At 36.6% G+C, this 72,089-nt stretch overlaps 2 protein-coding genes and 1 long non-coding RNA gene across 4 annotated transcripts; 2 read left to right on the top strand and 1 right to left on the bottom strand.

Annotated features, from left to right (window-relative positions):
* Positions 1-34,592: 34,592 nt before the first annotated feature.
* On the bottom strand, positions 34,593-36,038 carry LOC113321382. Its single transcript, XR_003346628.1, has 3 exons — positions 35,910-36,038; positions 35,480-35,671; positions 34,593-34,664 (listed from the first exon to the last, which is right to left on the bottom strand). It is a non-coding gene; the product is annotated as an uncharacterized LOC113321382 (long non-coding RNA).
* A 601-nt stretch (positions 36,039-36,639) lies between these two features.
* On the top strand, positions 36,640-41,305 carry LOC113321381 (histone deacetylase HDT1-like). 2 transcript variants are annotated; one of them, XM_026569293.1, is made up of 8 exons: positions 36,640-36,671; positions 36,906-36,953; positions 39,061-39,140; positions 39,466-39,536; positions 39,613-39,835; positions 40,632-40,724; positions 40,877-41,079; positions 41,178-41,305. In XM_026569293.1, exons 1-7 carry the CDS (start codon positions 36,655-36,657, stop codon positions 41,044-41,046), a joined length of 702 nt encoding a protein of 233 aa, XP_026425078.1. In that variant the 5' UTR covers positions 36,640-36,654; the 3' UTR covers positions 41,047-41,079; positions 41,178-41,305. The 2 variants fall into 2 exon arrangements, with proteins under 2 accessions (XP_026425078.1, XP_026425077.1); XM_026569292.1 differs by having other exon boundaries at positions 40,877-41,305.
* Positions 41,306-44,801: 3,496 nt separating this feature from the next.
* Positions 44,802-46,844, top strand: LOC113324307. The gene is made up of 3 exons (XM_026572624.1): positions 44,802-45,244; positions 45,351-46,637; positions 46,742-46,844. The coding sequence occupies exons 1-3, from the start codon at positions 44,802-44,804 to the stop codon at positions 46,842-46,844; spliced, it is 1,833 nt and encodes a 610-aa protein (XP_026428409.1).
* The last annotated feature ends 25,245 nt before the right edge of the window (positions 46,845-72,089 follow it).

The raw sequence follows: 72,089 nt of genomic DNA, 5'->3' as shown, positions 1-72,089 counted from the left end.
AGGACACGTGTTATTCGGACTCTCACCGTTGGATAAGGGGCACCTCAATTACTAAGGGGCACCCCAGGTCACCCCAAAAGGCATCTGCTATTCGCACCCCAGTACAGGATTATGGGGAGGTCATCTTCTCCATTTGAATTTTGTTTTTGGCGGGAAAATGGAGAACACTTCTGCAGATTTTTGATCGAATTGTTGAACGTGTTCTAGGAAGATTCAATGGCTGATTTTTGGTAGATAGTTTTGATATGGTCTATTAAACACACTGTGGGCGTTTGGTTCGACCAGAATTGGCTAGAATCATCTAAACAATTCACGGGTTGAAAACAGGGCAGTTCGTGTATATCACGGGTTTCACGTGATTTGGAGAAGATTCAACGTGTCTTGTGCGTGCATGGAAGACCCTCACAGCCTGTTGGAGCGTGAAGGAGTTAAATATGGTAATTTGGAGGCTTGAAAACGCGTGAGAATATGAAACAGGAAAGAAAATAGTCCCATAAATATTTTCTTTACTGCCGAGTTAAAGAGAATTATATGGAGTGAATGAGCGAGATTCGATGGGTCTGTTGGCTATAAATAGGTTGCTGGGGTTGAGTAAAAAGGGTGTCGAGAGTTTGGGGTCGATAGGAGAGCTCAGGAGTGAGAAATCAAGAGTTGATGAAACTCTGTTTCTGCTGCTGATGATGATGAAGAACACCAAGAACACGAAGAACAGACTCGCAGGGACAGTCGTTTATCAACAGTGAAATAGACTCACAGGCGTGGGTCGTAGGTGTGGGTCTTAGAACCACAGCGACAATAGCACTTCTCTTTTATCGTTCTTTTGTGACGCTTCCTGTGGGTCGCACATTAGCTGTTTACACCATTTTCTCTTCTTCTCTTCATTGTAAACACCATTTGAGCAATAAATAAATATTTTGAGCGTGTTTTTATCATGATGAGCTAAACCTAACACTGGGACGATGGAGGAGGGTGAATTTCATACACGGGTAAATTTATTTTATTCTTTCTTATGACTTTTGCATTAATTTAAAATTGAAATATGATTTGAATTAATTGGTTGTTATTTAATTTGATGATGTATGCTTAGCTTAGGTGTTTTGATACATCATGCTTAGGACTTACGATCGATGTTTTGAGAATCTATCTTGGCAAAATCAGAGTCCATGTTAATTTTATTGAGTTTTAAATTGTCAAAGAATATATGAATGAACCTTGTGTAGTGAATTCGGCCAAATCCTTAGTCCCAGTACCTCTCGCCCATTGTTAATATTTTTTTATATATATTTTTATTAAATCTAAAAACCATTTCCTTCAAAAGTCTGAAACGAATCTTTTTACCACTATCACTACAAAAACTTTTGGAAAACCATCAATCCACCAGTTCCTTGAGTAGTCCTTCGTCTTGTATGATGATTGCCATGGAGTTCTTGAGCTCAACTACACTTTCTATCCTAGTCCGAGACCTTAGCTATAGTAGACTAGAAATCAAGACTTATAGTTTTGATCACTAACATTGACAAACATGCTTGAGATAGCAACGCATGCGAGTTCGACCGAGCAATGCTCTAACAATCTCCCCTTTTGTCAATTTTAGTGACAAAACTATCAATACATATGGAATACAAAAAAATATATAAATAAACTTTTGTAGATCCTATTCCATATTCCTAATCTTCAACATTACTTGAAATCTTCTTCACTTCCAAGTACTCCAATGATCCCAAAGGTTGTAAGTTTAGCATCACCGTTGTTGAAAATCCGTAGCTATAACAACGAGAAAACAAGAGTTCTCAATCATTGTTATACAATGTCATAGTATCATTACACAATGTCAAAGTTCAATTGTATCACAACTTTAACAACAATACTATGGTGATATGTCACTCCCCCTTAGTCAATACTCCATCTCACATGGAAACCACTCCCCCTTACATAATGATCTGAAAACCATATGTATTTGTAGTGTGAGCTACATATTAATTCTCCCCCTTTTTGTCAATAAAATTGGCAAAGGTACAAGAACGGGATCCTAATGAAATTTCTGAAAGAGACATTTCATGACCAAAGGAAGGCATATATCATCTTATTTATATGAAATCATAAAGCCGAAGCTAAATTCATTCATCAAGGAGTCTATTAAGATACAAGATAACCCCTAAAATATTCCACAACCGCACTCCCCACAAAGATTTGGAAACTAAGCACAAGTTCAAAAGAACTCTCCCCCATTATATGTCATTCCGGAAAGAACAACAAGAGCGACCTTAATTTCAAAAAGAAAAGAAGGATTTCTTTGGACATAACAAATTACATACAAGTATGAATTTGAATCCAAAATACTCAATTAAATTAATCATAAGAGAACCCATGATTAACTTAAACGGAAATGCTCAACACAAGTAAACTTATGGAGACTTAAAAACACTCAAATAGATTAATCACAATAAAACCCATAATTAATCTAATCGAAATACACAACCAACCTAATCACAAAAGTAATCAATTTAATTGGTCATGTTCGACAGAAAGTATCTCATGGAACAACAACTATGCCAAAACAATGACTCAGTTGATAGAGCTCAACATAAGACACCTCATGGAACAACATAGTATGTATACAAATTGTGGATCGGAGATCGACCTAGTACCGTGGAATAATCAAGGATTCATTCTATTTTCCATCACCATTTACACAATGACATCCAATATATATAATACTTGAACACAAAAGATTTTAACCTATTTTCCATCAAAAATTGACATAATAGGCTTAAATTTTGTATTTGTCAAAAGTCAATTCATTCTTTCATCAATCCATACATATCAACTCACGAACGACTTTACTTTTGACAAAGTATGGGACAATCAAGTTCACGGACGTAAACACACATATCCCATAACAATATTGCAATATACAAAACCTTAAAGATTAATACTGCAAAACTCAATATTTGTCCTTAGAAGGTAATATCAATCTTTTTCGCACGGATTTACACCAATAGTGATTACCAAAATCGTATAAAAATATTTTCTTAACAAAGAAGAACATACAAAGTCATTAAAAACCATGCATCATAGTTCACATAAGATGATTGTGAAGATTCAAGAATCCCATAGCAATGCGTGCCCATTCTTGAATTTCCTTCTTTGTGATTCACCAACATCATTCTTGTAAAAGCTAAAAATGAGCTTAGAAGATAATTACTCCAAGAATCCAAGTGCCCAAGTCCAGTAGAACAAGTGCGACGAAACGGAGCAAAACACTCAAAAACAAGATATGGAACAAAGACCGACCTCAACTCATTCACATTTAGGATTTCTCATCCCATTTTGAAGATAATTCAAATAGGAAGAGAATTCAAAAAGAATGAGGTCATTCCGAGTTCGGACGAAGAAGTTACAGCCAAAACAAATTTACCGGATATCGACGTCAAGTATGCATACGGGTTTGCGTACCTAAACCCCTGGATTTTGATTTTGAATGATGTTATGCATACCTGGTATGTGTACCATGTAGTCAAAACATCCTGAACTATTATTTTCAAACCTAAACATTTAAGAACCTTAAACACATATCAAGTTAGGTAGAAAAGAACGATAAGAAAGGTACGTGAATCATTATAAGTTCTCTAAGCAAATAAAAGCACAAATCTTGCACAAGTTTATATACATACCTTTTTAAATGAATCCAATTGAATTATATAGCCTTACCAAACATAATCTGTCTGCCCCAATTTTCGTGCTTCCCTCACCGTATACATAACATGGAATCCTTGGTGAGGATGCACTTAAAACACACTCAAGTTGTGTTGAGGTGAACAATGTCTTGCTCACCACAAGTGACTTTTGTATTATCATGAAAGAGATCAATTTTATAACCTTTCACATCCAAATCTATCCTTCCAAAGAACTCTTTAAGTTCCAACATCATGGATATTGCCTTCTCCATAGTCATGGAATTTTCTGGGAGATCATTCCTTTTCACACTCAAAGTGTCATTGAATTTCTTTGGAACCCACTTATGAGTGCGTTTAAAAACAACCAGAACCTTCTTACCGTTACTCTCTTCAAGATTTCTCGAAAGAGGATTGGATTTACTATTCTTTTGCAAGTTAGTCTTGCTCCAACTGGGAACATTGGATCTTGTCTTCGTATTTAAGAAGTTATCCTTTTGATAACCATTACGATTGTGAAAAGGATTCGTATGGCGTTTATAGGAAAAAATAGGTTTATCAAAACACTGATTCCTTTGCCTAAAGGTTGGATAGTTAGAACCTATAACATTAAGGGTATTAGCCTTAACATATGATCTTGTTTTCACAACTTCTTGTGATGCCCAAACAAGAACATCATGAAGTTTTTCATTCCTTATACGGAAATGACATCTCCTTTCTAGGTGACCTTTATTTCCCCAATAGTGGCAAACATAAGGAATGTTCTTACCTCGACTCGTATGTGCTGACTTTGGAGGTTGATATACTTTTCTCTTTCGGACCTTAATTTCCGGTGAAGGTATTTCACTTTTTCCATCATTGGAAACCTTTTGTTGAGAAGAATCACTAGCCTTGACAAATTTTACTTCTTTGCTAATACTTGGAGCATCTATTCCCTTATAGACCAATCCTCGTGTATCACGATGATTTTTACTTGCTCCTAGCATAGTGGTTAATTTGCTTGAACTAGTATTGAACTTTTCCAAGTCATCTTCCAACATCTTGATTTTATCAAGAGCAGCAGCTAAATCAGCCTCAAGGCGTTTTTTTCGAGCGAGACAAGCACTTTAGAAGTCATCAAAACTAATTCGTTGAGAGTTAAACCTTGCTTCAGATTCTGCAAGTTTCTCTTCCAAAAAAAAAGTACTTTTGATAAAGATTATCACATTCAAGTGACTTCATACGTAGGTTTTCCTCAGAATCCTTGAGGATCGGTTCGCTAGAACGATTCGAAAAATAAACACATGCATAACATCTTTTCAATTTCTTGTTTTCTTGACAGAGAAGAGTCAGAAGAGATGAGACATGAGAAGTTGTAATCTTCTTCATATTCCATGAATACAAAAACTTAACATACTCTGAGACTTCTTCATCTACATCTCTATCAATATATGAATCACCTTCATCAGAAAGTTCACCCAACTGTTCTTATAGGAGAGTTTCCCAATCACAGTTTTTACATCAAAGAATGTTTAGATATTGACTTAGATGTGACAGTTCTCTCAGGTGAATCCAAGCTTTTAGAATCATCTGGTAATTTCTGAACTGGTAAGTTATTAGAGATATACTCGTCCATAATCAGATCGCTACAAACCCAGACTTATAATGTATTTAACGTGTTTGCCTGCTCTAATACCGATTGAAAAAGCGGGGGTACAACAACCACACCCAATATTTTGATTAGCAATCTATATGGACATACTCCAATATACTTTCTAGAGAATCAACTAGATAGTCAGACTCAATCTAGACAAAAAGTATATCAAAGATTTTTTATCTCTATCTCTCGATTTAAATCTTACTCAAGCAAACTGCGAGTCTCAATTTATATACAAGAGAGATAAACTTGGATGGTACCAAAGACCAATATTCAAGTGTCAATCAATTTAAATCAACAACCAAAAGGTCGTATATTCTAATTGATTGAACAACGCACAACCTGTATTATTTCAATTATGTAAACAAAATATAATGCGGAACAGAAATAACACAGACACCAGAATTTTGTTAACGAGGAAACCACAAATGCAGAATTTTATCTATAGTAATAGATAATCTGTCTCCCACGAATATACCTATGAGTTTTGTTCCGTCTTTTTATAAATCAAGGTGAACATGAACTAATTCATAAACCATTCTTATATTCCCGAAGAACAACCTAGTATTATCAATCACCTCACAATAGTCTTAATCGACGCAGCGAAAAAAGATATTGTGGAATCACAAAGGATGAGACGAAGATGTTTGTGATTACTTTTTATCTTGCCTATCGGAGATAGAAATCTCAATCCAATTATTACAATTGTACTCGTACGATAGAAACAACAAGATCAGAACACACAACTACAAGAAAGTAGTATCGGTTTATCTTCACAATCCAAATGAAGTCTTTAAGTCGTTAACCTGGTTTAGAAGAAGAAACCAACGATTAAAGAAGAATCGACTCTAGCTTAGCACAACTAGTATCACGCAGAATATGTGGGGATTAGGTTTCCCAGTTGCTAGAGTTCTCACTTATATAATCTTTCGAATCAGGGTTTGCAATCAATGTTAGCTTAGTAACAAAGCATTCAATATTCACCGTTAGATAAAAACCTGATTAGATTCAAGCTGATATTTATCAACCGTTAGATCGATAACATAGCTTGTTATCCACAAACTAAATGCACGTTCCTGGGCTTGTGTAACCGTACCCAAACATGTACATTTGTTGGTTCAACAGTAGTTAACCAAATGGTTATCCATATGAGTACTTTCATATCAACCAATATGTTCTTCACCATAACTAGTTCAATTGACTCAAATGAACTAGTTAGAGAGTTGTTCAATTGCAAGGAAATCTTATGTAACTACACAAGACACAATTGAAGCAAAAACGATTTGATTCACATGAATTGTTTCGTGAAATATATAGCCACGGTTTGCAATTGCATTCCTTAGTTTATAAAGATAAGTTCGCTAAACATCGTTTTTATACATAACCTACTCAAGTTTGAGGACTGGGTACGCGAACTTAAGTTCCCGGATGGAGTTCACAAACTCCGGCAGAAATTCTCGTGTTTGAGAACTTCTCCAGTTCGCGGACTGAGTTCGCGGAATTAGCTCACGCACTTTTCCGGTTCACTTGTTCAACAAAGTTCGCAAACTTCAGTTCAAGAAATAAGGAATTATACATATATGTGTTTCCACAACAACGTTTATATCCTCCAAATGGTTATGTAGTCTAAACTCTTACTTCAATCGTTGAAACATTCTCAGAAAACATTATATAGTTGTTATTCACAAACCATTTTTCGTCAGAGCAATTTTCAAAGTGATAAAAACATAACATGACTTTCGTCACTAGGTAAAGATGAACTTGTCTAAAGCGAAAGCTTTGCCAACACATATTTCGAGAAATAGATAGGCGAGGTAAACTCGGCTTGAAATACGAAATGTGTATAATCTAAGTTTATATAGCAAAACGACTTTTGTCTCAAGATAGGAGATAAATAAAATTTTGAGTGATAGATAAGTTCAAGTCTCCACATACCTTTTATTCGATGAAGATCCACCAGTTCCTTGAGTAGTCCTTCGTCTTGTATGATGATTGACATGGAGTTCTTGAGCTCAACTACACTTTCTATCCTAGTCCGAGACCTTAACTATAGTAGACTATAAATCAAGACTTATAGTTTTGATCACTAACATTGACAAACATGCTTGAGATAGCAACGCATGCGAGTTCGACCGAGCAATGCTCTAACAACCTGGCATGCGCGTTTGGCATGTTTGGCATGCCGTTTGGCATGTGCGCCCGGCATGTTTTTTTTTTGGAATGTTTGACATGTCGTTAGCATGTTGGAATGGTTTTTGGGAAGCCAACTTGGGAGGGTAACCTTTTGACACAATTTACACCCATTTTAAAGTTGTGGCAGGTTTAGAGCAACCTGATTGGTCAATGAAAGCAGGGAGCCGTCTAAGCATGGGTGTGGCCACCCTTTTGGTGCGCGTGGCAGGTTTAGTGCGACCTGATTGGTCGATGGGAAATAGGGACGGCAAGTATTTTCCCAGCCACAACTTATGTGCGTGTGGCGAGTTTATGGCGACCTGATTGGTCGAGGGAAATAGGGTCGGTTTAGGATGGGGCATGGCCAATGGCAAATGGCGACGGTTGGCCTAAGGCATGCCACGCCTCTCTTTGTTGCTGCTCCTATCCTGCGGCGCCTTGTTTTTTGATTCTGGGAAAGATTTTGCATCTTCTAATCCATGGCAGATTTATTACTTAGTTTTCTTATGCTTAATTTCGACAAGCAATGTCTGATATACTGCGCAAGGCGCAAAACCCTAACTTTTGCAAATTAGTCAGGATAATTGATTGAATTCTTTGTGTTGACACAGAGTTCTTTTAAGTTCGTTGCCAGAGAGAAGCATGCTTTCTGATTGAATACCTTATGCAAATACCTTATCCTTGATATTTGGAAATTCGTGCTACTCTGTTGCGAGTGAAAAAAAATTGTCATGCCATATCAACATTAAGGGTTCAGTAGGGGAACATAGCACATAAAGCATTCAAAGAAACTTATACTAATTGAGTGTAGGCAAGGTGCCAAAATTTATAGAATGCCTGGGATTGTTGCTACATGCACCATTCTGGGTAAATTTCATAAGAAAGTATTGAGTTTCTCAATAAATGTGCCAGTGAAGAGGTTGACACTCATGGCTCCGTTTCCTTACAGAGTAACGTCACATCAGATATAAGGTTTTACAATTCTAACCCTAAGCTAAAAACCACCATAACAACTTCATATATTTCTTCATACATTTCCATAACTCCATCGTAAAACGTGTCATTCTTGTCCTTAGTTCGCTTAATTTTTGAGAGGCCATGCTCGTGGGTTAGGACTCCGACCTTCCGATTGACAATACGAGCAAGTTGTCTAGCTTTAGTGCACTCAGATATCAGCTTCTTCTGGTTCCGTATCATGAATTTTTGCTTTTTAAGGATTTGGTTTGACCATCAATGAGATGATTTAATTGCAATTGTAGATTTGAAATCTCAACCTTTGAGTCATTCTGAGAATGAGTTAGACCCTTGATGGACTCAGTAATCCAGGAGTTTTGTTCTTTTCTTACAACCATCTTTTTCAAAAGAGACCCTATGGTAGATTTTCTTTCTTAGAGATCATCAGAAATTAAAAATTGACGCCACCGTTGCATATGTAAGTTTTCTATTCTTTGTCCATCTTGCACACATGGGCGACCCATTTTTATAGTTTTTGAGTGACGAACCGGTGAGGAAGAAGTCGAGGATAAATGCTTATTGCTTGCTCTTGAGCCTGCATTCCATCGCATGGCATTGGTTTAACACGTCACACTCTATTTCTCAACAATTAAGCAAACCTATGATTTAAGAATAATGTTTTTTTTACTTCTTACTATTTGGTGCAGAAATTTTATGTCCTCATAGCTCTTTATGTGTTTGTGACTTTGAAGTAACTAGAAATTGGAGCAGATTTTGTGGTTGGATCTTCTGTAACCCTCATGGGACTATATATCGTCCACCAGAGGCACTTAGGGTTTTAAGTCTTGGTGTAAATGCTACGCGTATCTGTAATTCCTAGAAAAGTGAGTTAAATTAGTTTAAATAAGTAGTTTGCTCGAGGACTACCATAGGTAAGTGTGGAGGAATATGATAAGTGTATTACTTACATAATATTAGGGTCAAATCCATGTTAATATTTTCTATAGTTTTTGCATATTACTTGTATTGCTCTTGTTTTGGAGTACAAAGGGAAGTACTACTAATGAAGATGAACCAAAGACAAATTTTAACTCTTTCAAAACCAGGATTTCTACCATCAACTTGTAGAAATTAAAAAGACGAAGCTAATGAAAAAATAATGAGGACAATTAATCCGAAATCGGACAAAGAAGTTATGAGCAATCACGAAAACCAACCTGGATTTGGTTTTTGTTGGTTGTTGGGATTTATTGGGCATGTGCGAGAAGGAGAGAAGATTATGCGTTTTGGGCTTTCCTTGGACGTGAAAAATTTTGTTGATTTTTGAGAAGGTTAAGTATCCTAGTTTGATAAGAATTAAGAGGAGGTGGAAGTATTTGAGGAGGTTAGGTTTCCTAGTTGGATAGATATTAAGAGGAGGTTACAAAAGCATATATAAAAGGGAGCTTACAAGATACATGTTTCTACCCAACTTCTCTACACATAAGATGACATATTTTGGTTTGAGGGATAATGATCCATACACAATCTTATGTGGGCACTATCTAACATGATATGATCCAATTTTAACACAAACTAAAATGAATTTTAAGCCAATATTTATGATCCCGCAAGAGCACAATCCGAGACGCATAACACCACCATGTGAAAATCAACCATTGAAAATTAATGGTTGAAATTAAAATCGGTATATGGAATAGTTCGGTATCTCGGATTGTGCTCATTTTTGGTAGGAATCAAGAGTATAATAAGAAGAACATATCATCAAAATATTAACTTCAAACGCATTGTCAATTGGACTTTAAAGAAAAATTGGTGCAAATCTTGTAAGATAGTATACATATAAGATTGTTTATGGATTCTCAATCTTATAATTTATCTATTTAAAATGGGGAACTAGGATATTTTCTCTTTTCTTCTTATTCTTTATTTTTATATAATTTTTCATGGGTTTTAGTAAACCCACAAGTAGATAATTCTTCTATTGGTTGGAGACGAAATCAGAAGTTTTATACATGGAAATCAATTTCGTTGGTTAGTTTTAATTTTTATTATCTCTTATTATCGTTCATGTTTTACTATGTTTAACAATTATGTGATTATGTTTATACAATATGATTGAATAAATATCCTTAATAATTAATGTATATATAATTAGGAGTCTTAGGTAATTTTATCAGAAACTGTTAGAGCATATCTCAGTTGAACTCACCAAGCATTGGTATATCAAGTTTGGTTGTCATATTTTAGTAAACCAAAACTCATTTCAAGAGTCGCTTGATTATATACTAGAGTCAACTTTGTATAGGTTAGCTTGAAAGTATTAGGATATGAGACATTACAAGTATTGCGAAGACTTGAAGAAGTGAAGAAGTAAGGATCTACAACGACAACATCATCCTTCCACTTGAGGTTAGTGATATTTGACTTGAACTGTTTCATTCCCTAACGTATATTTCAAGTCGTGCATGTTGAAAACATAACTGCGAAGCATGAATGATTACACTCTAGTTAGACGTAGTATTAAGGAATACAATACGAAGTATAATGCTTATCTTTTAAACTTCGTATATAAGACATTGACATAATCGTTCGAATGCTATTGTGATTATGTATGGGTATGATGTGAAGATTTCATCCTAGGAAACAATTTTTTACATTAGTTTAAAGGAAGTAAATTCATGAACTTGTTTCGTGAATCGAAAGGGAAATCGCTAGGATTATTGGTATTGTTATTCATTGCATATCTTTTGAACTACCAATATGTGTGATTAGTATAACCGCTCATGAGTTGTTTATGTTCTTGGTAAAACTATTCACAAGGCCTGACTTTTGTATAGGTATGACTTTTATTAGTGAAACTGATCTTAAGTAATCACCTGAGATGGTATGATCGATTTAGTGTTATTGGTATGACCAACTCTAGGCAAAGGGGAACCGGTCCTATGAAGAGGTGCAACCGATCACAAAAGGGGAATCGATCCTTGTAAGAGCTGCAACACTTTTTTAGTAGATGGGATAACCGATCCAATGAAATGTGCAACAAGTTTTTAGTGAAAGGGGAATCGATCCTATGGACATGTGTATCAAATACAAGTAGTTACCATAAGTATGTGGGGAACCGATCCTAGTACCTAGTCAACCGAATTTTTGGAAAGCTAGTGTGACTATGCATAGTACTCACATAGAGGTAGAACCGAAACTTGTTTTGGTAGAACCGTGAAACCCATGATTTGTGATTGAGTGTTCTTAATCAATCACATAGTTATTAAAAGTCAGATGAACCAATTCTAAACTCGTTTGGAAGTGTGGCAAATCGGTTTCAAGATTGTAAGTATGAAAGAGGACTTACAAAGTAAAGATGTCGATATACTTTGAACATTGCAGTAACGCTTATCTTTTATTGTTCAAAGATATTCCTTAATAGCTAACGGAAAATCCCGGATCGAAAAATAAGTTGAGAATCTTTTAATGAAGGTTTTTAATTTTATTTTTGGAAAATGAAAATTGGTAATGTGCATTTACTAATTGGAGATTTTCTAAGATATTTTAAGTCAATGTTTGGACAAAGCATTTCCAGGAATTATGGAAACCGAATCTGGAATATATTGCATATCTTGAGAATATTTTCAGTTTTGGAAATTCCTTGGTGTCCAAACTTCCTTGGTCTATAAATATCAAAGTTTCCATTTCTAGCAAACAAATCCTCAGAACCAGCAAAACTACCTAGTTGTGTTGTTACTGGTGGAGCCGCCTATTCGGAGAGAAAAGTAACCTAATTAGGGGAAATCTCTTACGGCCGCTCAGTTTAAAGACTTCTTTGGGATTGAGAAGCTCTATTAGTACCGTTGGTGGGAAACTAGATAATTGTGGTTTATTATTAGTTTTCGATTGATTTGATTGATTAACGGTTGTTGAAATTTGATTGCACCTAGTTTGTTTATGCTTGAGAATCTTCTCTTCTGATATAAGATTCACTCAAACTATATCGAAGTTTCGACGGGGATCTTTAGACTTTTGTAGTTCTAAAGACGTCTTGTGATAATCCATTGTTAACAGACTCCGTTTTGTGCGTGATTGATCATAAGAGATTCAAGTTGATTGTGTGCAGGTGTTTATTGAAGATCTAAGAAGATTTGAAGACAAAGAAGACTTTGAAGATTTCTGATTTGGGTTCATAATCTTTGGTGTGCACAATACTTGTTTCGGTTAAAGAGGATCCAACTATAATCAGTTTATCCTTGTGGTAGATTAGATTGATTAGTTTAGTAGATTGACATCAATATGTTTTTTTGTGATTCAAAGTATTGATTGCAAAATCTAGACGATTACTCCGGTAGTTGTTAGTAGATAAATCTAAGGACCTGAGAAAGGAGTTTATTGAGATAAACGGAAGAGCCTTTTGTCGAGCTCACATCACTTGGTTGAAAAGAGTTGATACCAAATAGATTTGTTGTTCCTTTAGTTTTTGGAATACGAACCAAAGGAATTGTTCCAAGTACGTGACTTATTACAAGTTGGAGGCATGGGAATACAGACGGAACTAGGTGAACTATAGGTTTAGTTTCTTGGTCTCAACTATACGAAGTTAGTTTGATTTTGTATAGCGTCTTAATCCTGAGAGTATTCAATTCTGGACAAGGTCCCGGGGTTTTTCTGCTTTTGCGGTTTCCTCGTTAACAAAATGGTGATGTGTCTTTTATTTTTATATTTCCGCAATTATAATTGTTTTTATTATGATTAGAAGTAAAATACACAAACTATGATTCCTATTTACTTGATAGTAATCCTATTGTGTTTGGTTAAGTCCGAACCTATTATCAAGTAAACATACTTCGTTGTTGTATTGTCTCGATCTCGTATCCATAGGCGATCACACGAAGTGTGAACCAATTAGTTGTATTGTCTCGACTCAGTCCATAGATAATCACTTTCGGAGAATCGACTTCAATTAACGTACCGCAAAGATTTGACGGAACAAACTATCTATGGTGTAAATCTGCTATAAGATATTTTCTTCAATCACGAGACTTTAATACATGGCTATTAGTCGTCGATGGTTAAATTCATCCAAAGATAGAAAATTCGGAAACTGAGTTTAAACGCTTATTAAATTTTTCTAACGAAGAAAAGGCTCTTGCAAAGAAGAATTCAGATGTTTTGAATGCTATAATACATGTTGTAAGTCGTGATCTACAACATCATGTATCAACATGTCAAACTTCGAAAGAATCTTGGGATAATCTTCAAATCGTATTCGAAGAAAACACTTCAGAGAAAGAAGATAGACTTCAAACTCTTACGTCCGATTGGGAAAACCTTTGAATGGATGACAACGACACTTTTGAAGAGTTTCATCTTAAACTCTCTGAGATAATTAATGCCTATTTCTCGCTTGGAAAGACTATCTTTGAAAAAGATATAGTGTGCAAAATAATCAGATCTTTGCCACCAAGATACGATTCTAAGAAGCATGCAATCATAGAAGCAAATGATCTTTCAACTCTCTCACGAAGCATACTTGTTGGAAAGTTAAAGATCTTTGATCATGAATCACAGTCTATTCAAAGTAAAGGAATCGTTTTTAAAGCTGCAACAATTCCAAAAGATCCAATAGAGAGGAATAGACAGATGGATGATTCAGACTAACAGATTGCAGAAAATTCTGATGATGAAATTGAAAAATCATTATCATTGATTACTAGACAGTTTCGAGATCTCTTAAAGAAATAAAATAAGAAATTCATAAAGGATACTCATCGATCTTCTCACCCACATGATCGAGTTCCTGTCAAAAAGTGTTAGAGCATTGCTCGGTCAACCTCGCATGCGTTGCTATCTCAAGCATGATTGTCAATGTTAGTGATCAAAACTATAAATCTTGATTTCTAGTCTACTATAGCTAAGGTCTCGTACTAGGATAGAAAGTGTAGTTGAGCTCAAGAACTCCATGGCGATCATCATGAAAGACGAAGGACTGCTCAAGGAATTGGTGGATCTTCATCGACTAAAAGGTATGTGGAGACTTGAACTTATCTATCACTCAAAAGTCTATTTATCTCCTATCTTGAGACAAAAGTCGTTTTGCTATATAGACTTTGATTATACACATTTGTTATTTTGAGCCGAGTTTATCTCGCCTATCTATTTCTCGAAATATGTGTTGGTAAGCTTTCTTTTTGTCCAAACTTCTCTTTACCTAGTGATGAAAGTTATGTTATTTTTCAATCACTTTGAAAATGGCTTTGATGATGATAGTCGATTCTTTATGTGTAACGACTATTATAACATTATAGAAGAATGTTTCAATGATTGAAATGAGAGTTTAGATTATATACCCATTGTTGGATATAAGCATTGTTGTGGAAACACATATATGTATAAGTCCTTATTCCTTGAACCAAAGTTTGCGAACTTTGTTGATCAAGAGAACCGGAACAAGAGCCGTGAACTCAGTCCGCAAACCCAGTCCGCAAACTGGCGGAAGTTCTCGACTAAAGAAAACCTGCTGGAGTTTGAGAACTCCTTCCGGGAACTTAAGTCCGCGAACCCAATCCACGAACTTGAGTTAGGTTATATCTAAAGACGATTGTTTGTGAACTCATGTTTATCTAAACTAAGGAATGCAAGTTTGCAAACCGTGGCTATAAAGTTCATGAACCGATTCAAGTGAATCAAATCGTTTTTGCTTCAATTGTGCCTTGTGTAGTTACATAAGATTTCCTTGCAATTGAAAAACTCTCTAACTAGTTCATTTGAGTCAATTGAACTAGTTATGGTGAAGAACAGATTAGTTGATGTGAAAGTACTCATATGGCTAACCATTTGGTTAATTACTGTTGAACCAACAAATTTACATGTTTGGGTACGGTTACACAAACCTAAAATCGTACATTTCACTTACGTGTAACAAGCTAGGTTTTTCGATCTAACGGTTGAAAGATATTAACTTGAATCTAAATCAGGTTTTCATCTAACGGTGAATATTGAATGCTTTGTTACCAAGCTAAGATTGATTGCAAACCCTGGTTTCTAAGACTATATAAGGGAGAACTCTAACAACTGGGAAACCTAATCCTCACACCTTCTGTGTGATACTAGTTGCATAGCTAGAGTCGATTCTCCTTTAACCTTTGCTTTCTTCCTCTAAACCAGGTTAATGAATTAAAGACTTCATTGGGATTGTGAAGCCAGACCGATACTACTTTCTCATAGTTGTGTGATCTGATCTTGCATATTCTATCGTACGAGTACAATCGCAAAGATTGGCTTGAGATTAATATATCTGATAGGCAAGATATAAAAGTAATCACAAACATCTTCGTCTCATCGTTTGTGATTCCATAACATCTTCTTTCGCCGTGTCGATTAAGATTGTTGTGAGGTGATTGATAATACTAGGTTGTTCTTCGGGAATATAAGTCTGGTTTATCAATTAGTTCATGTTCACCTTGATTTATCAAAATACAGAACAAATCTCGTAGGTATTTCTGTGGGAGACAGATTTATCTATTACTATAGATAAAATTCTGCATTTGTGGTTTCCTCGTTAACAAAATTCTGGTGTCTGTGTTATTTCTGTTCCGCATTATATTTTGTTTACATAATTGAAATAATACAGGTTGTGCGTTGTTCAATCAATTAGAATATACGACCTTTTGGTTGTTGATTTAAATTGATTGACACTTGAATATTGGTCTTTGGTACCATCCAAGTTTATCTCTCTTGTATATAAATTGAGACTCGCAGTTTGCTTGAGTAAGATTTAAATCGAGAGATAGAGATAAAAAATCTTTGATATACTTTTTGTCTAGATTGAGTCTGACTATCTAGTTGATTCTCTAGAAAGTATATTGGAGTATGTCCATATAGATTTCTAAGCGAAATATTGGGTGTGGTTGTTAGACCCCCGCTTTTTCAATTGGTATCATAGTAGACAAATACGTTTAATAACTTACAAGTCTGTGTTTGTAGCGATCTGACTCTATGGACAAGAGTACTATCTCTGATAACGCAACATCAGTTCACGCATAAGTTTCAAAGTCCTGAAACCTCTGAGAAAAACTCTGACTCGTGTCCTCTGACTGAATCTGCATTTAACTGGGAGAAATACCTTGATGAACAATTGGATGATCTTTCGGATGACAGTGATTCAGAAGAAGGACAAAGTATTGATGAGGAAGTCTCTCAATATATCGAGTTGTTTGACAATGCTTTGAAAGAAAAGAAGTCAAAAGCTTGCTTGAGAAAATACATGGCTCATCTTTGTCAAGAAAACAGAAAGTTGAGAAAACTCTTTAAAGGATATGATGGTGGGTATAAACTCTTACAATCTATCGTTAAAGATCGTGAAGAAGATATACGCACAAAAAGGTCCGAATGTGATAATCTTCTTCGAAATCTCTTCGTGTTGAAAGAAAGACTTGCAGAAGCTGAAGCAAGATATGACTCTCAACAAAAATGTTTTAACGACAAAGAAGTCAGTCTTCTCGCCAAAGAAAAATCCTTGGAGACTGACCTTGCATCTGCCCTTGATAAAGTAAAATCACTGGAAGAAAGTCTGGGTAGATTCAATTCTAGCTCTAAAAAATTATCTTCTATGCTTGGAGCATGTAAAGAACACCGTGATACACGTGGTCTGGTCTATAAAGGAATATACGCTCCAAAAAATAATAAGATCAATTTCGTTAAAGCTATTGATAATTCTCCATGTGAAAAACCTTTGGCAGCTTGTAATGGTCCTAAAAACAAGGTTTTTACTCCTTCTAAATCTACTCACACGAGAACGGTTAAGAATAATTCCTTTAACTGCTATTACTGTGGGAATAAAGGACATTATGAGCGAAGATGTCATTTTTGTTTAAGGAATGAAAAACTTAACAACATTCTTACATGGATGTCTAAGGAAGTTATTAAACCCGTCTCTCACTTTGTTGGAGTAAAAGGCACTTTCGACAATCAAGAAAGTTACTGTGATAAGTCCTTTCTTAATTGCGTTTTTAAAACGAAAAATGCCTCCAACGGTAGAAGGAAGAATGACAGAAGAGTAGTTGACTTCTTAAATAACTCTGAAAAGAGAAAAAGGCATAGGAAGAAAGGTTGAGTTCCTTGTCTCTCCCTGAAAAAGGTTGCGGATCCAAGACACCTGCTCCAGATTTCAGAACTTAAAGTCAGCATAAACAGACTCAAACGGAGCATCAAGAAAACATGGAAAGCAGTTGGCTCGGGTACTCCTAGTTTCTCTCTTGATAAAACTTCTTCAACTATGTCAAGTAATTTTTCTCTAAATCCCCTTGAAGGAGAGAAAGAAGAAGTCAATATTGGTGAGCAGAATACTCATCTTGATACGCCATGACTGCTCAATGAAGCATCCCTCTTTTAGATAAATAAGGATGCTTATAGATATCAAGAAGTTTGTCTTGAGAAAGCTGTCAAGGTTGTATGATATATTTCTTTATAGTTGACGATCTAAAAAAAATCTGTTGAGTCTCACTCCAGTTTTTGTCTTCTTGAAGAAAATTATGATCATCCCCTTTAGAGAAAAAATTCCCTGTTTAATCGTCCTTCCTTCAAGTAGTTGCCTCTCTGCAATTATTTTTCTTGGAATTAAGAAGTTCAGCCCTGGTCCTCCATTCTGTTTGGTCATGAAAAGTTTTGACCACAAGTACATGTATACCTGACCCACACGAACGTCTTGTTTCCTAGGGTTTCCAAAGAAAAACTTGTATATATATATATATATATATATATATATATATATATATATATATATATACATACACATGTACCATGCTAAGCTTTGGTACATATACATTCTGTAACGTCAAGGTTCATCTGGTATTTGTACTTACAATGGATGGATGCAACAAGGAAGACAATGATAAGAAGGACAAACCTATCGAGTTTCACAAGAACCCTTTTTTCATAACCTGCTATCATGTTGTTGATCATGAAAACAAGCTACCAATTCAGATGTCATCACAACTGGTAGGAAATCTTCTTCGATATTTTGAGGTCGTATGTGAACAACTCGGAGTTACAACAAGGAATCTTGATTTTCTGAAAAACGAACTGAAAAAAGCAATTGTTGAGCTCGTCCATGTTCAATATCTAATTGCTAACCGGGTTTAGCGTTTTTCAAATCATGTTCTCTTAAGAGTTAGTTTTCCTAGTAAATCTTCTATTTTTCTTGTTTTATTTAGAAGAATAACTAGAGTTTGGAATAGCCATTATTGTGATTACACATAGATATGTCCAACGTTTTCATCTTCATGTTTTTAGGTTTATTTGTTTAAATTCTAAAATTGTTTGGAAGATGGTTTTTGCAGTATTAATCTTTATGGTTTTATATATTGCAATGTGTTATGGGATATGTGTGTTTGCGTCCGTGAACTATGATTGTCCCATAATTTGTCAAAAGTAAAGTCTTTCGTAAGTCGATATTCACGTATTGATAAAAGAATGAATGGACTTTTGACAAATAACAAAAGTTAAGCATGTTATGTTAATTATTGATGGAAGATAGGTTAAAATCTTTTGTTTACAAGGATTATGTATATTGTATGTCATTGTGCAAATAGTGATGGAAAATAGAATGAATCATTGTGTATTCCGCAGTATGATCTTCCCTGATCCATAATCTTTTATGTATTACTGTGAGGCTCCGTAAGTTTTCTTACGTTGAACATTATTGAATGAGTTGATTATACTTTTATGATTAACTTAGTTATTTCTCCGTGAGAATCCTTAAAGATTGAGCATGACCAATTGAATTGATCATACTTGTGTGGTCAATTTAGTTGTTGCTCTGTAAGTTCTCTTATGTCGAGCATAATCAATCAAAATCATCACTTTTTGTGGTTAATTTGATTGTGTATTCCGATTAGATTAATTATGGGATCTCTTGTGATTAATCTAATTGAGCATTGTAGAGTCTCCATAAGTTCACTTATGTTGAGCATTTCCGATTAAATTAATCATAGGTTATCTTTTGGTTAATTTAATTGAGTATTTTTGGATTCAAATTCATACTCGTATGTGATTTATTATGTCCAAAGAAATCCTTCTTTTCTTTCGAAATTAAGGTCGCTCTTGTTGTTCTTTCGGGAATGACATCAAATGGGGGAGAGTTCTTTTGAACTTGTGCTTAATTGCCAAATCTTTGTAGGGAGCGCGGCTGTGGAATATTATAGGGGTTATCTTGTATCTTTATAAACTCCTTGATGAGATCATTTAGCTTCGGATTTATGATTGCATCTAAACAAGTTGTTATGTGCTTCATTTGGTCATGAAATGTCTCTTACGGAAATTTCATTAGGATCCCGTTCTTGTACCTTTACCAATTTTATTAACAAAAAGGGAGAGAATTAATATGTAGTTCACACTACAGATACATATGGTTTTCGGATCATTATGTAAGGGGGAATGGTTTCCATGTGAGATGAAGTATTGACTATGGGGGAGTGATAATATCACCATAGTATTATTGTCAAAGTTGTGATACAATTGAACTTTGATACTATGTAATGATACTATGACACTGTATAACAGTGATCGAGAACTTTTTTTTCTCATTGTTATAGCTATGGATTTTCAACAACGATGATGTTGAACTTACAACCTTTGGGATCATTGGAGTACTTGGAAGTGACAAAGATTTCGAGTAATGTTGAAGATTAGGCATGTGGAATAGGAGCTACAAAAGTTTATGTATTTATTTTTGTATTTCATATGTATTAATAGTTTTGTGACTAAAATTGACAAAGGGGGAGATTGTTAGAGCATTGCTCGGTCAACCTCGCATGCGTTGCTATCTCAAGCATGTTTGTCAATGTTAGTGATCAAAACTATAAGTCTTGATTTCTAGTCTACTATAGCTAAGGTCTCGGACTAGGATAGAAAGTGTAGTTGAGCTCAAGAACTCCATGGAGATCATCATACAAGACGAAGGACTGCTCAAGGAACTTGTGGATCTTCATCGACTAAAAGGTATGTGGAGACTTGAACTTATCTATCACTCAAAAGTCTATCTATTCTATCTTCTATCTTGAGACAAAAGTCGTTGTGCTATATAGACTTTGATTATACACATTTGCTATTTCGAGCCGAGTTTATCTCGCCTATCTATTTCTCGAAATATGTGTTGGTAAGCTTTCGCTTTGTCCAAACTTATCTTTACCTAGTGACGAAAGTCATGTTATGTTTCAATCACTTTGAAAACGGCTTTGATGACGATAGTCAATTCTTTATGTCTAACGACTATTATAACATTATAGAAGAATGTTTCAATGGTTGAAGTGAGAGTTTAGATTATATAACCAATGTTGGATATAAGCATTGTTGTGGAAACACATATATGTATAAGTCCTTATTCCTTGAACCGAAGTTTGCGAACTTTGTTGATCAAGAGAACCGGAACAAGAGCCGTAAATTGAATCTGCGAACTCAGTCTGCAAACCGGCGGAAGTTCTCGACTCCAGAAAATATGATGGAGTTTGAGAACTCCTTCCGGGAACATAAGTCCACGAACCCAGTCCGCGAACTTGAGTTAGGTTATATCTAAAGACGATCGTTTGTGAACTCATGTTTATATAAACTAAGGAATGCAAGTTTGCAAACTGTGGCTATAAAGTTCATGAACCGATTCAAGTGAATCAAATCGTTTTTGCTTAAATTGTGTCTTGTGTAGTTACATAAGATTTCCTTGCAATTGAACAACTCTCTAACTAGTTCATTTGAGTCAATTGAACTAGTTATGGTGAAGAACATATTGGTTGATATAAAAGTACTCATATGGCTAAACATTTGGTTAACTACTGTTGAACCAACAAACGTACATGTTTGGGTACGGTTACACAAACCTAAAATCGTACATTTCACTTGTGTGTAACAATCTAGGCTTTTCGATCTAACGGTTGAAAGATATTAGCTTGAATCTAAATCGGGTTTTCATCTGACGGTGAATATTGAATGCTTTGTTACCAAGCTAACATTGATTGCAAACCCTGATTTGAAAGACTATATAAGGGAGAACTCTAGCAACTGGGAAACCTAATTCCCACACCTTCTGTGTGATACTAGTTGCATAGCTAGAGTCGATTCTCCTTTAACCTTTGGTTTCTTCTTTTAAACCAGGTTAACGACTTACAGACTTTATTTGGATTGTGTAGCCAGACCGATACTACTTTCTCATAGTTGTGTGATCTGATCTTGCATATTCTATCGTACGAGTACAATCGCAAAGATTGTCTTGAGATTAATATCCCCGATAGACAAGATATAAAAGTAATCACAAACATCTTCGTCTCATCGTTTGTGATTCCACAACATCTTCTTTCGCCGCGTCGATTAAGATTGTTGTGAGGTGATTGATAATACTAGGTTGTTCTTCGGGAATATAAGTCATGTTTATCAATTGGTTCCTGTTCACCTTGATTTATCAAAAGAAGGAACAAATACCGTAGGTATTTCTGTGGGAGACAGATTTATCTATTACTATAGACTTTTTTGTGTGATACAAATTTGTTTATTAAAGTCTTCGACTTTGGGTCTTAGCAACTCTTAGTTGTGGGTGAGATCAGCTAAGGGAATCAAGTGCGTAGTATCCTGCTGGGATCAGAGACGTAAGAGCATAACTGTACCTTGGATCAGTGTGAAATTGATTGGGGTTCAACTACAGTTCAGACCGAAGTTAGTTTGAAGTAGGCTAGTGTCTGTAGCGGCTTAATACAGTATGTGTTCAATCTGGACTAGGTCCCAGGGGTTTTCTGCATTTGTTGTTGCCTCGTTAACAAAATTCTAGTGTTTGTGTTATTTCTATTCCACATTATATTGTTTATCTTTATAATTGAAATATCACAAGTTATGTGTTAGGTTCAATCAATTAGAATTCCGACCTTTTGGTTGTTGATTTAAATTGATTGACACTTGGATATTGGTCTTTAGTACCATCCAAGTTATCTCTCTAGTATTTGATAAAGACTCGTTGATTTCTATTTGCTTGAGTATAGATCAAATCGAGAGATTGAGATATAAACTCTTTGATATAATTTTTATCTAGATTGAGTCTGACTGTCTAGTTGATTCTCTAAAAAGTATATTGGAGTTTGTCCATATAGATTGCTAAGCGAAATATTGGGTGTGGTTGTTAGACCCCCGATTTTTCAAAAAGAATCATGAATAAGATGATGAATATGAGCCGCAGTGGTTTAAGTGTAAAGGGTTTGGTCATATTGCTAAAGACTGTCCCAATCTTAAGAAATACACAGGAAGCAAGTCTCTGGTTGGAACTCTAGATGAGAGCTCATTCAAATGATTCTGAAGAAGAGGAAACAACTAATATTGCATTAGTTGTCAATCTTATTTCTTCCTCCTCCATTAGTGATTTACCCATTTTAAAAATGGACATGTCTTCTGATGTTATTAAATCATCTAATGGTAAAGGAAAAAATAAAACAAGATGCAAAAACTCTCAAAAACAGAGTTGCTAAAAGTTGCATAGGCAACCCAAGTCAATCTCAAGATACTTTGCTAGTTCGAGGTAAAAAAGAGAATTCCTCATACGATGCTAGATCAAGGACACTCTGGTTGTTCAAAATTCCATAATGAGAGAAAATCTCATACTAATACCACCTGATCGATATTAGAATTCTTTCATCACCATGTGTGCCGAATTTTGAGTGAGGAAGAAGAAAAAAATCAAGGCACTTATGTATAGATTATGGGAATAAAATCTAGTATTTGAAAATATTTGATATATTCGTATTTATAGGAATATTACATTTTCGAAAGTATGAAAATGATAAAAAGATCCTTCTCCTTCTTTGGCCATTCCTTGTCCGAACCATGAATCTGGATCCAACATCTTCTCTTTGTAAGATGCTAGATCGGAAAGATCAACTTAAGATTAAGTCTGGATGTTCTCTTGATATTAAGAGCAAAATCAAAAAGAGAGATTGGCTTAGCAAGAAAGAAAGAGAGAATATGCTGAAGAAAGATCAGTGTATTGAAGCATTGACACACTTTTGTGTTCAATCAAAGACGGAATTACATGCTCATGTAGAATCCTTCACGAAAATTTCTCACCTGCAAGAAATTCTAGTCAAGCAACAAGGTTATCTACTTGAAGAAATTCACAAGATGAAGACTGAAAGTAATAATCCACCTTCATTTAACACTGATATGAAGGACTGAATTGCTGAAAAATAGACATCAATTTTTGAGTTCTTTCAATGATTGTATTAGGTCTATTTATGAATAAAATTATTTGGTTTATAATTTTTCTTGTGATAGTTTGTGATTACATATCCTGTGCTTGAATGCTTTATCTTATTGCCATGTATGTGTATGGGATGTTTGATTTCGGTTTTCTAACCTTTATATTCGATCTCATATGTTGTGAACCCTTATGGTTTGGGTGACTTTTTGATTTAGCAGGATTAAGTTCTATCAAAGGATCATGAGGGGTTCTGATTGAAACAATATGTGAAAAAGTCACAATATGTTGAATCGTTTGGTTTAGCATAAAAGCATATATGTTTCGTGGTTTCAACTTTTGCTTGCAATAGTTAAAAACCGGTTTTCAACCTTTCTATGGTAAAGGTTGGTTGTTGCTATTCTTTTGTTTTGCATAAGGATGACAACATAATGATATTTTGATATCAATTCTCCCTGGAAGAAGTTGCAAACATATTGGAAAAGAGGATGCGAAATTTGAGGTAACAATCTTGTTAGTTAATTGTTTTCATGTTTAAGAAAAGCCTAAATTTATTGCGTATATTTATTACTTTTGCTTAACAAAATTTTGGTACAATTGATGTTTTATTCCATTATTTGTGTATGGATGTGTGTGTGATTCAATTGGTTCCGGTTAAGAAAAACTATTATTATCTTGCTTTATTGTGTGGTATCAATTTTTTAGACTTACAAAATTTCGGTGCAATTCCGGTGCTTTAATGTCTATGTTGTTTCAATTGCTTCCGGTTGAGGTGAATAATTATGCAAGTTGATTTATTTGGTTTGTATGAATTGTTTACGGCTTAACGAAAGAAAGGGTTTACGGGATGAATTGTTTAGTCCAATTCGATTCCAGATAAGAGAAACTAAGTTAATTCTGATCTTAGTTAGACTTATCAAAGTGTAGGTTTCGGTTATTCAAGTCCAATCGAATGCCTTAACAAGAAATGCTAGTTAACTAACCTGGTATTTATCTTTTTTAAAAGTTAAAGGTCTAAGTTATATGGATAATTAGAACCTGAAGAGAAAAATAGAGTTATCTTTATTTTGGTCTTATCGAACAAGCGATTGCATTTGTACAATCGGTTTAGCAAAGGAACTAAGGTGCTTAGTCGATTTCTGGTTTGCTAAACTATTAGGGAAAATTGCTTCGGGGAATTGTTTCCTTGGTAACATATCAAAACAAAATTACTTTGTAGTTTCGATTTTGATATTGGTTATCAAAAAATGGTGTGTGGAACCCTCGTGCTTAACTCTTATAGGTTTGCAAGTCTATTTTGGGATTTGTAAGATCCTTTCGGTTTGTCCTTTATTTGCTCGTACCTTTGTCATTTTATGAAAAAAAGGGGGAGAAATATATGGAGTAAACAAGTGATACTGGTATTGATTTATATTGATTTGTATCACTAAGGGAAAGGACATTGGTGCTTAAACCTTTATCTAACGAAAGAGTACAACATAGACTAAGGGGGAGTAGCATATCATATGATACTTGTAGTTATATGGACTACAAAGGAATAAGAAAGACGTGCGGATTGATAAAATCTATATATTTTACCTCTAGGGGGAGTATTAGCTTTGTTATTATAATGTCAACATCGGCATTTATGGATTGAATGTATACAGGTTATTGTGCTATTGAATTTGGGAATCAAGCGTATGTGTAATAAATTCTTGTAATTTGTTTATCCATATGATGTAAGAGTTTTGTCACTAAAATTGACAAAGGAGGAGATTATTAGAGCATAGCTTGGTTGAACCCACCAAGCGTTGGTATGTCAAGTTTGGTTGTCATATTTTAGTGAACCAAAACTCATTTAATGAGTCGCTTGATTATGTACTAGAGTCAACTTCGTATAGGTTATCTTGAAAGTATTAGGATATGAGACATTACAAGTATTCCGAAGACTCGAAGAAGTAAGGAGATACAACGACAACATCATCCTTCCACTTGAGGTTAGTGATATTTGACTTGAACTGTTTCATTCCCTAACATATCTATCAAGTCGTGCGTATTGAAAACATAACTGTGAAGCATGAATTATTACACTCTAGTTAGACGTAGTATTAAGGAATACAATACGAAGAATAATGCTTATCTTTTGAACTTCGTATATAAGACATCGACATAATCGTTTGAATGCTATTGTGATTATGTATGGGTATGAGGTGAAGATTTCATCCTAGGAAGAAATGTTTTACATTAGTTTAAAGGAAGTAAATTCATGAACTTGTTTCGTGAATTGAAAGGGAAATCGCTAGGCTTATTGGTATTGTTATTCATTACATATCTTTTGAACTACCAATATGTGTGATTAGTATAACCGCTCATGACTTGTTTATGTTCTTGGTAAAAATATTCACAAGGCATGACTTTTGTATTGGTATGAATTTTATTAGTGAAACCGATCTTAAGTAATCACCTGATATGGTATGATCGATTTAGTGTTATTGATATGACCAACTCTAGGAAAAGGGGAACCGATCCTATGAAGAGGTGCAACCGATCACAAAAGGGAAATCGATCCTTGTAAGAGGTGCAACAAGTTTTTAGTAGATGGGGGAACCGATCCTACGGACATGTCCAACAAATACAAGTAGTTACCATAAGTATGTGTGGAACCGATCCTAGTACCTAGTCAACCGAATTTTTGGAAAGCTAGCGTGACTATGCACAGTACTCACATGGAGGTAGAACCGAAACTTGTTTTGGTAGAACCGCGAAACCCATGATTTGTGATTGAGTGTTCTTAATCAATCACATAGTTCTTGAAAGTCAGATGAACCAGTTCTAAACTCGTTTGGAAGTGTGGAAAATCGGTTTCAAGATTTTAAGTATGAAAGAGGACTTACAAAGTAAAGATGTCGACATACTTTGAAAATGTGCAGTAACGCTTATCTTTTATTGTTCAAAGATATTCCTTAATAGCTAAAGGAAAATCCCGGATCGAAAAATAAGTTGAGAATCTTTTAATTAAGGTTTTTAATTTGATTTTTGGAAAATAAAAAATTGGTAATGTTCATTTACTAATTGGATATTTTCTAAGAGATTTTTGGTCAATGTTTGGACAAAGCATTTCCAGGAATTATAGAAACTGAATCTGGAATATAATGCATATCTTAAGAATATTTTCGGTTTTGGAAATTCCTTGGTGTCCAAACTTCGTTGGTCTATAAATATCAAAGTTTGCATTTCTAGCAAACTAATCCCCAGAGCCAGTAAATTACCTAGTTGTGTTGTTACTGGTGGAGCCGCCTATTCGGAGAGGAAAGTAACCTAATTAGGCGAAATCTCTTACTACCGCTCAGTTTAAAGACTTCTTTGGGATTGAGAAGCTCTATTAGTACCGTTGGTGGGAAACTAGATAATTGCGGTTTATTATTAGTTTTCGATTGATTTGATTGACTAACGGTTGTTGAACTTTGATTGCACCTAGTTTGTTTATGCTTGAGAATCTTCTCTTCTGATATAAGATTCACTCAAACTATATCGAAGTTTCGACGAGGATCTTTCGATTGTTTGTAGTTCTAAAGACGTCTTGTGATAATCCATTGTTAACATACTCCCTTATGTGCGTGATTGATCACAAGATATTCAAGTTGATTGTGTGCAGGTGTTTATTAAAGATCTACGAAGATTTGAAGAAAAAAAAGACTTTGAAGATTTCTGATTTGGGTTCATAATCTTTGGTGTGCATAATACTTGTTTCGGTTAAAGAGGATCCAACCATAATCAGTTTATCCTTGTGGTAGATTGGATTGATTAGTTGAGTAGATCGGCTAAAATACGTTTCTTTGTGATTCAAAGTATTGATTGCAAAATCTAGACGATTACTTCGGTAGTTGTTAGTAGATAGATCTAAGGACCTAACAAAGGAGTTTATTGAGATAAACGGAATAACCTTTTGTCGAAATCACATCACTTGGTTGAAAGAGTTGATACCAAATAGATTTGTTGTTCCTTTACTGTTTGGAATACGAACCAAAGGAATTGTTCCAAGTACGTGACTTATTACAAGTTGGAGGCGTGGGAATATAGACGGAACTAGGTGAACTATAGGTTTAGTTGCTTGGTATCAACTATACGAAGTTGGTTTTATTTTATATAACGGCTTAATCCTGAGAGTATTCAATTCTGGACAAGGTCCCAGAGTTTTCTGCATTTGTGGTTTCCTCGTTATCAAAATCATGATGTGTCTTTTACTTTTCTATTTCCGCAATTATAATTGTTTTTATTATAATTGGAAGTAAAATACACAAACGTTAATTCCTATTTACTTGATAGTAATCCTATTGTGTTTGGTTAAGTCCGAACCTCTTATCAAGTAAACATACTTCGTTGTTGTATTGTCTCGATCTCGTATCCATAGACGATCACACGAAGTGTGAACCGATTAGTTGTATTGTCTCGACTCAGTCCATTGACAATAACTTTCGGATAAAGGACTTATAGGTAGAAAAGTTTTAGATTGAGTTATATTTGGGTACCCTCGTCTTTTCAGAAACCCTAATAATAAATATCAATTTATGATCACTAACGATGCGAATCGTGAAGGAAGTCACCGCTAAAGCTTGGACTAGGTTGAATATGCCACGATTGTGCACTGTATTTTCTATGAATAACCCGTCTCAAACATCTTAATACTTTTCTCAAGTTGAATCTGTTAGCGTTTAACACCGGGTTATTTAATGGAAAAAAATGCATGTATGAGTGATTACAGTATGTGTTAAAGTATGGAGGCGTAACGAATTATTGACACCGGTTGGGGGATAATTTTGGGTTATTGGTGTAAAGAGAAATTGATGTTGATTTTAACTGATCGATGAACATGGTTGGTGATGGAAGATGAAACCTATAACCAGTATTTTTTATTTTAGTCTGCTTCCTTTATTCAATTTGTTTTTAGTTTAGTTTAGTTTATAAACTTGATAATCCCCTCGGTTACCTAAGAAGTCTAAAGCAAACAACAATTTCATGCTCTTTGTGTGAGAATGAATCTCTACTTGCTACTCCACTCGTTATTGTAGAAAGTATAAGAAAGTATTTCGGTTTGCTGGCAACCTAGCTATCAGTGTATTTGTTGTTGCTGATGTCTTTGTGAATGTTCTTATTGTCGATGTTGGAGGCTATTAATAATGTTTTTGTTGTTTTTGATTGACTTCATCAAAAAAAAAACTAAAATCGAAACTTTAAGAAAAACAAAAAAGTATCTAAATTAAATAACATTAACAAAAGAAAAGAAAATAACTAGTTAAAATTTGATTAAAAAATCAAAAGATATGCTTAAAAAAAAGAATCAAACCCTTAACTAAATTCTAAGTGCCTTAAACTGAGAAAATAGATAATGTAGAAGTAAGGTGAAGACCAGTCGACGATATTGGTTTCTTGGAGGTATAGGTTTTGAGGATAAATATGATTTCTTTGATGACTATGTTTTGGATGAAAGAGCAACTCAGGATACACATTTATGTTTTATTTATGATGGTTAGCTTCTCTTATACGAAGTAACTCGTGACTTATTCATTGAATAACCTTGTCTTTCACTGATCAGGTAACCCATGACTTGTTTATCATGGATAACTTGGGTCCTATGGTGATTAATTGGGGACTATGGATTTCTTCATCCACCCAATAGAGAATGATAAGGGGTTCTAAAGTGTACCAAAATACTATATTACTCTTATATATTCTTAATAATTCCTAAAACAAATTCTAAAATCTAAATCACTTCTATTAACAATCGTCAATCAAAATTAAAACCCAATTCATCAAATATAAAAAACAACTAAAAACTTATCACAAACAACAATTCAATTCTTTATTTTTTGGTTTTTGAAAAAAAAAATCGGTGACAAACAAAATCGAGTGATTGAGTTAACTCTCTTTAATCCGTTCCTTTAGAGAAACTCAACACGATTTAACCATGAATCTTTGAAATTTCTTCATCTAATTTTCTGAAAAATCAACCCAGAATCGGTTTATGAGGGAACTAGAATAAACCGATTGTAGTTGATGTTATCAGGAATCGGTTTTTGTTGTACACATACACAAACCGATTCTGGGTTGATTGATGAACATCAACCACAATCGGTTTATGTTAATGCACACATAAACCAATTCTGATCCAATTTTGGATTTGTAGAGAAATCAATAATCGGTGTTTATGTGCCTCACATATGAACCGATTACGAGAAATACCAAGTTTTCTGTATGTTTTTTTTTGCTAGAATCGGATTATGTGAAAGTCCACATAAACCGATTATGGTTAACCAATTTTTTTCTTCCATTTAATACTGGAATACAAAATGAGTATGAAATCATACTCGATTTCAGTTCGAGTACAAGTGAAAATAGTTTTATACCGTATGATTTTCCACCCAACTTGAAAACGAGTATAATTTTATACTCGAATTGAAAACGTGTATGACTTCTCAAACGATCTGAAAACGAGTATGAAATCATACTCAATTCTTAACTCGGGTATATACATGTGGTAGAATGAAATTTAGTTTTTTATGATGTTTAACAACACATAAATTACCGATCAAAAGATTTTTTTTTTAACCAGAATCGGTTTATGTTCATGCCCATATAAACCGATTGTGTATAATCGGTTGATTTTCATGTCCATATAAACCGATTCTGGGTAAAATCAAATTTTAAAAATTTATGTATGTTTTTGAAGTTACAATCAGTTGATACCAATGTTAACGTAAACCGATTCTGAGCTGGTGCTCTTCAAAAAAATTCAAAATTTTAATTTTTTTCATGTTTTGATGATTCATTAACACTAATTAATTTTCGCATCTAATACGTCTTTTTACTACTAATCTACCAAATTAACGTTAATTAATCAGGGAAAAATTAGTCATTAACTAAAATAGTTGGATAAGGGATTCTAGAGATTACTTGTTAATGACCCTTTTATTTTTTAGTCATAGGCCCCAATTAATCATCATAGGCCTCAATTTAGCCAGGTTATTTATCTATTCTGAATCATGTATATTTTGTTTGAACTTTCGAGCCCGTTTTAACTTCAGGTTACTAGAGCGATATAATTTGCATAGTTTGATTCAAAAGTATGATCATTCCAATGATGTATTTGTCAACCACCATAAATTATACATGAAGACATATAAGGGTTGATGTCAATGTTAGCAGTTCCATGTTAGGGTGTACATGTATGTTATTTTTTTTTGAAGGAATAAGGAGCATGAACGCCCCATAATTTATTTATATTTGAAAATAATTACATAATATTCAATTACATCCATAAATCAAAATACATGATTGATACAATAATCTTGAAACGAAAGAAATTGAAAACAAAATTATGTACCAAATATATGTAAATCGAACGGGGAATTGAAATCTTCTAATGGTTTATTACCATTTTGTAGGATACTCTCCGAGAAGATATGATGCTTCCATAAAAGAAGTAATATGCCCAAATTCCACATCGAATTTTGTATCTGATCATCATGTCCATACATGGCTGATTGAAAGATTGAATGAAATCGAAGGCCCTCCAAGAGGTATGAGAAACCGTAATGGTATACACTTGCCATACGTATGATAATTAAAAAACGCAGTAAATACATATCAATCATTACTATAATGCAATTTTATTTATTCAAACATTAAAAAAAAACCTAAACTACTCTACCCGAATCTTAACAAAATCAAGATCCGGGTAGAAAAGGTAAAGAGATTTTAGGAAGGAAGATGAAGATAAATGATTTTGTGGATGAAGATAACTACCTACTTGCAGAGCATTTTTCAGGAGAGAGGATTTGAATTAGGGTACATGTATGTTAATATTTCACGTAGAAATGATAATATATGTTAACATTTCATGTCGGGGTACGCAATACACGAGTTTCATCTTCTCTAAAACTTAACAACCCTGATTCAGTTTAATTTTATTTATATTAATTTAATTTTTATGCTTGATATTTACTTATTATAGGCGACATTCAACCTTTACTCCAAACTTTACCGATACATTATCGAGATGAATTAATCGAAGGAATACGTAATTTTGTCTTCTTAATATTAAAAGAATAAAAAATAATTTGTTTTTAAATTTTTTAATTGAATTACAATTTTAGATAGTGTCTTTGCATATTAAAAAATTGGAAGGAAGCCGAGCAATAAGTTGGGCTCCAATTCCTTTTTGAATGGCAACACCTATCATGTGAAAAAAGAAATCACCCACATGAACCTTCGCATCATGACTAGCCATGTAGTTTCGTAGCTTCTTCAGAAAATATATAGTATCGCTGCCTAGTTCACCCAAAGTGGTAAAGGCAAGCACACCAAACCCATAGCCCTGAGACGTGCACTTCTCCAAATATTTATTACGCTTTTGGGTGACAACACTATTAATTGCCTGACCAGGGACGAAAGAGGAAACACCATCACCTGTGAAAGGAGAGACACCAGTTACATCCATGCACATGTCTCGTCCGTTATCCCAATTATAAACAAGAATATCTGCTGGTCTCAAAGCCAAACCATCGTCTGAGAGGAAGCCCAATGCCACCTCTTTCCTAGCTACAACACCCGCGCGATAACAAATATCTGCAAAGGTGTCACGTACAAGATCATATCCGAACTTAATACCAAATTCTTGAGCAGAATATAAAGCATGTTCTCCAAAAATATCCATCTCCCTAGTATTCTTTCGTTAAAATTTTGATTATGTAAAATGATTGTAACACTTTTATCGAATAATTTTACTATAAGTGGTTTTAAGTGTCCCCTCCAATAGTGAAATCCCCACTCCTTTTCTTGATACACTGAGCATACGTGTAATTTGTTCCATAATTCATGGCTTAACTTTATAATTCATAATCCAAGAATCCTATTACAGGGATCCGAAATTTTGGTTTGGAGGGCTGCTATGAATTTAAATATCCTAAATATGGATGAGGGGACCTCAACACCACATGCATATTCCATATATCACTACACATACAAAGGAAAAACAAAAAAAGGAGATTGCGAGCCTTTTTGAGAATGCAAAAGCTATTTGTAACTGATACATCATTGTGGCACAGTGATGTGTGGATTTGGTGTGAAATGTTGGTGTATATAACGCATTTCGGTATGCCAAAGGGTTACAAATCCGAAGGAATTCCTCAATTGGTTTGGGCATCATTCTTATTATGCAGGGTCTTTTATATTTATTAGAAGTTTAGAACTAGTTTATCACCCGTGCTACGCACATGTTTGTTTTTAATTAAATCATATACTTATTAGAATTTATCCTAATAAAAAAAGTTTAAAACAAACTTTTAATGGGATAAATTTTTTATTAACAAAAATAAAGTTAACTTATCCAATATATTAACAAAAAAAAAAGTAAATTATTAATGGGATAGATTTTTTTTGTTTTTTCTAAGATCACTGTTTTATAATGCGTAGAATTACACTTTTACCCATTGGTAATCCCAATACATAGAACGCAAAATTTATAAACCACCCGATTCCCTGTCGGGACATTTTTTTTTACTCAGAAAGGGCAAAATTTATTAAAAGTAAATACATCACTAAGAAAGTAATGGTATTGTTCAAAGCACTTCCCTGCGGTGCAATAAAATTATGGATTTGCAGTCAATTATTGTTGGATCCTATAGTGCTTAATCCATCCCCATGAACGGATTAAAAGTGCGGCTCCCGTCTTTTCTCAAAATATTGATTTTCTTTGAATTTGTGGAGCTCATGCTTTTATTTTTTTATATACTTTTGTCTCTCCAACATAGGGAGAACCTATAGGTTGTATCTGGGACTAACAACCCTAAAATATAATATTCTTCTTGTTATTATCAAAACAAATCAACTAAGGATGTGATTTAGTTCTGCCTCTCCCTGTGTTGTCCACCAAAGAATAACCTGCAAGAGGAAAATGTTTTTAATGTATGCATTGCATTCTATTCTCAACAAATGATATATAAACCTAGCTTGAAAAGATAAGCTAAACTGAGAGTCTCAAACCATAATTCAAAGACTTACAAAAAAATAAATATATATATATATAGAGAGAGATAGAGAGAGAGAGAGGGAGGAGGAAAAATAAATAAATCAGTAGAGGAATTAGAATTATTTACGATAATATTTCACACTCCCAAAGCATGTCTCTGCAAATAGCAAGAAGACGCCCGATCCCAGATTAAATGCCATAATTGAAGCATGTGCAGTAATGACCTTTAGAGGCCGCCTATACATCAATTTTATGGATTATATCTCAGATTAGACTACTGAGAGCACTCTGATAAAATTCCAAGGACATCAAAAAGAAAATGAAACACACTGAAAGCACTAATCGTGATTTTGAATTTTAACTTTAGATGGTTAAGTACGAAGTTAAGTACGAAAAGTTTCTCATGCACTTGGATTCTTTATTGAAAAGTTTTGGTTGGCCTTTCAAAACGATGAGTACGCGTACGGAAGAAGACCAATTTAGTGGCTGAACAGTGTGGTTTATTTCTTCCCTTCTATGAATGCAAATGCAGTTCGACCCGCTTCGATTTTGTGCAGATGCTGTAGAAGCTTAGATTACTATTATGTTTTTGTTTCGATCACTTCGATCTCGCTGGTATACCAACCATCAACGTCGTCAATTTTTTAGGTGGAGATGCTGCGGAAGCCGATGACGACCCATCTCACTTTAGGCATATCTGTTAAGAATGAGGAGGAAATACATCTCCTCTCTCTGGTACACATTGGATCAACGTCATCAGCAATGACCCGCTTTAGGAAATTTGGGTATCCATCATCAATTAATGAGACAAGGCAGGTCTATCTGTGATTCGATCTCAATGAGTATTTATACTACATGCACATACAAAATAGTTTAGGTCTACAATACGTTGAACTTTAGCACAAACAAACCATTCGATAAAAGAATACCCTATTAGCTTCTGAATAGATACAATGTAAGCTGTGTCACCCAAAGCTAAGAATTGGATTTTGTTGGAACGTACAAACTCTGCCACACGCAAAAATGAAAGAAATTACATTCTATATTAATCCATGTGAAAGTTTCCACACATTTTCGACTCAGATAAAAAATAAAAATATAAGGTAATAATAATCAGCTAATATATAAAATAACAACAAATCATGGTCTATGAAGAGGAAGATTGAAAGAAACCAACTCTTTTTGCATACTCTCGATGGCCTATGTCTTTTTGCTTATGATTCATAAAAGAATAATCAAGATCCTTGCTAATTCTTTTTGCAATATGATATATATACACCAAATTTATATTAAAAACAAAAGAATTCCTAACTTTGTCGATAGAAAAGATTGTAGCTCGCTTTAATATAAATTTCAAAAATATTGTCAAATACAGGCAAACTCGTGTAAACAAAAGTTCAGCTTAAGTTTCAGTAGTTAAAGAACAGATTTAAAGATTAATCAAGACTAATCAAATGGAAAGATATATAGAGAAGCAACAAGCCATATTATTAGGAATACTGGCATTCTACCAGACGAAAAAAAAGAACACTGAAGATGTTAAATATCATATCAGTAACATTATTAGGAAAGAATGAATAATTAATGTCAACCCTTAACTTCAGTAAGTGTACCTGAAGAGATAAAAAGGGCGACAACAACACCTATAAAATGAAAATGCCATGAAAATGTTTTTTGAAATCATTAAATTAAACAATCCCAACCCTGGTAGGTTGAGAAGTTTTCTTTCTTTTGCGTAGATGAGTAGCTTGCATTGACAAAAAAATGTGAGATATAACAGTCATAAATGTTAAGTTACAGTTTACAGTTTACAGTTTTCTTACCCATACAGGTTGTATCAATGCATTTTCTTTTCTTTTTGATAACTTTTCATGAGTTTGCGTTGAATTTTGTGCTTGTTGACCGACTAAAACTTTGTCTTGTCGATATACTTGTTCGGAATCTATGGCTTGTAGGTGGCTTGTTTTTTGTTTTGCTTCTTTTTGTCTACGTGCTTGCTGTCCCAAACACCTTGCCTGTAAATTTTGGTCATAAAATTGCCGTCTAGTGTTAGTAAATTTGTGTTTTAACAGATTTTTTTATTTTCATTAGCAATGATTTGTCAGGCTCAGATGATCAGTTGGTGTGCATAAGGTATGGAGATAGCAACGATTTGTATTAAACCATTAAGATAACAGAAAAAACTCAGAAAACTGATTTTGTTGTCAAAAAAAATTAAGATATAGTTATTGAAAGAAGGGGACTACTACCTACTTTGTTTCTCGTTAAGGAAATCGACTACATGAACTTGATGACCATTACTTGCAATCCTCCCCTGGCTAATAAATATACATGTTTTGGTATCTATCAGTGAAAATAAAAATAAGAAAACTAAAATATTATTTAGGTTTAAGTTCTTATCAATTTCAGACTCAAGATCTCTCAAACCAATAAAATTTATTAGTCTACCAACAACCAAATTGTTAAAAGAGAAAATGAGCGAAGAACAATCATACAAACACGATCAGTAATAAAATTAAAAAAACCCTTTATTTTTCTGAATGAATAATAATTAGCAAAATGCGTTTGATGCATCAAAAGACCTGCAAAACAAAACATAAAAATTGTGTTTCATATCGGAATGACAACAATATTTGATATACCTTGATATTGCTTGACTATGGACGGCTACAAAAGCTACATACATGATCGAGGATCCCTGTAAACAAACAATGACCATGGATCAGATAAAACCATATAAATTTCGGGAAGAAAAAAAATCTAGAAGAAAGAAGCACCGTCGAAACAACTCGGTTAGGCTTGTTCACGAATGCTTTATATAGAGAACCACCAAACCGACAAATTCCATAAAAAAATGTTTTGGAAATATAATATCAATTAATTATACCTGAAATATATTGAGTATCTTTTCAAATGGTTTTGGAATAGAATCAATGTTTTCATTATCTTGGAGATTTTGGAGATGAATCGTATCGTGAGAAATAATAATCAGTATATCATGCACGTTTTTTTAAGGTAAAATATTCATTAATCCTTTATTTATGGAATGAAATATCACATAAAATATTTATCACGATTTTGAATAGTTTTAACAAAAATATATTGAAACCCATTCATATTTTCTATTGCATTTTTTGTACTGATATTTTCTCCTTCTGAACGTTTGCTTGATATTGTTTAATACGAATTTGTTTTGAAATTTTCTTCACGATTTTCTACTAATAATTTTGTATTTTGGGTATTTGGCAGGATCATCAACTATTTTTTTGGTAGAAGGAAGTATACTTCAATCTACGGGTGCGTATCCATAACTTTATATAATTTGATTTTAGAATTTATTGATTTATCTAAGTATGATTGATTTTTTACTTTTTTATTAGTGGTTTGTAATTGTAATTAAAATCAACTTAATCAAAAGAAGTGTATTCGGGCATTAGACATTGAACTTTTTTGTTTATTTATTTCTTGTTTAATTATTTCGTGATTGATTTAAATTTTAGATGAACCATGATGAACAAAAATATCGTGATTTGATTTGTATATCTTAATTATGGATTATTAGGATTAAATTAATTATTGTCGATTTTTCATTTTTGATAATTTTAAATTTTATTAGATTTAGATATTTTAGGTAATATATTTCCTTGAATATCATTGGCCAAAAAAATATATTACGGGTCAAAAGATTCTCCTCATTTCCAGTGTTAGATTAAATTAGGTGTAAATATATTTTTGATGATTTTTTTACATTTATTTAGTAATTGAATAATATTTTGCAAAAATTTTCTCTTTTTGATAATAACTTCTCATAAATGTGTATTTTCGAAAAATATATTATGGGACAAAAAAATATTTTCTTAGATTTCCTTTTTAATACTATTTAAAATTATCAAAATAAATAAAATGGTGAAACCAGAATCAACCAGAAACTCCGATTATCCACAACGCTCGAAAAAACTCTATTTTTATATAGAGAATAGTTCCACTAACAAGGAAAAAGTAAGAATTATGTGAGATTAATTTTGTCAAATTTTCTATCTTTGAACTAAGGAACAATTTCTACACTAAGAACTAAGGCACAAACACATCTAGCTAGCCTTTTCGGACATGATTGCTAAAAGCGGGTTTGACTGATGCCAGGCGCACCGTTTGAGTGGCACGATGGTCGGTTTTAGCTTTTTTGTCTTATAAAATGGGATAACAATCCTGTTTTAGGGGATGGAACTTTCCCCAGACCATTTGATATACTCCCTCCATTCTTTTTTAATAGGTCATTTTTGTTTTTCGCGAAATTTAAGGAAATTAAGAGAACTAATCATTGAAAGTGGTCCTCATGACACTTGTCAATAAAAGAAGTAAAGTGAAATGATTTTCGTGACACTTGTTAGCAAAAGAAGTAAAGTGAAGTGGTCCAAAAGAAGTAAAGTGAAGTGGTCCACATGATACCTGTCACCAAAAAAAAGTTAAGAGAAAAGTGGTCCCAAAAAATTAAATTAACATTTGACTTTTCCAATTAAGAAACTGGCCTATTTTTTTGAAACTTTTATTCATAGAAACTGGCTTATTAAAAAAGAACGGAGGGAGTAGTATATAACACGTGTAACTTGCCCTACGGTCGTGAGAATGTGGGATTAATTTTGGCCTTCTTATATTTGTTATGTTTACTAAACTACTTGGCTAGCCATAACTAAAAATCTGCTTCCGATAATTAGCGTGACTTATATAGTTCAAGTCATTAGTCCAAGCATTAAGTTACTAGTGATTCAGGTACGACTTTGATATACTTGGACAAGGCTAATTAATTGATTGGTTTAAAACTATAGAACAAAAGAGATATAAGAGGAGAATACGGGAATTCAGTTCCCATTTCATTTCTTCTCGATTTTAGAAGTAATGGGTTTCCTTGTTCATTTCTTCTCGATTTTAGAAGTAATGGGTTTCCTTAAGTCCCTCATTTTTTCTCTAGTACATCGACCCAACTGGGTATATATATATATATTCACAAGAGTAGGATAAACATTACATTTAACAGATTACTATTAACATGTTGCTTACGAATGTCCATGTACGTGTCTTGTATATACTGAATTTCATGGGCCCCACAAAGTTTTCCGGTGGATTAGCCACCTACGATCTTTATACAACACTGCTCAGCTTAATCTGGAATAGATAACGTTTTAATTTATATTTAAAAATGTTTTTTTCTTTTGATCAATATATTTAAAAATGTTACCCTTGCTATACGGGAGATATTACATCATTTCAGTGAAACAACTGTGAAATATAAGAATTTTAGGAGGGCAATTTAGAAGATAATACAGTAATACAACTGACAACTGGTTGTACGTTTATTTTTAGCCGACTGACGAAAATACCCTTTCATGTTTTACTTTCTCAAATGTAGGCCATTCTCACAAGTCACACACTCTCTCCCTCCCTACCGCACTCACTCAGTATATCGAAGAACAGCAATGGAGTATTGGGGTTAGTTTTCTCATACCTCCTCTTCATTGTTTAGTGGTTTAGAATACAGGGGTTGTTTTCTTACATGTTCTTCTCTTGATTGTTTGAGATTTTGGTCATGCTTTTGATGTTTTGGGTATGATTTTTTGAGGTTTTTGGTCATGATTTTGATGATTTGGGTACTTTTGAGGTTTTAGGTTATGGTTTTGATGTTTTTGGTATGGTCTTCTCTGATCCTAGGGCATGATTTTGATGTTTCGGTACAATCTTAAAGTTTGACTCCGAGTAACAACAAATACTGAATTGTATCTGAACTCAATTTGCTGTTTGTGTCTTTGTTCTGTAGATGCTGAAGTCCTACCCGGTGTGCCTTTCAATAGTCAGCCTAGGGAAGGCTACCTTCTGCATATCACCAAGGTTATCAACGTCAAGGGCTGTGCATTTATCTTTTAATGTTGTCAATATGAGTTATCTGAATGTCATGATATTGTAGGCTATGCTGTTGGAGACATACAAGGGAGATGATCCTGTCTGCCTATTTCTTAGCGTTGATTGTCACAAGCATGTTCTAGGAAGACTCTCATCAGACAAGTTTCCTCAGATTACTTACAATTTAATTTTTGATAAACCAATTGAACTCTCTCACAGTGGGAATGATGAGAGTGTCTATTTCTCTGGCTACGAATCTAAAAGTGATGACAGAGCTCTTTCAGAAGGTTTAGTTACTGGCATTTATATTTTCTTTCAGATGCTTTGTATATCTGTGTTTAGTTTGAATTGCAGCACTTAATTTGAAGTTAAGATTGTAATTAGAAATAATGAGCTCTCTATAGTATGGTTCTTGAAACTCATGTTCAAGTTTCGAATAAAACTAGAATTAGAAATAATATAAACATTTCTTGGTGTTTTGTGGATAATGATTCTTCTTACTCTTTTGGTAGAATTTGGGAGGGGCGGGAACCTGCTTTTGTTCATGTTTCTGTTCTTCATTCTTGTGCCCAAACTACTTTTTTGGATGTTGCTACTGGTTCTGTGAATATTTCAATAATAGGAGGAGTTTATGGAGTTCTATTTTGGCTTTTGCTGGTTTCAATAATAGGCCTTGGATTTTATTAGGAGATTTCGATTCTTTGCTTCATCCTTTAGATAGAATTAGGGGTGCTAGTATCATGCCTTATCACAGGGATTTCTCTGATTGTGTACAGTCTGCTCATTTGCTTGATTTATTATCTTTTACTGCTTGTTTCTATACTTAGACAAATCGTCAACAAGATGGTAGTATTACTAGATCTAAGATTCAACTATTTCAGTTGTCAATTATTTCGTGGTTATACAACGTGTTTTTTTTCTGGTAAACATTACTTTTAGATGCTAAAATTCTTGGTTGGAAACGAAATTCCACTTACTGTGAAATTGGTTAGATTCTTATATTTGATACTGATTTATTTTTGGTGAGATTGTTTTATCTGATCAACTATTTTGTATGTTCATGTTTCTAATTGGGAAAACTAGAGCCCCTTGAAGATTCTAATGATGAAAGTGAAGATGATGGTTCCAAGGATTGTACTGGTGGGAAAGAAGTTATGCTTACAATTCGAAAAACTGGTAATGTAAATTACTACTAATTGTTATAGTTTGAGCAGCTAGAACCTAGGAGTGGATTTATAATTACTTTATATGTTATTTTCTTTCACATCATTGTGTTGTTTTTTCTTCTTGTTGGGATGGTAATCCTTGGTTATTTTTTTGTTAAACAGCTCATGGCATTTATGTTGCGTCTGATGGTTACGCCCATGAAGAGAACTCTGATGTGGATGAGGAGGAGACTGATCCCAAAAAGTTAGAATATTTGGCTAATGAGGACCAGCAAAAGACACTTATTCTGGGAGGAAGAATGCTGGTCTCATCAGCTGGACTATCAGCATAAGATGAAAATATAATTGATCACCAGGAATTAGTGGTATGAATTACGTGTTTCCAAATATTTTTCAAACTCTCATCACTAGATTTTAACAAGTTCACTTAATTGTTAGAATTCAAACTTTTCTTTATTTGTAGATGGATAATCCACAGTGGGGCACACAATGAAGTGCAAACTTCGCACATTATTGTCTCGAGATGAATCTTATTTCTCCTTTTTATGGTCAACTAACGGTTGGGTGCAATAATTAAAGACAAGAAAAAAATCAAATAAGCAAACGTTATTGATATTTAGCTTTTTTATAACAGAAGTGATAGATTTGATAAAACGGACGAGCTCCCCATATCTCCGTAACAGCAACAAGACAAAACTTTGGAAAAACAAAGTGAGTGGCGTGTTCAACACGTCTCCCTTAAGACATTATCGTCCGGCTATACTCAAGAGTGATGCGATAGCTCTCACAGGACGGATATCTCCAGGATAAAACACCCTAATACACCTACTACTAGCATATGTAGTAGATGCCCAACTTGAGCTTGACAACTCCGAAAAAACCGTTAAAAAAATCGCGAATGTTAAAGAAATCACCATAAAATATTTTTTCTTGGGGGTCTCTCTAAAAAATAGAAAATCCCCTTCCATTGATTTTACAAAAGTAGTGAATTTGTATAATTGACAAGTACAACTTAAGAAGAGGAACTCCCCGATGTGGGACTAAAAATCTTATATAGTCTCTTAAAACAACTAAAAAGTGGAAACTCCAGGGTGTGGGACTAGTAAGTTTTTCATTCACAAAAGAAAACAATAAATTATAATTTTTATTAAAACTTTAGAAATCATATTTTATTAATCGTTTTCCAACAATCCCCCACATGAATGAAAACTCAATAAAACACGAAAACACAGATAGATCTTGGTAAATCAACAACGCAATCTCACGACCCGAACTGACTTAATAGACAGACAGATCGTGCATGTTGAAGTCATACAAGCCATTCCAACGTCATCTCCCTCACACAACAGTATGTTGACCCCAAGGTCATACTATGGATTGCAAAAATCATACAGTATAGACAACTTTCATCTTTAGTTCCTCACAAGTAAGACTAAAGGTTCCTTTCACCAAAGTGAAAAAGTATGAACTAGTGAACCCTTAGTGACCCTTAGGTCCTAAGTTCCAGTAATACCAAAACCATCAAAACGTAAATCACATAAAAAAACGTAGGAAATGTCATTTTAGGCAGAGGTGTCCATGAGGTCTTGAACCTTTGCTAGTGAGATATTACCGGAATTACTTGCTAGAGACAGTGAACTATGTCTTGAACTGCTAGCATTTAATGTAATTCGCGATAACAACCACAGATGATATCTCCAAGGTTGCTGCCAAGATCGTGCCGTTTTGTCCAATTTGGCCCTGGACAGATCCTGTTTCTCAGAATGCTCTAGAGAATCAAAGCTCATATTCTCATAGGAAGCGGCCCCACTTCCTCATTCGGATAGGTGAGTTTCCATAAAGAGTGTTGCTGCTACACCCCACTTCAATCTTAAATTGAAACTATAGAACTCATTAAGACTTCTTAAAAGTCATCATTCACATGCAGTCACACTATCACGTCTACACCATAGGGAAGGGACAGAGAATGAAATTCTCTGATAGTATCTACCTTTACCTACCACAAATTAGTTGTCTCATTCGAAACCTTGATCTTGGGATCTCCAATCAGCAAGGTTGAGTATCCTTCATGGCAAGTTTAATTTATGATCTTAAGCCCCATCCCCCTCGATGCATTTCTAACTATCTCTTTGGATAAACCTTTCGTCAAAGGTTGTGCGATATTCTCCTTGGACTTTATCCAATCATTGGAAATAACGCTGATTGAGATTAATTATTTTTAGCTTTAGCTATTATAGCTTGGCTAACACAATGTATAGATATAGCTGGCACAGGCCTATGCCATAGAGGAATGTCTTCTAAAAAGCATCTTAGGCACTCGGCCCCCTCTCGTGCTTTATCTAACGCAATACTCTCAGATTCCATAATGAATTGAGCAATATATGTTTGTCTGAAAATCTTCCAAAAACAAAGGGGTAATTTGCGTTACCTCCCCTGGCCAAGATTATAATTAGCGTTACCTCCCCTACAAAAATAAAATTAGTGAAACCTCCTCTCGTTAGGTTTTCCGTCCAAAGCTGGTTATCCGAGTCAGCAGCTTTGTACAGGTGGATAATATTTTACACGTGGACTTTGACTTCCCAAGAATACCTTCCCATATAAAATCGACACGTGTTGGAGAAAGTACAGAAAGTACTTTTTCATCCGACTGTTCTGCATCAGGTCAGAAAATGGATGGATTAGAATTGCCACCGTTTGGGTAGCCGCTTAGAATAGAACACGTACCCCTTCGTCTCTACAACTACTCTTCTACAGAGCGGGAACAAACATTAGAGAGAGATAAACAAGGTTAAGCAGTTTCAGAGAAAGAAAAACCCCAATTTTTCTGTGAGAAGAGTGTTAGGTTTGCATCGAAGATAAGAAGAAATTAATCGAAGTGAGAAGAACTGGGTATTATTTATTTCTATTTCACATGTTTTTCTAAGGTTTAATCGCGATGAATCAGAACCGGAGACGATGATTGTGAGTATTTTCCTTCTTTTTTCTAGGGTTCATGTTCTTTCAGTTTTCGTTTTAATGATTCTCTATTTTGATTATAGGTTTGATTTTATGCATGTTATTATTAGGTGTTTATCACTGTCCTCTGATTTAGGGTCTTTTCATTTTTTTAACCGGTTCGAGAAATTAGTTGTTTGTGAGTTATGATCTGAAATAGTGTAGGAACTGGGTGTTTTGAAAATGATTTGTAACCCTAATTTCATTAATAAATTTTGTATTTTACCTAAGCTCTGTTATTTTACCTAAGCTCTGTTATTTTATTTTTTTTTATGTGATTGGGTTATTTGTATAATTGAAAATCTATAGTCTGTTGCTAATTTAGGTTTTTGGTTATGATCCAGTGAAAGTGTTGATTATATCTAAGATTTCTATTTACACTATGATGGAGAATGGCCTAAGGAACAACCTGTTGGTGGATTCAGTTTGCTTGATTACATGAATGGAAAGGAGGTGTACTGGCCTAAGTATGATAGAGACACTCTGAACATGCTGGACTTGTTACACAATGTGTTTGAATATATTGATGGAATTAATGGCCACCGATGTCTTTTTCAGTACTTGGAGAATGGATTTATTTGTGATGTTGTGGATGATAATGACCTACTAAAGTTTTGGAATGAAAGTGATCAAGATGTGCCTAATGAAGTACATTTGTTCACGACTCATGAGGCACCACTTAACGTTATGCTACCAAATGAAGTGAATGTTGAAGTGAATGCTGAGGTGAATGATGGTGTGAATGATGAAGCTATTGTGCCAGTCACGCAATTTCAGACAGAGCCATCAGTGGTTGGATGTTTTGTTGAAGATGATGAAACAAGTCAGCATAGCACACAAGTGTCTGAAGATGATCCAAGTAAGCATCCCAGTCAGACTGCAGTGACACATGAGAAGCCAAGTCAGACTCCAGTGACACATGAGCATCCAAGTCAGACTCCTCATCATACCCAGCGTATGACTCCTTCCCCAAAGAAAGTTGTATCAAAAAAACAAAACTCCACAGAAGTCACCTGCTAAAAAGAAGAACAAGAGGAAGGAAACAGTTATCGTATTGGATTAAGAACATGATACTGTGGATGAGTTGTTAGATATGCCTGAGGAAGAGCTTGATGTATTACCTGAGTGCACCAATCTGAATACTCCTTCCATCCATGAATTGCCAATAGAGGATGACTATCACAGTGGAAATTCATCAAGTTCTGAAGGTGAATTTAATGAGGAAGGTGAACCAGATACTGATATGGATGAGGAAGAGGGAGTAGAACCTCCTAGGTACCAAGAATACAAAAGTGATCACCGGAAATATGATGATATGTATGCTGATGTTGAGAGTGATGAAGTTACTGAATGGACTTGTGATACTGAAGAGGTTGAAGTTGGTACTCAATGGCCCACTATGGCAGAGTATAAGTTGTTTGTAACCAAATTTTGCATTGCCAACTGTATTGAAGTTGAAAAGTTTAAGGATGATCCAACCAGATTGAGGTGCAGATGTAAAGTAAAAAAGTGCCCATTCAGACTATTTGCTAACAGGTAAGCCCAGTGATCTTTAAGTGTGTATGGTTAATCTTATTGGGCCTGTTGTTGTTTTTAAGTTAATGTCTCTAACTTACACTTTGTGGGCTTTTTTTTACACCAGGCAACCAGGTGGGCATACTGTCAAGATCACTAAATATATTCCTAAGCATATTTGTGTGAATAGAACTGGTACTAGCAGAAATAGGATGGCAAACTCAAGTTGGGTAGCTAGTGTTATTGTACAGGATATTAATGAGGATGACTATTCATTGCAACCTAAGAAGATCCAAAGTAGACCGAGGACAAGGTTTGGTGTGGAACTTAGTTATTGGGTTGCTTGGAAAGGTAAAGCTTTAACTAAGAAGTTTGGTTCTTATGAAGATGGGTATAAGTTCGCACCAGAGGTTATGGATCAGATATTGAAAAATAATGAAGGGAGTATAAAAATTGTGACCACTGATACTGACAAGGATTTCAGTTTTTGTTGCTTGGCATTTGATGCTTTTTTGACTGGTTTTAAGGATGGATGCAGGCCATTCATAGGTCTAGATGGGTGTTTTCTCAAAGGGAAGTATGGTGGAGTAATGCTTTCTGCAGTGGAACTTGATAGCAATAATGGTATGTATTCTCTGGCAATATTTATTTGTGATTGTGAAAACAAGGAAAATTGGATTCTTTTTCTCAATATAATCAAGGATAGGTTTCTAGAACACCCTGCTCCATTGACTTTTATCTCAGATAGGCAGAAGGGATTTGTCTCAGCACTTCAAGAGGTGTTTTCCTCAAATAGGAATAGATTCTGTTTTAGACACATATTTGAGAATTTTAAGGGCAAAGTCCATAAGGGAACTCACATGAAGACATTAGCATGGGGTGAAGCAAAGGCATATAGGAACACATATCACAATAGGTATATGTCTACCATGGAAATAGATAACAAGAGGGCACACCAATGGTTTGAGGATATCCCAACACATTTGTGGGCAAGATCTACTTTTGATACTACTTTAAAATGTGAGCATGTGACAAACAATATTTATGGAAGTTTGAACAGTTGGACTTTGGATGTAAGATCCAAACCTCTGCACAGGATCCTTGAAGGGTTTAATTTAAAAATGATGGGTTTGATGTTTGATAGAAAGATGAAGGTGAAGGAATGGGAAGCTGAAGGTTTAGTTCTTTTCCCTAGAGCTGACAGGATAATCAAGCACAGAGTTGAAAAGAAGAGAAGATACAATTTGTTTGGTTCTTCTGAGTTCTGTTGGTGTGTGCAGAATCATGAAACATCAAGTAGATGGAATGTGGATGTCAAGGAGAAGACTTGTAATTGTAATGTATGGGAACTTACAGGAATACCTTGTGTACATGCTATTGTTGTTGCTTGCCACCTTAGACTGGATATCAATAGGTCAGTTAAACACTTCATGATAATGTTTGTTTCAATTTTCTGTCATTCTAACTGTAGCTTCAATTTAACAATTCATTTGATACATTTTTGTTGATTTTGTGCAGTCTGGTACATGATTATCACACAGTATCATTCTACAAAAAGGATTATGCTGGAAAAGTTGTAGCATGTGATAATCAAGATCACTGGAATGAGGAGGAGAGTTAGTAATGACATTTAATGCAACTGATTTACCATTGCCATTTATGTTGTGTAGTTGAGTGGTATGAATTTCTTTCTCATTTGATGCAACTGTTTAACTGTTATCATTCATGTATATTATGTGGTTGAGTTTAACTGTTTGTTTGTTGTACTTGGATAACATCCAATGGTGGTGTACAAGCTTAAGTTCAAGATAAAGACAGGTAGACCAAGAACTAAGAGGATTAGGCCTGACGTGGAAGGAAAACAACCACATAAGAAGGCAAAAAGATCTTGTACCAATTGCCAGTCTACTAAACATAATATTAGGACTTTCCCAACCAGAAATGCAAGGGCTACACCCCCAAATGGCAGTGGCAGTGGCCGGGGAATAGGTAGAGGCACCACATCTACCACATCCTCATCTACACCTCATGTATCACCTGTTGTAGGAAGGTCAGTAGTGTTTTCTTTTGCATTTGTACATCATTGTCTTATGCAGTTTTTCTAGGTTTAAATAATGGTATCTAACCTAAACTGATTAAACATTGGCAGGAGGGACCTGCTTCTGCACCACCAACACAAGGAAGGGGAAGATCTGATGCAGCACCACCAACACAAGGAAGGAGAAGAGCACAAGGAAGGGGCAGAGGCTTTGAATGGTTGTTTTTTGGGACAACAACTGAACCATCACCAGGAAGAGGAAGGTCTACACCAACACAAGGCAGAGGAAGGTCTGCACCAATGTCAGCATCAAGATCATCTACTATTGGGAACTATCAAAGTCTATATGGGACTATGCCAGATGGAATGAGGGAACCAAATAGACCAGCTTCCCAGAAATCCAAGCCACCAAGATGGAGGATTTAGTTTGCTTGAACTAACAGTATGATCTTTTTTTTTGGGAACTTGAAGACTTTTACTTCATTACTAATTATGCTATTACATAGACTACACAGCACTTGAACACAAACTAATGAAACAGATGATGAAACTGTTTTATTTTTGTGAATGCCAGTACATTAGACTTTTGTGAAATGCTTAGTTATCTTCTTTTTTTCTTCATTCTCCACAGTCACTGCACCTTTAAACCTGTCACAAATTTCTGCAAACATGTTGTCACTAACATGTGAATCAATGACCATTTTCATGTCATGTGTTTCAATTGAATATTTCCTTTTGAGAAAACACCTATCAATTCCATCTATAAGTGTGATTGTTTTGTTGGATGCAGGTGAAGCTTCTGTTGCAGCTTTGTCTAACCACTCAAATTCATTACATTTTGGTTGGTTTTGGCATCTCAAGAATATCCTTCCTTTGTTGGCTTGAGCGTTTGCTTCCCAAACTCTATGCAAGCCATCACATTTTCTACATTTGGAATAGAGGTATGGGCATTTCATGGCTAAATGACTAGTTTCCCTGCAAATTTGACAGCTACGCTGATGTTCAACATATTGCAAAAACATGAAGATTTTATTAGATTTACCTCCTAAATGTAAATATATAAATTAGTGTTACCTCCCCTTTAATGGTGGTTTACTTACATTGGTGAAGGAGTTTGAAGATGAATCACCCATAATACTGGCTGCTTTTTAGAGTTTGCAAAATTGATTTTGTTGGAGAATAGCAGATCTGTGGTAATACAACTATGGAGAGGTGCAAATTTTTTCCTCTTCAAATCTGGTTTATATAGAATTGAATATTGAAGATGACCGTTGAAGCACAAGTTTAACCGTTCAACGGTCGAATCTCAGAAAATCCGACCGTCAATTTTTAATGTTTTTCGGCCCTACACGTGTCTAGTTTTTCTGTTTTATATGGAAGGGTATTCTGGGGAATTCAAAGTCCATGTGTAAAATATTTTCCACCTGTACAAAGCTGCTGACTCGGATAACCATCTTTGGACGGAAAACCTAACGAGGGGAGGTTTCACTAATTTTATTTCTTTAGGGGAGGTAACGCTAATTATAATCTTGGCCAGTGGAGGTTTCGCAAATTACCCCAAAAACAAACCATCTTGCTAGAGAGAAAACATATCCACTAGTAGACTTAGACTCCTCTGAGTCAACTATCCAGTTTGCATCACAATGTCCCTCAAGGACAACAAGATACCTTCCATAAATCAGACAAAAGGTAATAGAGTATTTTAGGTACCATAATACTCTACTAAGTGCATCCCAATGCTCTAGTTCTGGACTACAAGAATATATACTTAACTTACTCATAATATAGGCAATGTCTGGACTCTTACAGTTTATTAAATTCATCATACATCCTATAAATCTTGAGTATTCAAGTTAAGATACTCCATTACCCTTATTTTTCTCGAGTCTACAAGAAGAATCGTATGGAGTACACCCAGGCTTACAGTCAGACTGATTGTATCTCATAAGCACAAATTCAACATAATGAGAACGATTAAGACTATAATTTTTTGATTATTCATCCCTAAGATTACATCAAAAGAGCCCAAGTCTTTATAGTAAACGTTCTCATTCAGTGCATGTTTTTTAGTGGAATTAATCACATCTATTTTTGTATCAAGTATAAGCATATCATCAACATGCAAGCATACAATCATACATGCATACTTAACAAGTTACTTGTAAGATTCATTAACTTAAATCCACTACACATTATCACATGATCAAATTTTCCATGTCATTGTTTACGTGCTTATTTGAAAACCATACAAAGATTCGTTCAATTTACAAACTTTGTCTTCATAACCTTTCACTACAAAGTCCTCAGGTTGGTCTATGTAAATTTATTTATCTAATTCATGGTTTTAGAAAAGCTGTCTTAACATCCATCTGATGTATCTCCAAGTTGTTTATGGCAGCAATATCAATTAGCATCTCAACAGAAGTAATTCTCGTCACAAGTGAATAAGAATCAAGGAAACATACACCTTCTTTTAGTTTATAGCCTTTATCTACCAACTTAGCTTAATATTTTTCCACAGTTCCATCTACCTAACGTTTCCTCTTAAAGACTCATTTACATCCCATGATCTTACTCCCTGGAGGTAAACTAGCAAGCTCCCAAGTATGGTTCCGACGGGCTACGTCCATTTCACTAAATGAAGCTTCTTACCAGAATGGGGTTTCAGTAGATATCAAGGCTTCTTTACAAGTCTGGGGCTCATACTAAGCTAGGCATGTTATGAAATCGGTTTTATAAGAAGTCTCAATTCTAATTGTTTTACTTCTCTTAGGCTCACATCAACTTCATCTTCCTTTAAAAAAAAATTCTGACTATTTGAAAATAAATCTAGGGGATCAACAACACATCTCTAATGAGGTACAAGTTTAGAATAAACATGTTCAAAGAACTCAGCATCCCTAGATTTCGTAATAATATTCACACCTAGATTCTGTAACAATATTCACACCAAAGTCAGAAAAATCAGAACACACAACCAAAAATCTATATGTAGAAGTATACTCAGCATACCCTATATGAAGACACAAACAATATTTTTGGTTTCAATCTAGTTCTTTTAGGAAGAGGAATTACAATATTAGTCAAACACCCCACACTTTGACGCATTCATAAGAAGGTCATCTACCTTTCCATAAATCATATGGAGTTTCATCCGATCCTTAAAAGGGTACTCTATTCAGGATATACTAGTTAAGAGGACTGCCTCCCCCCACAAGGCCGCAGGTAATCCTGAACTAATCAACAAGGAAATTATCATCTCCTTAAGGATAAGGTTGTCATTTTCAAGGATTCTAATTGGTTTCCAACTTCAAGTTTATACATCTTAAGGCTTCTAAGGCATCATCCTTATCCCTAAGCAAGTATACAAGATAGTACCTCGTACAACCATCTACGGAAGTTGTAAACCATCTTTTACCATAGTGGTTTTGGGTTGAACTCATGTCAACTAGGCCTAACTGAATTAATTCTAAAGGCTTAGAATTACTCTGAACATTCGTGCTAAAAGGTTTTATAGCATATTTTTATTCTTCAAAGATTTCACTTTTGTGTTCAAAATCCAAACTAAATTTGGGTACGCAACCTATGCTAGCCAGTTAATCATTGACTTATAAGTTTACGGTTCCAAGTCTACCACGTAAAACAATCAATCACACAAAGAAAGCACAAGAATCAACTATGTTCACATCATCAGTTTTTCCGTTAAACTTATATAGACCCAAAGTCCTATAACTCTTGCTTAAAAAATTGCTGCCTAGTTACAACAAGTTTTCCAGATTCAATTAAGATCTTAAATCTTTTTTCATCTACAACAGAACAAGATACAAGATTTTTGTATATGCTCGGAACATGAATATTTCATTCGATGTGAGAATATTACAGATATGAGCTTCTGCTCGACCTTTTCCTTTTATGCAGCCTCTATTGCATATGAGTTACTCAAAAAGAGCTTCTCGGCATCCCATATCCTCTGATAGGAAGTGAACATGTCTCTGTTTCAAAAAGCATTCTTGGTGGATCCAGAGTCCACCCACCAATATCTCACATTGGTTATTAAAATAACTTCCGACATCATACCACTGAACTCGTTCTATTTGTTTCAACTAAATTAGCATTAGCTTTCTATTTATTAAGGTTTTTTACGTTGTCTACAATTTACTGCCATATGGCCAGGAATTTACAAACATAAAAAATCACCCTTAATTAAAGTAATGATAGATTCAGGTTTACGAAACATACCTTTCTTATGAAGACCATGATTAGAGTTGCGCTCGATGTTTTCACCTTTGCCGGCTTTGGAAGATTTGTTTCCAACCACATGCGCCTATTAGCCATGTCCTTTGGAGATGACACCTTTATTCACAAACCACAATTCCGAATCGGAAAGTAAAATATGAGTTTTGAAGATAACATCTATATATACAAACTATGTTTGAATCACCATTTCAAAAAACTCATGGTTACCCCATAAAACTACTTTAGTTAACAACAAATTTCTGCTCGTCAGAATTTTTCAGGAACGTTTCTCTGTTTTGTAAAATATCAAAAAAATACTTTTACAACTCCAAAAATTCTAAAATTTTGTGTGGGTAACTGTAAAGGTGTCTACTACATTATGTACAAATGGTTCGTCGAAATTACTTATAGATTAATTGATAACTTTGAATATACAGCTGACCAAAAATTCGTTTTTTCACTCCACAATTAACATCCATGATTATTACAAACTCTAATGTCTTAAGATTGTTGGGTGCAATAATCAAAAACAAGGAAATAATCAAATAAGTAAAAGTTATTGATACTTAGCTTCTTTATAATGGAAGTGATCGATTTGATGAAACAGACGAGCTTCCCAGATCTCCCAACAGCAACAAGGCAAAACTTTGGAAAAACAGAGTGAGTCACGTGTTCAACACGTTTCCCTTAAGACATTAGCGCCCGGCTACACTCAAGAGTGATGTTATAGCCCTCACAGGACGGATATATCCAGGATAAAACACCCTAATACACCTACTACTAGCATATGTAGTAGATGCTCAACTTGAGCTTGGGAACTCCGAAAAACCTTAAGGAAAATCGCGAACGTTAAAGAAATCACCATAAAATGTTTTCCCTTAGGGTCTCTCTAAAAAATAGAGAATCCCCTTTTCCATTGATTTTACAAAAGTAGTGAATTTGTTTATATAATTGATAAATACAACTTAAGAAGAGGAACTCGCCGATGTGGGACTAAAAATCTTATATAGTCTCTTAAAACAACTAAAAAGTGGAAACTCCACGGTGTGGGACTAATAATTTTTTCATTCACAAAAGAAAACAATAAATTATAATTTTTATTAAAACTTTAGAAATCATATTTTATTAATCGTTTTCCAACACTAACACCACGCCAACAAGAGATAGGATTCTGAGGACTCTTGAGTTTCTCATTAGCTTCCATCTTTGCAGGCCTTCCATTCCTGGCGCTTCTCTCTGCCACAGTCTCCTCATCACTGCTTATCTCCACCAGTTCTGGAGCTTTCCCAATCTCCACATTGAAACAGGGATATTGAATGGGTATCAGTACTCCATTTGGATTAGCAACAATCTGAGTCCCTTCTGCCGGCATCCATCCAATTTCCATGGATCTCTCTCTGTTATCTCCCATACTTCATTCTCTCTTTTCTGCCTAACCTTACTCCCTGATTTTCTCTTCTCAGTTTACCTCATAAACCTCTCCCTCATAACCCTCCCTTATAACATCCAAAATCTTTCCACCTTCCCCAAAAATCAAAACTCTCCACCCAAATACTCAAACAATTTAATACCCCTTACACAGAAAACCCTAATTGTTTCCTTTACCCCATCAATTAAAACCCCTCGTTCTCATCTAATTATTTATTATCATTTTGTTATTGTCTTTGTTTTTGCAGGCAAACCGCTTCCGAAGTTCATAGTCTTTCTCCGGAAACTCCAACCGTCTACCTACATCATTGATTATCCGTTATCACGCCCTCAGGAAAGAATGTTATCTTACGTTCAAACAAAGGGCGCGCAAACTCTTCAAGCCACACAAATTCAAAACCCCCTCCCATCTTGTTCTGGATGGTCAAATCAGACAAACTTATCATGTGACACCCCCACTAGTTATGATCAGTCACTGGATCACTCTCTGCCTATTAAACTCCAAACTAGTACTTTGCTACTTTTTCTTGATATATCCCCCAACTACCTAATGAGTATCATTAAACACCAATCTGGATGGGATACAAACAAAACAACAGAAACTCCAAAAAAGAACAGCTTTAAACATGTGAAAATTTTCAAACCAACCAATCCGAGGTTATCTATCCAATGGACGCCATTAATATGTTCTGATTCTGAAAGTGGGTCGCGCGCTCTCACTCCTTGCTTAGTCTTTGGGAGACTGTCTCTTCTTATGACACAACCTCTTCCCCAAAAATCACAATATTATCCAATCTCTCCCATTAATTAATTCCTACACATTATCATAAGAAATTTTTCAACCCCTGTCTGTAACATCAATCAGTTTACAAACCATACCTACCAGAAGTCATTCTTACGGCGGAGAGTTATTATTCAACTAGTTTGGATGTCAACTACTAATTCTAGCTGTTCTTTTGTTGAGAAAATCACAACAACAATGCAAAATAAACTCAAAATCCCAAATAGACTTTGTCATGTGGTTACCCTTGACAAATCAATGCTAAAGTCATTTCCTGTGGAATCAAATGTCATGTGTGCTATTGGAAAACTTCATTCTCCCTCTAATGTTCATTACTATGAAGCTCAAGCCCATATCAGGAAATACTGGAATCTTAAAAAAGAAGCACATGTAACTCCTTTCAACAAAAAAAGGAACTTTTATCATCTCAGATTCAATCATATTGAAGATTACTCTGCTATAGCTCTACCAAGGCCTTGGCTCATACATGGTTCATTGTTGGTAATGGTTCAAATTCCCTTTGATGGTGCAGAAGCTATCGAACCTGAAGAGTTTGATAAAGCTCTAATCATCATTCACCTCAAGAGAGTACCAGAAAACTACATTACTTTCCGAGCTCTTTTTGGTATCTCTAGCATGCTGGTACTATGCTCTACTTCAAGGATCCTTATGGGAGAGATTATTATGAAAAAAATGTGGAAGTATTGGTCGAAATAAAGGTTACTCATAGTTTAACTTTTGGAACTGAATGTGAAGTTGAAGGAAAGAAAACATGGATCGAGTTTGCCTATGCTCTCTATCCTTTTAGACTCTGCCAACATTGTTGAACGCTTGATCACACCAAATACAACTGCAATCCTAGAAGAAGAGAAGCTCTTTTACACAAGATGTCAACTATGGAGGAGAAACGAAACCTCTCAGAAAGAAATCCTTCCAAACATCTCAATATAGATGGTAGCTCTGCTAAGATCCCTAGTCAGTCAAGCTCTTCCTTTGTTAGTGAGAACTTTTTCAAAACTAAACCTCCTCAAACCCATATCCCTAATCCCTGGAAAAAAACCCTTCATTTCTCCCAAACCCTGTTACTGTCATGTCTCCTACCCCTCTAAACATACCGGCCATGCAACCTTCCCAATCCTCCCATGATCTTCTTTCCTCATGATGGGCCAACTCAGCCAGTTATCTTTAGGGCCCATGATATAAATGATTTCTCCTTTAACCCTTTCATGAACAGGAAAGCTCACAACAGTCCTATTCAGCCAATTACATCTCCTCAACCCGAATCTCAACAAGTGGATCTTACATACCCACCGGGTTTCGAACCCAAACCCGATACCGCCCTCTATCTCGCCTTATCCACACAACCAAATGAGACTTTAACAAAAATCTCTTATTGGTCTCGAATCAACATAGGAAAAACCTTTTACTTCCAAATTCCTTCATTTAGTTCCATCTCTAAACCCTTTCTTTCTAAAAGGAAAACCTTAGATGAAGAAACCACTACCCTCAAGAAACTCAAATCCCCTATTACCCAATCTCCCATTACCTTCTCCCGGTGCTCTGAAATCCTAGATGCCACAAATCAACAATTCGCTGAAGGAACAACTGCAATAAACCAAAAAACAACTAAAGGAAGATCCAAATTGAAGAAAAATAGTGCAAATTTGGGAATCAAAATCAATGAAGCGGCGGGAAAGGCTAGAGACTATGACTATGCTCTTGGGAAGAATGGTTTACCTGCTGATGCATTTTCCCTCCTTCCTATACAGGTCAGAAAATCTGAAACTTCTCTATGTTCTATTTCTAGTATATTCCATTTTCTTCTCTACTTGCCTTGCAACATATTTACTCTCCTTAATTTTATACTGATAGATGTGAATGTTACTCCTCTAGGAAAAACAATGTTAACTTGCACTTTTAAATCTTACTTCTTAAACCCTCTTATTACCTTCTCATACCTCATCATCTCATATTTCTGGCAGTTTATTAGTATTGTCTCTTGGAACTGTCAAGGACTTGGCTCAAAAGACACTAGACAACAATTAGGAAAACTTATCTTGGATTCCAACCCTAATATTATCTTCCTTTCTGAAACAAAGCAACAAAATTATTTTGTTACTAAAACCCTCAACAAAAATGGTTTTTACAATACTTGCACTCAACCTCCTATTGGTGAGAAAGGTGGTCTAGCAGTTTGTTGGGATAACTCTACTATGGTAGATATCATTCATCAAGATGAAAATCAAATTGATTGTCTAATCTGGATTGAAAGCACTAAGTCTGAATGGATCCTCACTTGCATGTACGTCTCTCCACACCCGGAAAAAAAAGAACTTTGTTGGTCTCTTGTCCAGAAAATGTCCCCCTTTGTCAATTGTCCCTGATTAATTTTAGGAGACTTAAACATGATCCTCTCTCCCTATAAAAAAAGAGGTGGTAATACCCCAAACCAAACCACCATTTCTACATTCCAGTCCATGTTCAACTCTCTAGGAATGAGTGATATAGGTTATGTTGGATTCCCTTTCACCTGGTCTAACCAACAATCTGGTAACCAATACATAGAAGAAAGGCTTGATAGAGGTATGGCCAATGTAGATTGGTCTACTTGTTTCCCAAATGCTAAAATATACCATCTCCCACACATAGGTTAAGATCATTCTCTCATTCTCCTTAACACTAATGTTCAACCTCATCCTGGTTTCAAACCTTTCAAATTTTTCGGTCTCTTCTTAGAAGAAGAGATCTACAGAAATGTTATTAATGAGAGCTGGAAATATGATATTCCAGGTTCTCATGCATTCCGTCTTGTTTCCAATCTTGCCATTGTGAAGTCTGAAGTCCAGAAATGGAATAGACTCCAATTGGGGGACATTCAAAACAATATCAGAACTCTCAACATCTCTCTAAAAGATTTTCTTGCTAATCCTCTCAATAGACTAGATGATCCTATCCTTTCAATATAAGAGCTAGCCTTAAGAAATTTTATGATTACGAGGAAGAAATGCTTAAAATCAAAAGTAAGGAAAAATTCATAGCCTTGGGAGATAAAAACACTAAATTTTTCCATCAAAACATGGTCATTAGGAGTAGGAGAAACAACATCGATGGTCTCTACTCCTCTAACAAAATCTGGATGGAAGGAATAACTCAAATTAGTATTTGTGTAGACAATCACTTCCAAGAACTCCTTAATACTTTTTCCCCTGTTATAAACTATGACATAGTCAATTTGGTTCCTACTGTCATATCTGCTAAAGACAATAAACTTCTTATGGCCTCCCCTTCTGAAGTTGAAATCCATTACGCTCTTTTTGGTATGCCTCCCAATGCCAGTCCTGGACCGGATGGCTTTCCCGCCTGTTTCTTCCAAAAACATTGGAACCTTGTTTAGTCTGATATTATCAAAACTGTTCAGGCCTTTTTCGCTAGCGGTCATATGCTAAAACAACTTAACCAAACATTCATTTCCTTGATTCCAAAAGTAAAACACCCAACTAGCCCCAACGACTATAGGACTATTAGTCTTTGCAACATCATCTATAAAATTGTCTCTAAAGTCTTAGCTAATCGCCTGAAACCTCACCTAGACAGCTTAATCTCGCCTTACCAAAGCGCCTTTGTCCAACAAAGACAAATCTCTGACATTGTCCTTGTGTCTCATGAAATTATTCATGCCATGAGAAAGAAGAGAGGGAAAAAAAGGCTTTATGGGTCTAAATATCGATATGGCTAAGGCCTTTGACAGGGTCGAATGGCCCTTTCTTATGGCCATTCTGAAACGTATGGGGTTTGATGATGCTTGGTGCAATCTAATCTTCCAATGCATAAGAACCAACACTTCGAGAATCCTTATCAATGGTATCCCTAACAACTCTTTCAAACCTACTAGAGGTTTAAGGCAAGGGGACCCTCTCTCCCCTTATCTTTTTATTCTTTGCATGGAATCTTTCTCTCGTACCCTTTCGAATGCTGAATCTGCTGGAACAATCTCTGGTTTCAAAATCTCTCATAAAAGCACTCCTATTAGTCATTTGCTTTTCGCTGATGACTGTTTAATCTTTGGAAAGGCTACCATCAAGCATAGTAAAGGTTTACTAAAAACCCTTGATTCCTTTGGAAAAACTTCTGGCCAAATGATCAATTTCTTTAAATCCGGGATTTTCTTTCTCCCAAAGTGAACAATGCTTTCTGGAAAAAAATCATCAACATTTTAAAAGTGAAGAAAATTTCCTTAGACGACAAATATCTAGGAACCCCTTTATTCACTAACAAATCTAAGATTACTTGCTTTTCTACTGTGGTTGAAAAAATGGATGCTTGACTTTCTGGATGGGTAGGTAAAAATATTTCTCCGGCAGGCAGGAATGTATTAGCTAAAACCACTCTTGAGTCCATCCCTGTCTATTCCATGTCCTCCTTCCTCCTCCCTAAAACCATTATAAAAAAAAGCCGAAGGAATTGTCCGCAACTTCTGGTGGGGTAAAGATTCTAGGAAAAGAGGCTTCTATCCTAAAGCTTGAAAGGGTCTATATAAAGACAAGGATAAAGGTGGTAATGGAATCAAAGACATGGAGAAGATGAACCTGTCCTAATCGCCAAAAACAACTGGAGACTGTTTTCCAAATTCCTTATGGGTGATAGGTATCTAAAACACCTTGATATTTATCTATTGTTTATGCTTTTTTTCGCGAGTTTTCTTGTAAATTATGTATCTTATGATTACTTTTGAGTGTTTAGGTACTTTGGAGTCATCGGGAGCAAAAGAAGGAGAAATTAGCCATTTGGAGCGAAAAAGGCAAAAAGATCAACTCGCAGACGATATTTGGTGCGTGCTAGGTTGCACAAGAGGAGTTATGCCGGAAATTAAGCTGTCAGTCTCCTAAAACTGACAATTGAACTGAGAATTAGGCTGTCGGTTTTCTGAAACCGACAAGCCATGTTTGAACTGGTCATCCCTTATCCTAACGCAGTGGGTGTCTAAATCCATTTGTCTGTATAACCTTGAACCAAAGGTCAAAGACCTAACCATTTTATCTCAGCTCATGCCGCTGCTAACAAGAGTTCTTCTAGCCGGGAAAACCAAGATCGTTATGGGTTCGTGGTGGTTGAATGCCGTTGAGTTACAGGGAGGATTAAATGGTTGTGAAGAATTTGAGTTCGAGAGTTGAAGTTGATGCCGAGAATGAAATGGGGTTGAATTCGAACATGGAAGAAGAGATTTGTTGATACTATCGATTTGTATGGTTTAATAATGGAAATTGATGTTACTGCTACCAGGAATTGAAGACTGTTGATGGGTTCGAAGTAATTGAGACTTGAGTATGTAATGGATTCAGAGTATGCAACAAATTGAGAAGGAAATGGGAAATTGGGGTTTGTGTTGGTGCTCTTGAAGAACAGATTTAGAGATTTGATCGAGAAATTGATGAGACTCAGATGGGGATTAGGGTTTCTGCTACATATGAAGGTGGTGATTCTGTTGGTGCTGTATGTGGTGGCTTGAGCTCGATGAAGAGATTGTTGGCTGAATCAATGGTTGAAGCACTGCGAGTGTGAGGCAGAAATGGTTTTGCAGTCAACAGTTCTGAGATGCAGAATGGTAAGTTGTTGTGCAGGCATGAACTGGAATGGGTACTTACAGGGAAGAACAAAGTATATTTGTTATACAAATCACAAAGAAGATGGAATTTTGCTGTAACCATGGGTCTGAGATGAAATGAAGGAATTGAGACGCTGCTGCTTGAACTGAAATGATATTGTTGTTGTTGCTGATACTCAGATACTGAGATGGGCTTGTAATGCGAGAACTGAGTTGTATGCAGTTGAGAGCAAGTGCAATACAGGGAAGTGCAGCTTGAGTTAGGTGGTCGTCTTGTTTGCAATTGCAATTGCAGGTGCTGATTGAGTTGCAGGAGCAGTTGGTGTGGCTCTGGTGCAAGGGAGAAATACTGGTTGATTGCTGCCCATGGATATTGCAGATAAACTGATGGTGGCCTGAGATGATATTGCAGCTGGACGAAGAAGTTGAGGCTGGAAGAATGTTGCAGGGATGATGTTGGCTGTGTAGAGCTGGAGGTTATTGCAGTTGCAAGGCAGAAGTTGAGATGATGTTGGTTCAGGTGGTGTTGGTTGGCCTGAGATGACAGTGTGGCTCAAGGTGGATTGGTTGTGTTGCAGAAACAATAAATGTATACCTAGGTTGCGAGGGAATGGAATTGCAGGTGCTGGTGGTTGAATGGAGGAGCTGGAAGTTCAGGTCAGGTACTGTGCAGTGGGTATGTGGAGCTAATAAGCTGAAATGATGGTGCGAACAGTGCAATACGCTACAGATGATGGAATTGGCAGGGTTGCAATGACTGCAGCTGAGTAGAGATGGTGTTAGTAGTTGATGTTGTTAATTGTCATGTCGCAGTATGTATGAGTTACAGGACAGGGTTCTTGTGTATGGCAGTAAGAGTGGAACCAGTTGCAGCTGGTTGACACCAAGTTCAGCTGCCATGAGTCTCGAGGGAAGTAGCGTGAGCAAGTAATGGTTTGAGGAATTGTGAGCTGAATTGAGATTTGGCAGAGAAATGGCAGTGGGTTCTGCTAGTGCAAAATGGAAAAAGATGGAGGAACTGAGAGCAGTAGGGGGTCTTGCAACTGTGGAGTGAATGTAATGACCTGAGATGCTAAAGATGGGTTTGTGGAAGAATGGGTGACTGCCAAGAAGATGAAGCTGTTGCTGGTTGTATGATGATGAACAGCAAAGCAAGAGGAAAGGGTTTCTGAATTTGATGATGGTAGAACTGATATTTGAGTCGAATCTGAAGAAGGAAGTGAAGCGGAAATAATGGGTCTGGTGGCAGTGGAAGCAGTTGAGCACAAAGAGATGGCTGAGTTGAGGTCGTGAAAATGAGAAGAACGAAGATATGATGCTGCGAAGATGGGTTGTCTTGGTACTGAGCCAGAATGATCGAGGCAGATGAGAAAATGTTGCAGTTTTAAATGGAGAAGAAAATGGTGTATGCTGCTACGTGAACGGTTGTGTGCAGACAAGGAGATTATGGAGCTGATGCTGCTGCTGGAGTTTATGTTGAACCCAGAGTATGAGATGAATGGATATGATAAACGAAGCAGGTAGACAGATGCAGGAATTGCAGTTGAACTAAAGCTGGTGGATTTGAGCTGCAGGGAGAAGGGAATTGCAGAATAAGCCTGCAGCTGAACTAAGGCAATAAGAAGTAAAGAATTTGGTGAAACTATGGAGACAAATGTGCTGCAACAGAATGCATGAACTGAAGCTATAAAAGGTCTCCTGGAATGGTTTGAATTTGATGAATATTAGGCCGGCATGGAAGGAGCTATAATTGAGCTTGGAACAAGCCGGAAATACGTCAGAATCGGCTTGAACTCGGCCGGAATCGGAGTACGGCGATTTGACTCACCGATCCATTTAGCTGACTCAGATGTTGGACTTGTTTTGCTGGGCCTGGCTAATGGACTGTCGACTTTTTGGCTATGGGTTAGATTTGGAAATTGAAGGCAGAGAAGGAAATACTATAAATGGGTCTCCTAACTCTAGATAAAGGGAATCTAATCTACTTCTTCTACTTTTGTTCTAGGGTTTAGAAACATGATAGGTTTTCTCTTCCTTCTTGTCATGAACTCCTATGCTATGAGTACCTAGTTTTATTATTGGTTTGAGGAATAAGTTGGATTTTCAAATATGGATTTTTATGCAATGAATTAGTTTTGTCTCCATATTATCGTTTATGATTCACCATTAATATTGTTACATGATTTGAATGTTTGTTTGGTCGAGTCTAGAATCAATCGAGTTTGTTTTCATCTATATTGCTAGATTAGGATTTATTATATGCAAAAGTGATAGATTCCTGATTACAAGTAGCATAATTGTGACTATTGCTTGTAGTGATACATCCTAGTAGTCACAAGTGAGTCATAACCTTTGTTAAATCGGATTAGTGCTTTTACACGTTCGATTGCTTTGATTGGCCTGATTTCATAGAACTTAATGCATCTAGGGAATTAAACTTGATTAGTGCTTTTACACGTTAGGTTGTTCTCTAAGATAGAATTCATATTCGCATCTTTTAATGTGTTTGTTGATGACAAGAGGAGATTTGCGGGATATACTTGCGATCAAGGTATCCTAGGGCCTTCGATAAAAGAGAGATTAAATATCAATTCTAGTTATTGTTAAAAAGCATGTTTGTGAATGAAAATGTTATCCTTAACCAATATCTTTACATCTTAATTTGTGTGCTTTATTTGCTTTTATTTTAGTTTACTTTTTAAAAATCAGAAAACCCTCAATTGTTATTATAGGAAACTGAAACAACTTGACAACCCAGTCATCTCTGTGGGAACGATCCTTTCTTTCCCTTGGTATATTATATATTTTGAGTAGTAAGAAAGTGTAATTTATTTTTGACGCATACGACATCGATCAATGGGCTAAAAATATGAAGACTAGGTATTTTCCATTCTCCAACCCCTTCCACTCTACCTGCAACTCTAACTCGTCTTGGGCCTGGAAAGGTGTCCACAAGGGTCTCATGATCCTAAAAGATCACTGTTGCTGGGAAGTAGGGGATGGCTTTAGCATCAACTTTAGAAAATACATCTGGTTACCAAACCAATCCGAACCCATTGACCCTTCTTATAACTATGAAAATCAGAGTGGATCACCTTCTGAATGGTGAGTGTTGGAATTTCCCCCTTCTTACTTCCCTTTTCTCTCCCTATGAAATCCAAAGTATTCTCACTATCAAGTCAAATATCAATTATCCGGATACCCTAAGGTGGAATCACTCTTATGATGGTGTTTTCACCACAAAATCTCTCTACAATGTGCTGACCAATAACAATGCCCAGCATATTGATAGAACTGCTTCCAAAATATGGAAACTTGATGCTCTCCCTAGAATCAAAATGTTCACATGGAAACTCTACATTGATATCCTCCCTTTTAGTGGCATTTTAAGCAAGTTCATACACCAAATTGACCCCACCTGCACTCTGTGTAACAATGCAATTGAAACATCTGAACACGTCTTTCTAAATTTCCCTTTCACTAGAGCTGTTTGTGCCAGCTGTAACCTAAACCTAGATAACACTACGATACCAAACCAAACTTGCCCCAACTGGTGCACCTCCTGGTTTTCTGTTACCCCCTCTAACATTCCTCTAGGCAATTGGCCTGCCCTTTGTGCTACTATTACCTGGTTTATCTGGAAAGCCAGATGCGACTGGGTATTCAAAGGTACCACTCCTAATCCTAGCTACACAGGGAAAAAAATTCTACACCATATTAACCTTGTCCATACGAACTGTCACCTACCATTTCAACCTATCCCCAATAGCAACGCCCCATCTAGAATTCCCTTAAACTCAAACTGGCAAACTGTTGCCTTTAATACCCATTACGACAATACCACTGAACTGACAGGGACTGGCTCTATCATATATGATACCGCAGGAAGAACCATTGGCAAGAGAACCAACACTGTCAGAGCTCATAGCAAAGAAGAAGGAGACTGCATAGCTGCGCTGCAAACTCTGGAATGGGCTTCTCAACTTGGATGCAGAAACTTCAACTTGTTGGTGAACAATCCAAACGTCAGAAGATCTATGCAGCAAAGAAAGAGAACAACCAACTGGAGAAATAATAGACTTATGAACTCTATTTTGACTCTGTTTAATGCTTTCAGTAATATTTTGTGTAAGGATTTGCAATCCACAGAAACATGTAGATCTCACTTATTTGACTAAACAAGTGAGATCCTAGTCTAAACACTAGATTCAGAATGTGCTGAGTATGTACATTTGTGGATGCTTTTTTTGAGCTCTGGTATTTGCGCTAATTCCATCCATATCTAGTAACGTAATAGCAAGGATAAACTCTTCAAAATAAATCCAATGAGAGAACTTCTGTATCAATCTTGTTATCCTGTATCAATGATGATTTTGCTTTTTCTCTTGGCTGTCCAGTAAGTTCGCGCCCCATCATTTCATTTCCTTGTTAAGTAAATTAATGCCTTGATATCTTTGATGGAATCAATCTCATGGTGCTTTAGGACCAATACTTTTTGGTAATGATTTACTTAATAAAAGCTTAGTTGTAGTGATTGTAAACTATTTGTTTGCGAATCAAGATGTACTTCCTTACATGCGTTACATCAGATTCACCTTTTTTCTTTTAAACATGCAAGTCTTACAGCCCTAGACAGTAAATATCACCTATCTGAAATGCCATTTAGAGCTTCCTAATGTTAACTGGATAACCATATGTTGTAATACTAATGCTTCATAGGAAAAACAACACGTTTGAGATCCATGTCAAGATATTCCCAACTTATAATGTCATGGCCACAAGATGATTGGTTGCCGTGGACTTGTAGGGTATTATTTACCACTCTTAGCTTATTAAGGGAATATGTGTCTTCAGGAAGCTTTGAACTTAAGAGTCTTGTAGAAGATGTAATCCTTTTCATCCAGTTGAGCACGACAAGTTTCATTTCAACTAACTACCAGATTTATTACTTGTATAACTTTTCGTTAAACATAATTAGTGCAGGTGTAAATAATCCACGGGGCTAGGTGGCGAGATCCCAGACTAAGTTGCACCAAGAAACGAAGGAAGAGAAGCACTGAATAACTCAAGCGGGCACAAACAGAGAGAAATCACGAGGGCCGAGCGTGACAACCATTTAGCTATAAGATGTGTCAAGTCTCTCATCACCTGACAAAGCTGACAGAAGACCAGAAGACACTCGGTCAGACTAAGAAAGAAAGTCAAGACGAAGCGGCGAGAAGGCAGAAGGCAACCTCATACTAAATAACATTAAAGGATCGGCCTTGGATGCAGAACTTTCGGGAGCCCCTACTGTATGGACCCAGTCGATAGATCGGAGGAACATCAAGGTAGGCCCGAGGAGGAACAGCGAGATAGATGCACCATGATTTACACTGTAACTTCGTCGTATCCCCGCCTTGGCCTATAAATATAAGGGCATCTAGAGAGTGAGAGACAAGTTGTAAAGGAGAGAAAGTTCACACTTAGAGAGAAAAGAAGTCATTATTGTGAGAGATCATCACTTGTAACCAAACTTGAAGTAATATTAATCACTCCTTTCACCCCGTGAACGTAGGTATCATGCCGAACCACGTATATCTTAGTGTTCATGTTTGTTCATGTATCTTCACTTTGGTTTAGTTTAGTAGTTTCACCCTTGGATGTAGTGTGCGATTTTATGCTACTACATTCTGGCGCCGACTAAGAGGAACGTCTAACATCTTCGGATACCTTGATTTCATCCACCAAATGAGAAAATATAAAGCTCCTAAGAACACCTTGAGTGCTAGTTGATGCTAAGAGATAAACTCTATTGGTGTGACTCTTTTCGTTTTGTTTGTTCTTCTCGTTTGGACAACAAAGTCAGATTTTTGTTTATAAAGTTTGGTCATTAAGAAAGCTTTTCAGTCTGGGTAGCAAAGGCGACAGGAAGATCTCCAAGAGCTCCCAAATAACGAAATCGGCGTTTAGTAGTAGCCACGGTGAGATTCTTTCGACAAATCGGCTAGCTGTGTTAGTCAGCGAGTAAAATAACATTTTTTATAATTAGTTATCCCTGTCTTCTTTACTCATCTTTCGCCATCGGATTCAGTCAGCTAGAAAACTTCTAAAAAAAAACTCCCATGTAACATCCTCGATGTTTGGTTGAAGTCAACAGAAGTTCCATGCCGGTGTCTTGAAAGCCTTAGATCTTATAAAACCCACCTCGACGGGTCGACTCTAGATCGATGGGTTGGATCGGAGAGTGGGAAAACAAAGATTGTATGTAATCATCACTATCCGCCGGAATAAACCCAAGGAAGTCAGGGCAAGTCATCCCTAAATCGTCCTGAGGGAATAATAATCGTTGTTGAAAATTAGAGGCTGAAGTGTGACATCACAAGAGTACAAATTCAAGGATTTTCACTCGGAAAGTACCAGTCTTTAATGATATGGAGTGTGGGAATGTAGGACAAATAGTGATTAATGCACAACCGAAGTACCGAAAGTGACATAGCACGGTACTCGTCAAAAGCTGTACTTAGAGTCAAAAAGTGTTGAATTGGTGAGGTCAGCCGGACAAAATAGGGGGTGTCGTACGCAAACCTAGTTTTAGTGTCAGGTCCTTTCTTCTGAGTTCGTACATCCCGTAAATTTTTTCGAAAACAGGTCAAAGTAAGGGGTTATTTGTTTTTGCTGACGTAGGTAGGGACGATACTCGGGCAAAGGGTGCGTCCGAGCCAATGGCTAGCACTTCAGTGACGGGAAGAACCTTAAGGAACCGCACGGTTACCAGCAGTGGCATGCAAGGAGGGATAACGGAACCAATACAGGGAAATGGCCGACAACCTCCCCCCGAGGAATCTCGAGCACCAGCAGGAGGGATGACAACCGTAGACGAGGAAGTCGACTTGGGACGAGATTATGACCCCCCTCTGATAGAGCAAATCAACCCAACACAAGGGGGACCCGAGCAGATAGACGGGCTGACTACATCAAAAACTGAGGACGATGAGGAGGCGTTGATCATGCAGGCCCAGAGGCGAAGAGCTAGACGACGATCCGAATATCAAGAGGCCCTAGATCGTGAGCAAGACCAACTCAGGAATGTACAGTTGGGCAGACGAAATGACACTAGAGGCGTTCCCCCTGTGTTGCCACTCCCACCTCCACCACTAACAGCAGTGGCGCCCCAGCTCATCTGAACTATCAAAACGGGCACTCTAGTCACGAGAGCACCGATCCAACATTGTTAGACATTTTAGAAAATCAGAGGAGGAAGGAAGCGAATTGCAGCAGAGAAATCTGGCGCTAGAGTATGAAAACAACCAGTTACGTAATCAAAGGTCTAGATCCAGAGGATCGTCCAGTCGGGGCGCGTCGAGCAACCAGGGATGATCAGGTCAACCCCCGATACATCCCGCAGAAGGGATGACAGGAGGAGGATATGGGCCGACAGGAGGAGGATATGGTCCGCCCTAGAGTTCGTCTACAAAAGAAGAAGATCCAGAGGAGAGAGGAAGGCCGAGGAACACAAAGGAGGATAAGCTCAAAGAATTAGAAGAAAAGATCAAGAAGATAACAGGAATGATTGAGGACGACAAGCTCGATGAAGTAATAACCGAAGCCGAAAAGACTCGTTTCACCCGAGAATTGGAGCAAGCGGCATTTCCACCAAAGTGCACGCTCCCTGCGTTCCCATCAAGATCTGACGGAACATGAGACGCGGTCGAACACGTCAAAATGTACACTGTGTCGCTACTTCAGTGGAAGGGAAGTGACGTGGTCATGTGAAATTTTTTTCCGGCAAGCCTAGAAGGCGAGGCGAGGAACTGGTTCTATGCACTCCCAGCAGGGTCAATCAATACATATGATGTCTTAGTCGAAACTTTCCTTGAGAATTACATGCACAACAGCAAAGCTCGACCCAGAGTCAATAGATTGTTCACTCTAGCCCGAAGATTCAAGGAGCCTCTGAGAAATTTGACAGACCGATGGAGAAAATTATGCACGGAAATAGGCAAAGTACCAGTCGACCAACAGATATCGGATTCGAAAATGCATTAGGAAAATCAGACCCGATCTGGATATCCATGTTCACTGAGAAGCCTCAAACCTTGAAAGAAATGAGGAGAATGCAGGAACATTACATAGCCTTGGAGGAAATACAGGAGGAGTCAAAGGATCAAGGAGTGCAGGAGGCGAGTGCAGCGGCTCGGACGACCACAAGTGAGACCCCCAGGCGACCCGATAAACGGACAGGACCACCACCGAGAGGAGCTGGAAAGAAAGAGTGGGTCAAGAAAGGAAAAAGGCCCCGACACATGGCAAGGGCCTACACTCCTTTAAATGCTCCACTAGAAGAAATCTTCAAAGAGGTCGAGAAGAGAAACGACATCATCTACCCAAGCTCAAGGGGAGTATAGTTCGAAGAGACAAAGGATCACCCAAAGTACTGTCACTATCACCAGTATCGGGGCCATTCTACCAACAATTTCCGAGAAGTAAAAGACATCGTACAACACTTAATCCGAGATGGATACCTGAGGCAGTTCGTCCGACAAGAAGCACCACCAGCTACCATACCTGAGGTACCAGTCCACCAAGTCAGAAACGACAGATCCACTAAGTTTGTATGCAACACCATTTCGCACTCGGCTACACAGGGGTACGACCTGAGCTCGGGGATCACATCCAGAATTCATAAGAGAGACCGTAACGGCAAAGAGATTTTAAGTATGACCAAGACCTTGCCAATGGATCCATGGATGATGCAACCTATCTCGTTCTCTGCCAAGGATGTCCAACTAAATGTCCAAGCCCATGGGGACCCCTTGGTTATCACTTTGATGATCGAAGAATGGGGAGTGAAGAGAATTTTGGTAGATAGTGGGAGCTCGGTTGAAGTACTTTTCTATGATACCTTCAAAAGAATGGAGCTATCGGATGACATCCTCATTCCGTCAACATATCGAATTTACGGTTTCAATGGGACCGTGACTATCCCAAAGGGCGAGGTAACTTTAAGAGTGTCGGATGGGGGAGGCTACCTCAATACGCTCACCACATTCTGCATGGTCGATGTCGTGTCGCCCTACGAAGCAATCATCGGGAGACCTTGGAAACCCGGGAATCAAGGGGGTGGCGTCGTCCTATCATCAAAGACTAAGATTCCCAACGTACAAAGGAGTAGTGGAGGTTATTGGCGATTCCCAAGCGTCCAGACAATATATGCAAGTCGATATTCAACAAAACGAGAAAAGGCGAGCACGGCAAAGGAGGGAAAAGAACAAAGCCAATGAAGCCGAAGCTGCTCAAGAGCTGGAAAAGGTAATCTCCCAGGCGGTCATGACGTATGAAACCAACGAAAAGGAACCGTTATAGCAATCACAGGGAACGGCGCCGATGAACGAACCGAAGCCAAACTTCTCGGCCGTAGAACCTACCCGAGAAATCAACTTAGGTACCATCGAGGAGCCGAAGATATTAAGAGTCGGATCCTTATTATCGGAAGAGCAAGCGATCCAGCTCATAGCAGTTCTGCGAGATAACATGGACGCTTTCGCATGGAACTCGTATGAAATGGAAGGCATTGATCCGAAGATATGCTGTCATCATTTAAAAATAGATCCAAGCTTCAGACCGGTCTGACAAAAGATGAGGCGAATCACACCAGAATTACAGGCGGCAGTTGAGGAAGAGTTAAAGAAACTACAAGCTTCAGGAATCATCCGAAAATATCAATACCCCAAATGGATATGTAACATGGTGATAGTGCTCAAGAAGAAAGGAGGAGTCAGGGTCTGCGTCGACTTCGGTGATCTAAATAAGGCTTGCCAGAAGGACAGTTTCCCCCTACAAGGCATCGATCAACTGGTGGAATCTATAATAGAGCACGAAGCGATAACACTGATGGACGAATACTCAGGGTATAACCAGATCCCTCTGGCCCTCGAAGACCAGGAACACACCTCTTTCTTTACACCCAGGGGTTTATACTGTTACACAAAGATGTCGTTCGGTTTGAAAAATGCAGGCGCCATTTACCAAAGACTGGTAGGGGATATGTTCGAAGACAAGATCCATGACACCATCGAGGTGTATGTCGACGACATGTTGGTAAAGAGCCGACTGGCAAAAAACCACCTCTGAGACCTCCGGGAGACCTTTCAAACAATGAAGAAGTTTAAGATGAAAGTGAATCTAGAAAAGTGCGACTTCTGGGTCACATCGAGTAAATTCCTAGGATATATTATCACGCCCAAGGGGATAGAGGCCGATCCCGATAAGGTAAGGGCCATTCTCGAAATGCCCTCACCGGCGACAGTAAAAGACGTGCAAAAATTAAACGGAAGCTTGGTAGCGTTGGGGCGATTCGTATCCCGGTCGTCGGACAGATGTAAAAACTTCTTTGGTACACTTAAGAAGGGCGATAAATTCAGATGGACGGACGAGTGTGAGGAGGCCTTTCAAAACATCAAACTACATCTTGCAAGCCTCCATGTGTTGCAGAGGCCCGATCCCAACGAAGTCCTTACCCTATGTCTAGGGGCAACATCATATGCCATCAGTGCAGTTTTGGTTAAGAACGAGGGAAAGGAAGAAAAGCTTGTTTACTTCATCAGCAAGACACTAAGCCCGGCCGAAAAGAACTATACCCAAATCGAGCAAATGATTTTAGCATTAACGTTCGCAACTCAGAAGCTAAGAACTTATTTTCAGGCCCACCGGATTTGGGTATTAACAAAGTCACCCATTGAAGTAGTGTTGGACAATGCGGGGCGATCTCGAAGGATATCCAAATGGGGAGATAAAATCAAGCAGTTTAACATCATATATGAAATGCGAACGACCGTAAAGGCTCAAGTGTTAGCAGATTTTTTGGCCTACTTTCCACTAAGCTATGAGGACGGGGTGGAGGAGATATCGGGCATGAAGGAGGATCGAGAATATCCGTCCGATCTTCTGGACACAAGTAGCCCGACACGTTGGGAGATATTTGTCGATGGGGCATCTAATAAAGATGGATCGGGCCTTGGGTTAGTCTTTACAACACCAAAGGGGAAGAAGATCGTCCACTCATTCAGACTGGAGTTCAAGGCGACGAATAATGTTACCGAATACGAGGGCGTAATCCATGCCTAAGGTTACTCGTAGAAATGGGGATACAAGATGTCATACTAACTAGCGATTCGCAACTGGTGATTCGCCAAATAACTGGCATGTATGCTACTCACGATCCGGTTTTACAAAGGTATTGGGAACTCGCCCAATTATACATCGCCCAAATCCCCAGCATCAAGTTTCGACATATATGCATAAAAGATAATCGACATGACGATGCTTTGTCATATATCACATCTATGTTAACAGATCCAAGTGTCGATGGCGTTCGTGTAATGAGGATCCTTACGCCCTCCATTACAGAAGTGCCATAGGGGAAAGCTTATGTGGCAGTCAACACAGCCGATAGATACAAGGAAGGCGACTGGCGTAAACCGATTCATTTGTACTTATAAACATGCGAGCTACCCAAAGTCCGGCCCGATATAAATAAAATCAAGAGTAAACCGGCCGCCTATGAATTGAGGGATGACATTCTATACAGAAAATCATGTTTAGGGCCGCTCCTGAGGTTCTTGAGTAAAGAAGAGGGGCAGTCGATCTTGAATGAACTACACTATGGTGCGGCAGGGAATCACAGCTCTGCTCCGAGTTTTTCGGCTAGGGAAAAAACGATGGGTTACTTCTGGCCTTATATGAATGATGACGCGAAGTAGATGGTCCTAATTTTCAAGGAATGCCCGACAGAGTCCCTAAATTCGGTGATAAGTCCCTGTCCCTTCGCCAAGTGGGGGATCAATATTGTAGGACCATTGCATGTCGGGTCAGGGCAGAGAAAGTGCTTAATTGTGGCCACAAACTATTTTACCAAGTGGGTAGAAGATGCACCTTTAAAGCACATCCGGGAAAAGAACGTCTTCAGGTTCATTTGGGAGCATATCATATGCCATTTTTGTGTACCGTCAGCAATCGTATCGGACAATAGAAAGAAACTACAGGGGAAAAATATTGACTTGCTATTTAACACTTATAACATTCGGAAGAGCAAAGCTACCCCCATTCATCCTCAGAGTAATGGACAGGCCGAGATTACAAACAAAACCATCGGCGACAACTTAAATAAAAAGTTGGACGGAGAGTATGGGGAGTGGTGTGAAGAGCTTTACAATGTCCCATGGGCTTATAGGACCACTCGAAGGGAGGCAACTGGACTATCTCCTTTAATGCTCACTTATGGAACGGAATCCATATTACCAACCGAGGCGATGATAGCCACTACAAGAACCGAGGCATGGAGACGAAACATCTCAACCGACCTAATCCTGGCCAAGCTTGATGACCTGGAGGAAACACGAGAAATGGCGCTGCAAAAGATGGAGAACTACCAAGGAAGGTTACAAAGAGAATATAACAAACGATTCCGACCGAGAGAGTTCCAATCCGGGAAATTGGTGCTAACGGAATTACCGAGCCATGAACGCGACAAAAAGGGTGGGAAACTGGCGGCGAGATGGGGCGGACCTTACACAGTCGTGTCAAAAGTAGGCGAAGGTGCATATAATATACTGAAACCGGACGGAACACCCGAACCGAGGCCTTGGAACGCCCATCACTTGAAAATCTATCACACATGAAAGGGTACACGCAAAACAGGTACGACATCTTGTCATTTATAACCTTAAAACCACGAGGGGTAGGAAACATGACATGAGCGACTAATGGTCATTCGAACTCGGGGCAATGGCAGTGAGAAAGT

The sequence above is a fragment of the Papaver somniferum genome, chromosome 11 (genome assembly GCF_003573695.1).
Source record: "Papaver somniferum cultivar HN1 chromosome 11, ASM357369v1, whole genome shotgun sequence".
NCBI classification, from domain to species: domain Eukaryota; kingdom Viridiplantae; phylum Streptophyta; class Magnoliopsida; order Ranunculales; family Papaveraceae; genus Papaver; species Papaver somniferum.
This window is presented reverse-complemented; position numbering and strand designations above follow the sequence as displayed.

Coding starts and splice junctions, on each gene's coding strand:
- LOC113324307 (XM_026572624.1), top strand. CDS start 44,802: ATGCCTGAGGAAGAGCTTGATGTATTACCTGAGTGCACCAATCTGAAT. Junction 45,245..45,350: donor TTCAGACTATTTGCTAACAG/GTAAGCCCAGTG, acceptor TTTTTACACCAG/GCAACCAGGTGGGCATACTG. Junction 46,638..46,741: donor CTTAGACTGGATATCAATAG/GTCAGTTAAACA, acceptor GATTTTGTGCAG/TCTGGTACATGATTATCACA.
- LOC113321381 (XM_026569293.1), top strand. Junction 39,141..39,465: donor AACAGCAATGGAGTATTGGG/GTTAGTTTTCTC, acceptor TTTGTTCTGTAG/ATGCTGAAGTCCTACCCGGT. Junction 39,836..40,631: donor TGACAGAGCTCTTTCAGAAG/GTTTAGTTACTG, acceptor TGGGAAAACTAG/AGCCCCTTGAAGATTCTAAT.